We start from the raw sequence: 72089 nt of genomic DNA, 5'->3' as shown, positions 1-72089 counted from the left end.
GACAGCAGAGCGCAGCGTGTCCACTTTGCTCATCCGCTTGCCCGCCCCGCACTGGGGCACGTGCCGCCGCAGGTTGCTGAAGCCCAGGTTGACCAGCTTCACCCGGTTCCGCTCCCGCTCATTGCGCCGCGAGTTTGTGCCCGCTGCCTCGGCGGGTCCCTGGCGCTGCCCCCGCCGGCCATGGGTGCCGGCTCTCCCCTTCACCCCGCCCGGGGTCGCTCGCGGATGCTCCATGTGGGGCCCCCCGTCCCCGCAGGCCGCCTCTTCCCCAGCCGCCGACACTACCACCTCAGCCGGTGAGAGGCTGCCTCCTCACCGACCGTCCTCACCGCGCAGGCAGCTCCCTGCCGAGCGCTTCCTGGATTGAGCTGTTGACTGATTCCACACCCGCCTTGAGGCCAGTCAGGACCTGCCCGGCCCATTCAGCTCTCCTCCTTCTCTTGCTCTTTCCCCGAAGCCCGACAAGCACAGGTCGATTAATCAGCAACACTTCTCCCTGCAGGTACAGCCCTTCTGTTAACCCTCACCCTGCCGCCCCTCCCTGCCTTGCTGCCGACTGCGCTGCTCCCTCTGGGTGTGCCAGTCGTGAACGCAAACGCGCATTGCACTGTGTGTTTCGGTGCAGCCGTGATAAAGTGCAACCGACCCTAAATCTCATGAGCAGCTGCAGAAGAACAAAAGGGTCAGTTCAGTCCCCACTCTGCACACAAGTGATATCAGGAATGGTCATATGTAGAGGCAACTCTCAGTCTGGCCTCTACCCTTTGACCTGTTTGGCATGGGTGACCCCTACCAAGGGCCAAAGCACAAAGCCCTGACTCCAGCCAACATTCAGCTCAGGGTTAACAACCCTGACCGGTCAAGCAAAACTGTTACGGAAGTAGCGATGGAGGATTGGCGGTATCCCTGATTCTCCACCTGGAACTCGTGTGACTGCCCGAGCGACTGACGTGATGAAAGGAGCTCTGAACGCCGCCAGAGAGGGAGGCCCTTCTTGGTCGTCCTAAACGTTGGCGGCATAATGGTCAGCGGGTCCATGCAGGGGTTATATAACAGAGGCACAGAAGCTGTCCTAGGACGTGGTGACACGCGTAGTCAAGCTTTCGTGCTTCTACCTGGTGGGAAGGGGAGAGCGGAGGGAAGGTCCGGGCTGGAAAATGGCTGCTTTGCCTTGGTGGTGAGAAGTTCATGGAGGGGAGACTGGTTTCTGTGACGTGCTGAGCTGCGCCCGAAACTCTGCTGCTTCTTACAGTCTTGGGCAAAGCCATGGCCATGCTCTGCGATGCACCTGGAGAGACACAGGAGGTTCTGTAGGAGCTGGAGAGGGTGTTTTCTGTGGCGCGTCTATAGGACTGGTGAGGTTCAAAGAGGACCTGCTATATTCCCCCAGCTTTCTGTGGAAGGGCACTGGTGTGTGGTGTGGGCGTGGAATGAGTTGCTGTGGAAGTGGACAAGAGTCAGAATCAGGTTTAATATCACTGGCGTATATTGTGAAAGTTGTAGTCTTTGTAGCAGCAGTACAATTCAATAGAAAAAACTGTGAATTGCGGTGAGTATATAGTGTATACATTACTAGTTAAATTAAATGAAAATAGAAATAAAGAAGTAGTGAGGTAGTGTTCATAGGTTCAATGTCAGAGGGGAAGAAGCTGTTCCTGAATCACTGAGTGTGTGCCTTCAGGCTTCTGTACCTCCTCCCTGATGTAGCAATGAGAAGAGGGCATGCTCTGGGTGATGGGGTTCCTGGAAGATGTTCTGGACACTATGGAGGCTATATTTTTTTATTTATTCATTTACGGGATGTGGGCATCGCCAGCTAAGCCTGCATTTATTGCCTATTTTTTTTAAGGGTCAATCACTGGGACATTCGACAATCGACACGGTTTCATGGTAATCAGATATTTTTGATATTGAATTCAAGTTCATCATCTGCCATGGTGGGATTCGAACTCATGTCCCCAGCGTATAACTGTCTCTCTTCATTACTGATCCAATGGTGATTACCATTACGCCAGATCTCCCTAGTGCCCATGACGGAGCTGGCTGACAGAGTTTACAACTCTCTACAGCCTATTTCGATCCTGTGTAGTAGCTACCGCTACCCCCCACCCCCATATCAGACGGTGATGCAGCCAGTTAGAATGTTCTCCACATGACATCTGTAGAAATTGGTGAGTGCCTTTGGTGATAGACCAAATCTCCTTAAGCTCTTAATGAAATATAGCCACTGTCAAGCAACACACATCAAAGTTGCTGGTGAACGCAGCAGGCCAGGCAGCATCTCCAGGAAGAGGTACAGTCGACGATTCAGGCCGAGACCCTTTGTCAGGACTAACTGAAGGAAGAGTTAGTAAGAGATTTGAAAGTGGGAAGGGGAGGGGGAGATCCAAAATGATAGGAGAAGACAGGAGGGGGAGGGATGGAGCCAAGAGCTGGACAGGTGATTGGCAAAGGGGATACGAGAGGATCATGGGACAGGAGGCCCAGGGAGAAAGACAGTGGGGGGGGAACCCAGAGGATGGGCAAGGGATATAGTCAGAGGGACAGAGGGAGAAAAAGGAGAGAGAGAAAAAGAATGTGTGTATAAAAATAAATAACGGATGGGGTATGAGGGGGAGGTGGGGCGTTAATGGAAGCTAGAGAAGTCGATGTTCATGCCATCAGGTTGGAGGCTACCCAGACGGAATATAAAGTGTTGTTCCTCCAACCTGAGCGTGGCTTCATCTTGACAGTAGAGGAGGCCGTGGATAGACATATCAGAATGGGAATGGGATGTGGAATTAAAATGTGTGGCCACTGGGAGATCCTGCTTTCTCTGGCGGACAGAGCGTCTGTCACTGTCATGTCTTCTTTGTAGCTGCGTCAATAGGTTAGATCCTCAGAGATATTGAGACCCAGGGACATGAAATTGCTCACTCTCTCCACTTCTGATCCCTCTATGAGGACGGGTGTGTTTTCCCTTCTCTGACCCTCTCCGAAGTCCACAATCGGTTCTTCGGTCTCACTGACGCTGAGTGCCAGGTTGTTGCGCAACACCACCCAACCAGCTGATCTGTCTCGCTCCTGTACGCCCTCTCAACACTGTCTGAAATTCTGCCAACAATAGTTGTGTCATCGGCAAATTTATAGACGTCACTTGGGCTGCGCCTAGCCGCACAGTCACGGTTCAATTGTAACAAGTGAAAATCAAAGAAATGACAGATGCTGGCAACCTGTTTCTCTGTCCACAGATGCTGGATGGCCTGCTGAATGCTTCTCCTTTCATTTTAGTTGAGCATCAAAGCGGAATTATTTTTATTTATTTTATTTATTTAAAGATACAGTGCAAAATAGATCCTTCCCATCCAACGAGCTGCACCACTCAGCTACCCACTTAGCCTGATTACAGGGTATATTATCACTGATGTATGTCGAGAAATTTGTTGTATGTGGCAGCAGTACAGTGGAAGACGTAAAGAAAGTGACTATAAAGAAAGAAAATAAACAAATTGTTCCAAAAAAGGGGTTCAGGATGAGGTTACTGCAAAAACGTTGAGTAAAATGTCTTCAGGCTCCTGTACCTTCTCCCTGATAGTAGCATTGTATGCAAACATACAAGATCCTAAGGGCGTACAACAGCGTAGATGTCAAGATGTTTCCACAAGTGGGAGAGACTTGTAATTATAAGATTAAGAGGTAGTAATGTAAACTAAGAGGTATGGGAGCTTCTTCTTGCAAAGAATGAGGAATCTCTGGAATTCTTTATCTCAGGGCGGGATGGAGCACGACCTTGGCCACCAACCCAACTTTAGGTAACTCACTCCTCCTCTGTCCCTTTTCTCCCTCCCCCTGATCTACTCCGGTCCTCTTACGCTCCCCACCCAACCACCACCACCCTGTTTCTTTCCCCTCCTCCACTTACCACTTGCCCGTCACCCACAAACTCCTCCCACTGGGTCGCCTCCAGCTACTCTTCGCAACTGCCCAATATCCCTCTAAACCGCGAAGAGCAATGTCACTGAGCAAAGAGCGCATGGAGCATTTCCTTTAAAACCTTTCTAGCCATCTAAAGGAAAATGGAGGACTACGTAGGAAAAAAGAGTCAGATTGATCTTGAGTTGGCACAACATCGTGGTTTTATGTCAAAGTAAATTTATTATCAAAGTTCATATTACTTACTTACCTCCTGATAACCCGCTGGCATTCTGGGCAGCAATGTAGGTCCTCCATCTCTGTCTGTATAGGAAGGATTCTTCGTTGTTGTTTCTGTAACAGTTTTGTTTGATCACTCGGGGTTGTCAGCCCTGAGATGAACCCCCGAACCTGGAGGACTGGTAGACCACTCTTAGTCTGGCCTCTACCCTTTGACCTGTTTGCTATGGGTGACCCTACCAAGAGCCAAAGCACAAAGCCCTGACTCCAGCCAGCATAGCGCTCCGGGTCATTGAAGCAGGCAAGCCTCCAAACCCTACGACGAGTTTGTGGTCCACTTGGAGGAAAGTACCTATCTGTCACCAGATACTACCTTGAGACGCATTTCCTTGCAGGCATTTACAAGAAAATAAAGGAATACAACAGAATTCATGAAAAACTGTACATAAACAAAGACTGACAAACAACCAGTGTGCAAAAGAAGATAAATAGTGCAAATAATTAAAAATAAACAATATTGAGAACATGAGTTGTAGAGTCCTTGAAAGTGGGTCTATAGGCTGTGGAATCAGTCCAGCGTTGTGGTGAGTGAAGTTATTGACTTCCGGTTCAGGAGCCTGATGGCTGAGGGGTAACATCTGCTCCTGAACCTCCTGCCCCCAGAGCGGCTACGTACCTGTCTAAATGTCTCTGAAAAACTGTAATTGTACCCACCCCTACAGCCTCCTCGGCAGCTCATTCTATACACCCACCGTCCTCTGTGTGAAAAAGTTGCCACTAAGGACCCTTTAAAGCTCTCCCCTCTCACCTTAAACTTGACTGAGATTTTCGAGGAGGTGACTAAGGTGATGACTGAAAGAAAAGGTGAGGACATTGAGGAACTGTGCAGTTTAATAATGCGTTTGACAAGGTCCTTTGTGGTAGACTCACCCAGAAGATTAAGATGTTTGGGGTCCACAGTGACTTGGCTGAATGGATTCAAAATCCAACCTCCTTTATTTGGTTCCTTGCTCCACTTTCCTTCCCTAACGGTTTCCATCACCAACGGCTCATTGTTGGCTTCACCTACCACCTCCCGGCCTCTGTCACCAGTCTCACTCTCCCCTTATCCTTTTGTCCATCACCCTTCTTCAACCAGAACCACACAACGGGAGTGATTAGTGTAACGCTTTAACAACACCAGCAACCCGGGTTCAATTCTGCCGCTGTCTGTAAGAAGTCTGAATGTTCTCCCCTTGACTGTGTCCTTTGGATCCCCCCCCCCACATTCCAAAGACGTACGGGTTAGGAGGTTAATTGGTTGCATGGGTGTAATTGGACGCCACCAGCTCATTGAGCTGGAAGGACCTGTTACCGTGCTGTATCTCTAAACAGGTAAATCGCTTGCCATCTCTGAATCCACCCCTTCCCTCTACTTCCCTACTTCTTTCTACTGGCTGACTCCCCTCTAACTTTAGGTCTAGTAGACGAAGAGTCCCAAAATATCACACTGGACAAGTTTTTTCCAAAGTGTTGCTTTCTCAGAATTTTTTTTGTTTATGATAGACGGCTTGAAAATGAACACAAATATAATTCCAGACAACTTGTATCATGAGGGAATTTGGAGAAACAAGAAATTAACTTTTATTGAATATAATTAACTTTTATTGAATATAATGTGTTAAATTGCATAACGGTGCTGACGCTTTGCAAAAGTTCAACTAAGCTAAAAACGTTTGGTTGATGATTTTCATTTGTACTCAGTGTCTGAGGCTTCTCGTCTAAGTGGCCAACAATAATTAGCCAGCATTGATGGAATCTGGTTGCCCTGACACCGTTTCTCCATGACCGCAATGTCCCGGTGAAACCTTTCACCACGCTCGGCACTGACAGCACCAAGATTTGCAGGGAAGAAGTCTAAATGCGAATGCAGAAAATGAATCTTTAGTGACATGTTGCACTTCATGGCTTTGTTTACTTGAAGCACGTTGTCGTAGCTGCACGCAGTTTGGTGCTCTGTAGTTGCCAAGAAAATTTTCAGCAACATCCTTGATTGCCCTTGTACAATTTTCTTTGGTCCCACTAGAAGTTCTTCGAATTACCTGTCATTTATGACCTGTTTGATTTGTGAACCAACAAAAATGCCTTCCTTGACCTTGGCCCCAGTTACTCTGACTTCAAGTTATGAATTGAGATAAATATAAAAGATTTTTAAAACTGGTGCATGATAGGGAAATTTCATGATGAGTTTCATGATCGGCAGCCCAAAATCCATAACGTACACGCGAAAGTATTCGGGAGGCTACATCTTTGTTGTCCAGTGACACTTGTCCATTTCCCTGGCGCGCTGGGTTCCTGCAGTAGCTTGGCTGTCACCCTGCACACTCATCCTGGTCAAGGCTGGGGCTCCCTGCTCAGACACAAGGACTGAGGCATGGTGACACCTGGTGGTCGGCAGAGGGAGTGCGGCAGCATTGCAGCAAGCCGAACCTTTGCAATCATACATCAAAGATTCAAAGGTTTTAAGTAAATTTATTATCAAAGTAAATATATATCACCATATACTTTCCCGAGATTCATTTTCTTGCAGGCATTCACAGTAGAACAAAGAAATGCAACAGAATGAATGAAAAACTACACAAAGACTGACAAGCAACACACATAAAAGTTGCTGGTGAACGCAGCAGGCCAGGCAGCATCTGTAGGAAGAGGTACAGTCGACGTTTCAGGCCGAGACCCTTCGTCAGGACTAACTGAAGGAAGAGTGAGTAAGGGATTTGAAAGTTGGAGGGGGAGGGGGATATCCAAAATGATAGGAGAAGACAGGAGGGGGAGGGATGGAGCCAAGAGCTGGACAGGTGATTGGCAAAAGGGATACGAGAGGATCATGGGACAGGAGGTCTGGGAAGAAAGACAAGGGGGGGGGACCCAGAGGATGGGCAAGGGGTATATTCAGAGGGACAGAGGGAGAAAAAGGAGAGTGAGAGAAAGAATGTGTGCATAAAAATAAGTAACAGATGGGGTACGAGGGGGAGGTGGGGCCTTAGCGGAAGTTAGAGAAGTCAATGTTTATGCCATCAGGTTGGAGGCTACCCAGATGGAATATAAGGTGTTGTTCCTCCAACCTGAGTGTGGCTTCATCTTTACAGTAGAGGAGGCCGTGGATAGACATGTCAGAATGGGAATGGGATGTGGAATTAAAATGTGTGGCCACTGGGAGATCCTGCTTTCTCTGGCGGACAGAGCGTAGATGTTCAGCAAAGCGGTCTCCCAGTCTGCGTCGGGTCTGGCCAATATATAAAAGGCCACATCGGGAGCACCGGACGCAGTATATCACCCCAGCCGACTCACAGGTGAAGTGTTGCCTCACCTGGAAGGACTGTTTGGGACCCTGAATGGTGGTAAGGGAGGAAGCGTAAGGGCATGTGTAGCACTTGTTCCGCTTACATGTAATAAGTACTTATCCGTGTAAGCGGAACAAGTGCTACACGTGCCCTTTTTTTATGCACACATTCTTTCTCTCACTCTCCTTTTTCTCCCTCTGTCCCTCTGAATATACCTCTTGCTCATCCTCTGGGTACCCCCCCACCTTGTCTTTCTTCCCGGACCTCCTGTCCCATGATCCTCTCGTATCCCTTTTGCCTATCACCTGTCCAGCTCTTGGCTCCATCCCTCCCCCTCCTGTCTTCTCCTATCATTTTGGATCTCCCCCTCCCCTTCCAACTTTCAAATCCCTTACTCACCCTTCCTTCAGTTAGTCCTGACGAAGGGTCTCGGCCTGAAACGTCGACTGCAGCTCTTCCTAGAGATGCTGCCTGGCCTGCTGCGTTCACCAGCAACTTTTATGTGTGTTGCTTGAATTTCCAGCATCTGCAGAATTCCTGTTGTTTGCGTTTTTAAACAAAGACTGACAAGCTGCCAATGTGCAATGGGTGGGCTTGTTATCATGTTGAATCTCTAACAAAAAGAAAGACCACCCTCTGTATGAAAATCTGCCTCTCAGGTTAAGTCATAGAGTTATAGAGCAAGGACACAGGCCCTTCAGCCCAACTTGTCCCTGCTGACCAAGATTTCTGTCCAAGCTAGTACAGTATTTGGCGCACACCCTTCTAAACCATTTCAGAATTGGAATCAGGTTTATTATCACTGGCATGTGATGTGAAATTTGTTAACTTAGCAGCAGTAGTTCAATGTAATACATAATCTAGAACAGAAAAAAAATTTAATAATAAATAAAATAATAATAATAAATAAATGAGTAAATCAATTGCATATATTGAATAGAATAAAAACATGCAAAAACAGAAATACTGTATATTTAAAAAAAAGTAAGGTAGTGTCCAAAGATTCAATGTCCATTTAGGAATCGGGTGGCAGAGGGGAAGAAACTGTTCTTGAATCACTGAGTGTGTGCCTTTAGGCTTCTGTACCTCCTACCTGATGGTAACAGTGAGAAAAGGGCATGCCCTGAGTGTTGGGGCTCCTTAATAATGGACGTTGCCTTTCTGAGACACCACTCCTTGAAGATGTCCTGGGTACTTTGTAGGCTAGTGCCCAAGATGGAGCTGACCAGATTTACAACCTTCTGCGGCTTCTTTCGGTCCTGTGCAGTAAGCCCTCCATACCAGACAGTGATGCAGCCTGTCAGAATGCTCTCCACAGTACAACTATAGAAGTTTTTGAGTGTATTTGTTGACATGCCAAATCTCCTCAAACTCATAATAAAGTATAGCCGCTGTCTTGTCTTCTTTATAACTACATCAATATGTTGGGACCAGGTTAGATCCTCAGAGATCCTGACACCCACAAACTTGAAGCTGCTCACTCTCTCCACTTCTGATCCCTCTATGAGGATTGGTATGTGCTCCTTTGTCCCCTTCCTGAAGTCCACAATCAGCTCTTTCATCTTACTGACATTGTGCCAGGTTGTTGCTGTGGCACCACTCCACTAGTTGGCATATCTCACTCCTGTATGCCCTCTCCTCACCACCTGAGATTCTACCAACAATGGTTGTACCATCAGCAAATTTATAGATGGTACTTCAGCTGTGCCTAGCCACGCAGTCATGTGTATACAGAGAGTAGAGCAGTGGGCTAAGCACACACCCCTGGGGTGCGCCTGTGTTGATCGTCAACGAGGAGGATATGTTATCACCAATCCACACAGATTTATGTATCTGTTTAAATGTTTTTTTAAAAACATCCCGGTTGTACTTACCTCTGCAGTTTGCTCTGGCAGGTCGTTCCAGAGGGGTTAGCAATGTAGGTCCCCTACAGACAGAAACAGGTGAATTGATTATGGGGAGCAAGGACATGGCAGACCAATTGAATAATTACTTTGGTTCTGTCTTCACTAAGGAGGACATAAATAATCTTCCAGAAATAGTAGGGGACAGAGGGTCCAGTGAGATGGAGGAACTGAGCGAAATACATGTTAGTAGGGAAGTGGTGTTGGGTAAATTGAAGGGATTAAAGGCAGATAAATCCCCAGGGCCAGATGGTCTGCATCCCAGAGTGCTTAAGGAAGTAGCCCAAGAAATAGTGGATGCATTAGTGATAATTTTTCAAAACTCGTTAGATTCTGGACTAGTTCCTGAGGATTGGAGGGTGGCTAATGTAACCCCACTTTTTAAAAAAGGAGGGAGAGAGAAACTGGGGAATTATAGACCGGTTAGCCTAATGTCGGTGGTGGGGAAACTGCTGGAGTCAGTTATCAAAGATGTGATAACAGCACATTTGGAAAGCAGTGAAATCATCGGACAAAGTCAGCATGGATTTGTGAAAGGAAAATCATGTCTGACGAATCTCATAGAATTTTTTGAGGATGTAACTAATAGAGTGGATAGGGGAGAACCAGTGGATGTGGTATATTTGGATTTTCAAAAGGCTTTTGACAAGGTCCCACACAGGAGGTTAGTGTGCAAACTTAAAGCACACGGTATTGGGGGTAAGGTATTGATGTGGATAGAGAATTGGTTAGCAGACAGGAAGCAAAGAGTGGGAATAAACGGGACCTTTTCAGAATGGCAGGCAGTGACTAGTGGGGTACCGCAAGGATCAGTGCTGGGACCCCAGTTGTTTACAATATATATTAATGACTTGGATGAGGGAATTAAATGCAGCATCTCCAAGTTTGCGGATGACACGAAGCTGGGCGGCAGTGTTAGCTGTGAGGAGGATGCTAAGAGGATGCAGGGTGACTTGGATAGGTTGGGTGAGTGGGCAAATTCATGGCAGATGCAATTTAATGTGGATAAATGTGAAGTTATCCACTTTGGTGGCAAAAATAGGAAAACAGATTATTATCTGAATGGTGGCCGATTAGGAAAAGGGGAGGTGCAACAAGACCTGGGTGTCATTATACACCAGTCATTGAAAGTGGGCATGCAGGTACAGCAGGCGGTGAAAAAGGCGAATAGTATGCTGGCATTTATAGCGAGAGGATTCGAGTACAGGAGCAGGGAGGTACTACTGCAGTTGTACAAGCCCTTGGTGAGACCACACCTGGAGTATTGTGTGCAGTTTTGGTCCCCTAATCTGAGGAAAGACATCCTTGCCATAGAGGGAGTACAAAGAAGGTTCACCAGATTGATTCCTGGGATGGCAGGACTTTCATATGAAGAAAGACTGGATGAACTGGGCTTGTGCTCATTGGAATTTAGAAGATTGAGGGGGGATCTGATTGAAACGTATAAAATCCTAAAGGGATTGGACAGGCTAGATGCAGGAAGATTGTTCCCGATGTTGGGGAAGTCCAGAACGAGGGGTCATAGTTTGAGGATAAAGGGGAAGCCTTTTAGGACCGAGATTAGGAAAAACTTCTTCACACAGAGAGTGGTGAATCTGTGGAATTCTCTGCTGCAGGAAACAGTTGAGGCTAGTTCATTGGCTATATTTAAGAGGGAGTTAGATATGGCCCTTGTGGCTACGGGGGTCAGGGGGTATGGAGGGAAGGCTGGGGCGGGGTTTTGAGTTGGATGATCAGCCATGATCATAATAAATGGCGGTGCAGGCTCGAAGGGCCGAATGGCCTACTCCTGCACCTATTTTCTATGTTTCTATGTTTCTATAACACTATTGCAGTGTCTTCTTGGAAGTAGGTACAGGGGTAAGTTTTTTACGCAGAGCGTGGTGAGTGCATGGAATGGGCTGCTGGCAACAGTGGTGGAGGTGGATACAATAGGGTCTTTTAAGAGACTCCTGGACAGGTACATGGAGCTCAGAAAAATAGAGGGCTATGGATAACCCGAGGTAATTTCTAAGGTAAGGACATGTTCGGCACAGCTTGTATGTGCTGTAGGTTTTCTATGTTTTTGTGTGTCAGCTGACCCAGGTTCAGTGAGGAGCTCCCACCACTGTCAGTAAGGAGTTTGTACGTCCTCCCTGTGACTGCCTGGGTTTCCTCCGGGTGCTCCGGTTTCCTCCCACATTCCAAAGACATACCGGTTAGTAGGTTAATTGGTCAATTGGTATAATTGGACAACGTGGAATCATTGGTCTGGAAGGGCCTGTTACCACATCTATCCATGACCCTCTGCGTGAAAAAGTTGCCCTTCAGATCCAGTTTTAAATCCTTCCCATCTCACCTTCTTTACGTAAGGGTCTTTGCCCCACTGACCACCCCCCCCCCGTTGCCTAGGGTGAATAGCCGTCAACCCCACCAACAGTGCAATTGCTTTGGTGCGGATAAGGTGTGAGTCGCCCAATGATCAGCCAAGACACAAATATGAAACAATATACAAAGTGCGAGTAAAGAATTATACTTTATAGCAAATTTTTGGTGATGGGTTAGTAGCAACAACTACAAGATAAGGTGAGTCGCCCAATGATCAGCCAAGACACAAATATGAAACAATATACAAAGTGCGAGTAAAGAATTATACTTTATAGCAAATTTTTGGTGATGGGTTAGTAGCAACAACTACAAGAAAAGGCGCCACATAAGTAACTTATCAAACGTGTGCATATAATATTTTAATACATTGGAGCTCACACCTCCGATTCCATCCACAATGTCCTTCCAAGACTCTGGCCACCCTCCGAACCCCCGAGGTCCGGTATCTGCCGCCCAGGAACTCCGTCCGTCCTCTCCGCCCGCCTCCCGAAAAAGCCCGCGCTCCTTAACTCAGCACACATATACAAGATAACAGAACATTAGCTAACAAATAAATACAATTTCCATTATCTTCCTCTATAACCCAAACATTGCTGTTACAGAGAACCCCTTGCTCAGCAGTTAATAGTACGAGAAGCCATTTTAATATAACACCTCAGAGAAGCCATTTTGGTAATAAGCAATCAACAGTTAACAGTCCATCTAGTATACTGAGAGCCCTACATTTATGTCCTACATGTTTCACAACCACCAGCTGTGCTGTGGGATCTACGGGGCCCCGCAGGCGGGTGGCACAGCACGTTTGGCAATTGCGCTCGTGAATATTCATGTTCCAGCTAATTACTGTCTTATTCTGGCGGTATTTAATCCCTCCTTTTCGTTTTAGTCTTGTCAACACTTGACCAAAAGCACAGCAACATTTACGGTCCCTGCTTATCCTTGTCCTTGCCCAAGGAAAGAGGACTGTGGTTTTGATTGATGCTGGAAAGGAGTGGTATTTCTTCAGTATTCAGATATTGCATTCAGCTGCAGTTTTGGGTTTAACTTACAGTTTGAGAGGTTTAGTTAATGGCCCTGTTGTTAGTTGCTGCCTGTTAAGCAGCTGGCGTTTAGGGCAGTAACGGGCCTGTTGGCCTAGTGTTTATTGTTTTCCTTTCCCTTTAAGTTTTGCAACAGTTCTCATTAAGGTCAGTGAACAGTCAACCTGCTTCAGTGCCCCCCCCCCCCTCTCTCTCTACTCTTGGGCCATGTCCAAATGCTCTGACAACATAGTTGGGAATTCACCCTTCTATATTGCTGCCAGCTGTCAATAATGCCGTCAAAATCTGATGTATGAATGATTGTCTTTGATAGCTAGCACCGTCCATGCAGGGAGAGATTCAGGGAAGCAGGATCTTCAGCCCATCTACTCTGTGCTGACCCTAAATCACCCACTTTATTCTCCCCGCGCTCTCGTCAATTCGCCCCTGGGTTCTGCCACTCACCCACTGACTCAGAGGGTCTGCTTCCCTGCTGAGTAATTCTTTCATCTGTTCCCTTATAGTTAGTTCCCAGTCACTGGAAGATGGGTTCACATCTGTTCCCTGCCATGGTCTGGGTCAGTCCTAGTGAAATCATCCTGTCTAAGGGTGAATATAGAAGGTAGTAAGCTTGCAGATGATACCAAGATTGGTGGAATTGTGGATGGTGTAGAAGGCTGGCAAAGAATACATAACAATTTAGATCAGTTGCCGATATGGGCAGAGAAATGGCAGATGCAGTTTAACCCAGTATTGTGTCTTGGTAGGGCAATTGCAAAGAGACAGTACAATGTTAATGACAAGAGTGTTGCTGAGCAGAGAGATCTTGGGTTCCAAGTTCATAGCTCCTACAAAGTGGCTACACAGGTCGATAGGGTGGTTAAGATCCCTTATGGGATGCTTGCTTCATTAGTCACAACATTGAGCTCAGCATCAGTGGCTCCACAGTGGAGAGAGTGGAAAACATCAAGTTCCTTGGGGTGCAGATCTCGGACAATCTCACCTGGTCCAGGAACACCACTGGGATTGTGAAATGGGCCCAGCAGAGATTGCACTTTCTGAGGAAGCTTAAACAAGCATCACTCCCCACTAACATCTTAACTACATTCTACAGAGGCGTGGTTGAGAGTGTGCTGACCTTTTGCATCACAACCTGGTACTCCAGCTGCAGTGCTGTCGACAAAAAAGCCTTGCAGAGGGTGGTTAGGGGAGCAGAGAAGGTTATTGGGGTCTCCCTACCTTCTGTCCAAGACCTCTTTCAGAGTTGATGCCTCCAGAAAACACGATACATCATTAAAGACCCGTCACACCCTCTCCATGAACTGTTTGTTCTTCTGCCATCAGGCAAACGTTACAGGAGCATCAAAACTAAAACCACAAGGCTACTGAACAGCTTCCTCCCACAGGCAGTCAGACTGCTAAATAGCTGCTCCACCTGACTCTGCTTTGGACACTTTTAACTAGCACTGGACACTTATAACTTGATTTTAACTGACATGTGGCTGTTGTGTTTTACTATTTATTGTTATGTTTATTATTTAGTGTTGTGTTTGTTATGTTATGATTGCACTACTCCTGGGAAACGCTGTCTCATTCTGCCCTGCAGAGCTGATGTATGGTTAGAATGACAATAAAGTTTTTTTGAATCTTGAATCTTGAAAAAAAAAGTCAAGAGGTTATGTTGCAACTCTATAGAACTCTAGTCAGGCCCCATCTGGAGTACTGCATCCAGTTCTGGTTGCCCCACTGTAGGAAGGGTGTTGAGGCTTTGGGGAGGGTACGGAAGAGGTTTACCAGGGTGCTGCCTGGGTTAGAGGGTATTTACTATCGTGAGAGGCTGGACAAACTTGGGCTGTTTTCTCTGGAGCATCGGAGGCTGAGGGGAGATCTGATAGAGGTTTATACGATTATAAGAGGCAAAGTTAGAGTAGACAGACTATCTGTTTCCCAGGGTAGAATTGTAATACCAGAGGGTAGGTTCAAGGGGGATGTGAGGGGTTAGTTTTTCACTCAGAGTGCTGGATGCCCAGAATGTACTGCCTGGTCTGGTGGTAGAGGCAAATACGTTAGAGGTTTGTAAGAGGTGTTTAGATAGGCACATGGATGTGAGGAGGATGGAGGGACATGGACATTGTGTAGGAAGGAGGGATTCGTTTTTGGGTTCTTTTTGATTTAGCAAGTTTGGTACAACATTGAGGGCCGAAGGGCCTGTTTCTGTGCTGTACTCCTCTATGTTCTTTGCTCTGTGTTCTATTTTCTATGTCTCGTGCTGGAATGAGGTAAATCCAAGTGTGAATAAATTCTCTACCCGGAGAGGGGTGGGAATGTGGGGCCTCCTCCCACAGGAGAAGGAAAGGGGACTGCGGGAACAAGGTGGGAAGTGGCTCACGGGCAGCAGATATCCTGGAACAGATGGGCTGAATGGCTTGTTGTTGGGGGGGTCATCCAAATTAGATCATGTGCCAGTTGCCAGCAGTGACGTCTGATCACACCCAGCTTCCCCTCCTCTGTGTGAATGCACACGCGTGCCATCTGCATGTGTACATACTAGATTAGATTAGATTATGAGGACACGTCTTCTTTTATTGTCATTTAGTAATGCATGCATTAAGAAATGATACATTTTTCCTCCCGTGTGATATCACAAAAACACAGGACAGATCAAGACTGAAAAGCTAACAAAACCATATAATTGTAACATATAGTTACAACAGTGCAACAATACCATAACTTGATGAAGAACAGGCCATGGCACAGTAAATAGTTCAAAGTCTCTCGAATGTCCCACATCTCACGCAGACGGGAGAAGGAAGAAAAATTCTCCCTGCCATTCCCGACCACAGTCCGACTCTGAGCTGTCCGAAAACTTCGAGCCTCCGATCAGCCCTCCGACACCGAGTACCGAGTACCATCTCTATCCGAACGATTTGACCTCAGCCTCATTCGCCAGCAGCAGGCAAAGCCGAGGATTTTGGGGCCTTCCCTCCGGAAGATTCTCGATTGCCCAGTAACAGCGGCAGTGAACCGGCGTTTCAGAAATTTCTCTTTCACGTCTGTCTCTATCAAATCAGAATTGTTCACGGCCCCTATTTAACAGAGACGATATCATTTTCACCAGAAAGCTGTGCGCGCGCATCGTGTCGCCATCTTCTCCTCCCTCCTTTTACAGTGTGTATATACATGTAATACCCACATATTCAGACACATACATACGTGTGCCTGCACACACACACACACACACACACACACACATAAATACACACGCTTTTGCACACACATATATTAATATGTGTACCTTACACGTATGTATTAACAGGCATATAGATTCACAAGCCACACACATGCTATACATAGACTGAAACACATATGTACACACACATAAACACACATACACATAAGATACATAATATATTGTATATATGAACACGGGGGCTCAGAATGTAAGAGCAGCAAAGTTGTACTCACTCACCGACTGCCCATTGCCGTCGCTGGTATTTAGGACAGCAGTGAAGGTCCTTGATCTCTGTCTGTCCTTGACCACCTTATGGTCATGGTCTTGGCGGTGGTCAGGGCTTCCTTCATCGTGTCAGTAGCTTCCTCACGGTTTTCACTCCTGTCAGTCATGCAAGTCCCGGGTGGAGACTCAGGAAAACCGTCACACTCAGATGTAGAAGGATTCTTCATTGCTGTTTCCGTAACAGTTTTGTTTTGCCCATCAGGGTTGTTAGCCCTGAGCTAAGCCCCCGAACCTGGTGGACTGGTGGGCCACTCTTAGTCTATCCTCTACCCTTTGACTTGTTTGCTATGGGTGACCCTTCCAAGAGCCAAAGCATGATGTCCTGACTCCAGCCAACATAGCTCTCCAGGTCACTGAGGCATGCAAGCCTCCCATCCATGACAAAGTGGTGGTCCTCCTGGAAGAGTGAAGTTGTGGGACATCTTTATTAACCCCTAGTTAGACTGCAGATGGAGCACTGGGGTCCAGTTGTAGCCATGCTGTAGGACAGACCCAATATGCAGTGCAGATGAGGCAGAGAAGGTTCACTATCACGGTGGACTGTTTGAGTTACAGGGTGAGACTGGAGAAACGGACTTCATTTTTCCCGGCAGTGGTAGACCCGAGGGTACGGCTGCGTGTACGCTGTCCCAAGGCTGGCCATGGAAGGAGGTGGAGGCTGGACATGGGGCTAGCAGCCACCTCCAGTGTGACAGAAACACCAAAGCAAGGTCCAAAGACCTCATCCTTGGGAGAGGAAGGAGAAGGCGGCTTACACCTGGGATAACGTGAACGACTGGCCCAGGAGAGAGGACTCTGGTGAGCTGCTGTTGGTGGCCTTTGTCCCAGCAGGGGTGAGCGGCCTAGGTATAAATAGGGTAGATTGTAGGAAACTTTAAGAGGTAAAACATGAGAACGTACCTGAGGAAGATTCTTTTCACCGGGAAGTGACTGAGAGTACATTTGAACTGTTCTTGTACCTCTCCCTCCCCCCAAAAAAACTTCTTAATCTGGCTTCTTCCCCCTTTCCTTTCTAATCCTGATGAAGGGCCTCGGCCTGAAATGTCGACTGTTTGTCCACCTCCATAGATGCTGGCTGACCCCTTGCGTTCCTCCAGCACTTTGAGTGTGTTGCTCTGGATTTCCAGAGTCTTCAAAAACTCTTGTGTTCAAGGTATGATAGGGTATCACTCTGATAAGCTGGGAGCAAAGGCACAAAAATGCGCGTATATTTGCAAAAAGGCAAATGCATATGCATGAACCACCGATATACATATACACACTCACACACACACACACACACACACACACACACACACACACACACACACACACTAGAACAAAGTCCTCTAGTTAAGCTTTGATAACCCTGGCTGCAGTCACCAGCCGGGTCACTCTGGGCTGGCTGCTGTAGGAATTTTCCCTGGCTCGTGCCTGCTCCGGGATCCTGCTCGGTAATGGGAAGGTGCTATGCACTCAGCTCCGCAGGGGACTGCCAGGACTCTCCCTTCACACGGATGAACCCTTTCCAGGTAATATTAGAGCATTCCACGTAATCTATCTGCACCACGCCGTCAATGCAGTGATTTCTACGTCTTTCAACCTTTACAACAAAAATACTCCCACAGCTTTCCTGAATCTGAATCACGTTTGATTTCACTGATGTATGTTGTGAGATTTGTGATTTTGCAGCAGCAGTACAGTGCACTCGTAAAGGAATGCTACAAATTACAGTAATATATGTATATTTAAATTGAATTAAATTAAATTAGTGGTTAAAAAAAGAGAGGGTTGGTGGTTTCATGGGCTGATTCATTGCCTGTTCAGGAATCGGATGGCAGAGGGGAAGACGCTGTTCCTGAATCGTTGAGTGTGTGCCTTCAGGCTCCTGTACCTCCTCCCTGATGGTAGTGGAGAGAAGAGGGCACGTCCTGGGTGATGGGGGTCCGTACCGATGGCTGCCGCCTTCATCATGCATTGCCCTTCGAAGACGTCCTCGATGTGGGGGAGGCTTGTGCCCATGACAGGGCCGGCTGAGTTTTATCCCAAGTGCACCGCAAAGCTTATCAGATCTTATAGCACAAAGGAGGCAATCTGGCCCACCCTGTCCACTCTGGCTCACTGAGGGTTCTGTACGATTAATCCCACTCCTCCGAGCCTTCCTCAACTCCCTGCAAACTGCAAGCAATTTGTCCTTTTAAACAATCCTTTCATATCTGCTTCCACTGCCACTACAGGTACAACAATATCATGTCAATACCTAGCTCCCTCTCTTCCTCTCTCTCTCTCTATGTGGCTTCTTGTCAACAGCAAACAAATTGCAAGGTTTGTGCACGGAAAGACCTTGGCCTCGGCCCGAAACATCAGCTATTAATTCCCATCCATAAGTGCTGCCGGACTTGCCAAGCCCCTCCCAGCACGTTTTAAATTTTATTTAGAAATACAGTGTGCCAACAGGCTAACAAACCCCTGGCACCCAAGTACACCCACGTGACTGATTAACTAATTAGAAACATACATAGAAAATAGGTGCAGGAGTAGGCCATTCGGCCCTTCGATCCTGCACCGCCATTTATTATGATCATGGCTGATCATCCAACTCAGAACCCCGCCCCAGCCTTCCCCCCATACCCCCTGATCCCCGTAGCCACAAGGGCCATATCTAACTCCCTCTTAAATATAGCCAATGAACTGGCCTCAACTGTTTCCTGTGGCAGAGAATTCCACAGATTCACCACTCTCTGTGTGAAGAAGTTTTTCCTCATCTCGGTCCTAAAAGGCTTCCCCTTTATCCTCAAACTGTGACCCCTCGTTCTGGACTTCCCCAACATCAGGAACAATCTTCCTGCATCTAGCCTGTCCAATCCCTTTAGGATCTTATACGTTTCAATCAGATCCCCCCTCAATCTTCTAAATTCCAACGAGTACAGGCCCAGTTCATCCAGTCTTTCTTCATATGAAAGTCCTGCCATCCCAGGAATGTTTTAAAAATACTGTTACTGTACCCACCTCTACAGCTTCCCCTGGCCGCTCATTCTACACACCCACCACTTTCTGTGTGAAAAAGTTGCCCCCTGTAAATCTTTCCCCTCTCACCTTAAACTTGACCGAGTTTTTTGAGGAGGTGACGATGGTGATGACTGAAAGAAAGGGTGGGGATGTTGAGGAACTGTGCATCTTAATAAGGTGTTTGACACGGTCCCTTGTGGTGGACTCACCCAGAAGATTAAGACACTTGGACTGTGGGAGGAAACCAGATCACCCTGAGGAAACCTACACCACACAGTAAGAATGTACTAAATCCTAACCGATGGCGATGGAAATTGAATCTGGGTCGCTGGCACTGTAGAGAGTTACACTATCCGCTACCGACGTCTGGTTTCACTTGAGGAAGGGTGATAGGCAAATGGAGGATGGGAGAACGGGAATCGCAATAGAGGCTGGAAGGGTAGTAGCCGAAGGCAACAAAGGGCTGCTGGCGAAGTTAGCGCGATTGCTTCACTGCATCGGTGATCACCGATCGGGCTCCGATTCCCGCCGCTGTCTGTAAGGACTTTGTACGTTCTCCCCGTGACTGCGTAGATTTGCTCTGGGTGCTCCGGTTTCCTCCCACACTCTGAAGACGTACGGTTTAGGGTTAGTGAGTCGTGGGCATGCTATGTGGGCACCGGAAGCATTAGTGACACTTGCGGGCGGTCCCACAGCACATCCTCAGACTGCGTTGGTCATTGAAACATAAACGACGCATTTCCCTGCATGTTTCAATGCACAGAGGGCAAAGAAAGTTAATCTTTCAGGATTTGTAATTTCCTGGGATAGCTTGGAAGTTCGGTATATTTTGGCATTGGATACTTTGGACTGGGACATTTGGGAGTTTGGTATTTTGAAGTTTATGTTACTTTTGCATTGGACATTTTGGGCTGAGACATTTGGGAGTTGGGTATTTTGAGGTTCATAGTAATTTTGCATTGGATATTTTGGGCTGAGGTGTTTGGGAGTTGGGTATTTTGAGGTTTATAGTATTTTTGTGTTGGATATTTTGCATTGGGTAGCTTCTTTCTTTCAGCCTTGATTTCGGGTTGAGGCTGATGAGATTGAAGGACACTGAGAAATGACCTGTTGAATTGTCTGATCACGATAACCCTTCGACACTGCTGTTTCTCACCTTTCCAGTATAAGAATCTTGACGTTCAGGTGAAACGGAAGAAAAGCATTGGGCAAATAAAAAGGTGGAAATTGGAAATTGAAACAGACAAAATGTCCTTAAATTCCCACAAATGCACTCAGAGACTACTTTATTTTCTATCTCTTGTACCTAGTAAGGTGGCCTCTGAGTGTATGTTTGCTGTCTTCTGCTGCTGTAACCCATCCACCTCACAATTCGAAATTTTGTGCATTCAGAGTTGCTCTTCTGCACACCACTGTTGTAACATGTGGTTATTTGAGTTACTGTTGCCTTCCTGTCAGCTTGTACCAGTCTGGCCATTCTCCTCTGACCTCTCTCATTAACCCCATAGAATCTGCTGCTCACTGGATGTTTTTGGTTTTTTGCACCATTCTTTGTAAACTCTAGAGACTGTTGTGCATGAAAATCTCAAAAAATCAGCAGTTTCAGAGATAGTCAAACCACCCCATCTGGCACCAACAATCATCCCATGGTCAAAGTCACTTAAATCATATTTCTTCCCCATTTTGATATCTGGTCTGAACAACAATTAAATCTCTTGACCATGTCTGCATGCTTTTATGCATTGTGTTGCTGCCACATGGTTGGCTGATTTGCATCAGCGAGCAAATACAGGTGTACCTAATAAATTGGCCTCTGAGTGTATATCTCAACGTATACGACAGGCAATTAATTTCTCTGATGTGTGGTCATGGCTGTAAAATAGGTGTCTCCTGCACATTCCATGGTGAGGCCAGTGTGGCACCAGGGGCCTGATTGGCAGGAGTTGCCTGACGGGACAAGCGAGTGGGTAGTTTGGGAGCTGGTGCATCCTGTCAGGCCTGCACAAGCAGCCTCCTCCCAGTCTCCACCCAGCTAACAGGAGACATCGCCACTCGTTTCCAACTCACCACCTGCAGCCTATTTAAACCCAGCTCTCATCCACAGTCCCTCATTCACTCATCAAACCAACCAGCCTCAACCCGAGGCTCTTGGCCTTCAGTTACCTTGTTGCCTGTTGTGTTTAGTATCTGTTCTCTCCTGTTTTGCGTTGCCTCATGGCTCATTATTTAATGGTCCATTCTCCAAGTTATCGCTCATCGCTGAATTGTCTCCATTGCTCTGCTTCTGGGCCAAGTCTCCTCCACACTTCCTGACCCATCCCTTCCACAGCTCATTCTGGGATTTCGTGTGTTTCCAATGTACAGTCTCAGGACCACCCCAAATGCTCTTTACCACTTTCCTAATAAACATCCCAGTCCCCAACTTTTAACCATCCCAGTGTGCGCTGGCAATATCGGAGCCTATCGGAGGAAAGACAGACTCTGGTGTAGAGACGGTGATGAGAGTTTATTCATAAGAATTCCAACAGAACATCGGTTGCTCAGCTGAGCGACACTGTGAGACGTAACATTCTCAAAACTAGGACCCTGCAATTAGTGCTAATCAGGCGTCCACTTAACCAATACAAGAAAAACAGAATCCCTGAGTCTATCAAAATAAACTTAACAAGTTTAAACGGAAGGGACCAGGAGACCACATTACAAATAGCGAGTTGCTCAAGAAAAACACAAGGAACTCTAAATGATTAATGACTCTCGTTATACAACAATTAACCAATTCTGGTGCTCTGAAAACCGGAGCTCAGTGCTCTCCAGTGCCCCACACAGGCCTGAAGAACTCATTACAATAGCTTTCCCTGTTGTTGACCAATCTGACTGGAGGCCTTGGTAGAACCATAAAGAGGGCCTTTTTTGCTTGGTTGTCGGTGACTAGTGGTCGGTATGAGGACGGATTCTTTCCACTTTATATGTCAATAATTAGGCTGGTGGAATCGATGGCTCTGTGGCCAGGTTTGTGGGCAATGCAAAGGTAGGTGGAGGGACAGGTAGTGTTGTGAAAGCAGGGAGTTTGCAGAAGGACTTGGGCAGTTTAGGAGAACGGGCAAAGAAGAGGCCAATAGAATACAGTATTGGGAAGTGTGTGGTCATGCTCTTTGGTGGAAGGAATAAAGGCGTGGACTATTTGCTAAATGGACCAAATTCAGAAAGGCAGGATCAGAATTAGGTTTGTAATATCACTGGCACATGTCGTGAAATTTGTTGTTTTACAGCAGCAATACAATGCAATGTATAATAGAAAAACTGCAAAAACTACAAATTACAATAAGATATATAAATAAGAAATGCAAAAAGAGCAAAAAGTTGTAAGATAGTTTTCATGCATTTATAGTCTGTTCAGAAATCAAATGGCAGAGGGGAAGAAGCTGTTCCTGAATCGTTGCGTGTGTGTCTTCAGGCTCCGGTACCTCCTCCCTGACGGTAGCAATGAGAAGAGGGCACGTCCTGGGTGGTGGGGGTCCTTCATGATGGATGCTTCCCATTTGAGGCATCGCTGTTTGAAGATGTCCTCGATGCTGGGGAGGCTATTCCCCTTGACAGAGCTGGTGACTGAGTTTACAATATTCTGCAGCTTCTTCCGACCCTGTGCAGCGGCCTCTCCATACCATTCTTGGTTTGTTGTGGGAATAAATACGGAACAGTATTTAGCAAGTAACCCCACCCCCTCCATCACCCCTTCCGCCCTTCACCCTGCATATTGACTTTGTGGAGCCCTTTACACCATGCTGAGGGAGAAAGAGGCTTCATTTAATACCTCACCTGAATGATCAGAGAGAAAATGAGAGAGAAGGGAGAGATACAGAGAGAGAGAGAGAGAGAGAGAGAGAGAGAGAGAGAGAGAGAGAAACAGAGAGAGACAGCGTAACAGAAAGTGAGACAGACACAGAAAGAGCAGGAGAAAGAGACAGAGAGAGAGATAAAGAGCAAGACAGAGAGAGAGAGAAGGGGGAGAAAGCTGGAGAATGGGCCATGGTTGAGTGGGCCGAATAGCATTATTCTGTTCCTATGTCTTATGGGGCATGGGATTTTTGGTGGTGGAACAAGCATAGGGGACAGTATTAGGGTTTTAAAGGGATTGGAGTTTTTAGAATTAGGTTTGAGATATAGTTGTTGGTACAAAGATGTTGGGAAAGGTGCTGTTTAAAAGCCAAAGCAATGGAAGATCAAAAAGAATAGGGATTGGTGGGCTGGTAAACCAAGAAAACCATGTTCAGCTGGAGTGGTCGGAGGTAATTCTCCAATTTCCGTCCCTAGGCACCCGGTTCCATGAAGCCATTGTGCGTCTTGTTGGTCCTCACTGCGTGCTTGAGGGTTTCGAGCTCCCGGACAGCGGAGACCCTGTGTGGGGGAGACCTGGTGGACACTCTGCAGTTCATCTGTGCGGACAGAGGCTTTTACTTTGGTGAGAACCCTTCCCCTCCCTCCCTTTGTTTTTAACTATCCCAAGTTCTTTGAATTACCAATCATTGATGACCTGTTCAATTTGTGGAGCAACAAAAAATGCCTTCCTTAATCTTGGCATCGGTTATTCTGACTTGATTTATGAATTGAAATAACAAATGTAGGCAATTTCAAAACCAAGCCTTGTGATAGGGAAATTTCATGGTGATTTTCATGATCAGCAGCCCAAAATCAATAAGATACACACATAAGTAACCAGGAAGCAAAATCCTTATCATCCAGTGTTAATGAAGAGTGTACCACTCTGGTGGGGACGGGGGTGGGGGGAGTCACATGAGTTCCTATTGGTTTTATGGAACTCAATGGGACGCTCCCTAACGGATTGATTATGGAAGGAAGAATGAAAGGCATTTCATGGTTTATTCTGGTCATTTTTTTTTACTTTGCATAATGTTTATTTTGATAAATAAAAGGATCCAAAATACTAGGAGAAACATTCTTCTTTGTCCTCTTAGCTTCACACCGTTTCTCTGCAAGTCAAAACATTTCTCTTCCCTAAACACAAGAGGTTCTGCAGGTGCTGGAAATCCAGAGCAACACACTAACAAAATGCTGGAGGAACTCAACAGGCCAGGCAGCTTCTGTGGAGAGGGGAAAAAGAGTTGATGTTTCAGGTCGTGATCCTTTTTCAGGATTGGAAAGGAAAACACCGGAATAAAAAGGTGGGAGAAGGGGAAGGAGGTTAGTTGTAAGGTGATAGGTGATTTGTGGCTGTGCTAACGGGTCAGGATGAGTACATGGTTGAAGATTCAGGGGGCAGCAGAGATCATAGAGGGGCAGGGTCTCACTGAACTTCCGTCAAGGAGAAGATTTAAACTTCTCCAGGGTAGGCATCCCTCGAACAGACTTTGCAGTGGAGCAGCAAATCATAGGCACAAGAGATTCTGCAGACGCTGGAAATCCAAAGCAACACACACAAAATGCTGGAGGAACTCAGCAGGCCAGAAGCATCCATGGAGAGGAATAAGGAATCAATATTTTGGGCTGAGACCCTTTATCAGGACTGGAATAGAAGCCAGAATAAGAAGGTGAGGGGTACAACATGGATAGGTGAAGCCAGTGAGAGGGGAGATGGGTGGGGGAAGGGAAGATGAAGTAAGAAGCTGGGAGGTGATAGGTGGAAAAGGAAAAGGGCTGAAGAAGAAGGAACCTGATAGGAGAGGAGAGCGGACCACCGGGGAATGGGAAGGAGAAGGGGCACCAGGAGGAGGTGATGGGCAGATGAGGAGAAGAGGCCAGAGTGGGGAATGGAGAAGGAGAGGAAAAGGAGGGGTTAAAATTGGAGAAATTGATGTATTGGAGGCTATCCAGACAGAATATGAGGTGTTGCTCCTCCAGCCAGAGGGTGGCCTCATTGAGGCAGTAGAGGAAGCGATGGATCCGTGTGTTGGAATGGGAATGGGGAATGAATTAAAATGATTGGCCACCAGGAAATCTTTGCAGATAGAGCAAAGATGTTCAACACAAAATAATCTGCAGATGCTGTTGTCAAAGGAACACTCACTATGCGCTGGAGGAACTCAGCAGGTCAGCCAGCATCAGTTGAAAAGATTAGTCGACGTTTCCGGCCGAAACCCTTCGTCAGGACTGAAGGAAGAACTTTGGGGAGGGTTTGAAGAATGCTGGTAGTTGGAAAAAAACAGTAATTTGAAAGACAAAGGGGTGGGGGAGGGGAAGCAGGGAGGTGATTGGCAGGAGAACAATAGTAGAAGGAGGCGGAACTATGAGGGAGGTGATGTGAAATAGGGATAGAGGAAGGGAGGGGGAGGGAATTACCGGAAGTTGGAGAATTCTATGTTCATAGATTTTCAACCCTGGAAGTTCATCAACCTGAAATGGAAGCTGGCTATCTCTCACAGCAGATGCTGCCCGGCCTGCTGAGTGTTCTCTGTTTTTATTTTGGATTTCCAGCATGTGCAGTATTTTGCTTTATATTTTATCTTGCTCTGCACTTTTGCATGCCATCATTATATCGGCTTGCAGAGAAGAACGTTCATGTACGGCCCATTTCTGGGACATCCTGATCCCTCATTCAAATAATGACTGAGTGTATGGCATGTTCCTGGTCTTCTGCCTCTGTAGTCCACATTGTTCTGATGTATTGTGTATTCAGAAATGCTCTTCTGCACCCCACTGTTGTAACACACAGTTACTTGAGTTACTGTCGCCTTCCTGTCAGCTTAAACTAGTCTGGCCTTTCTCCTCGGACCTCTCCCATTAAAACAAGGTGTTTTCGCCCACAGACCGGCCCCTCGCTGGATTTTTTTTTGTTTTTCACACCATTCTCTGTAATCTCTAGAGACTGTTGTGTGTGAAAATCCCAGGAGATCAGCAGTTTCTGAGATGCTCAAACCACCCCATCTGGCGCCAACAATCATTCCGTGGTCAAAGTCACTTAGATCACATTTCGTCCTCATTTTGATGTTGGTTTGAACAACTGAACCTCTTGACCATGTCTGCATGCTTTTATGCACTGAGTTGCTGCCACATGATTGACAGATTAGACAATTGCATTAATGGGCAGGTGCACAGGTGGGAGTCCTGACTGGGTGTTTTTAACCTGGTGTCAATCCAAGAGGGCTTTGTGTACGTTTTACCATGTAGGGTACCATGAGGTTGTCATAGTGATGTAGTGATTAGCACAACACTATTACAGCTTGGGCCATTGGAGTTTGGAGTTCAATTCCAGCATCCTCTGGAGGAAAGTTCGTGCATTCTTCCCGTGTACATTGGGTTTCCTCTGGTTTCCAAAGATGTACCGGTTAATTGGTCATTGTAAATTGTCCCATGATTAGGCTAGGGTTAAATAGGTGGGTTGTTGAGTGGCACTCTAAGGGCCTGTTTCGTGCCGGATCTCTAAATTAAAAAAGAATAAGAGGACTGAAGTTCAAGGCCAGAGTCAGAAGTTTTAAAGGAGATTTGTGGGGTAAGTTTTTTTTATAACAGAGAGGGTTGTTAATATTTGAAAATCACTTCCAGAGGATGAAGTGGAATTATCTACAATCACAATGTTTAAGAGGTATTTAGATAGACATTTGAAAAGGAATTACATAGGAAGATAAATATACCCCATGACTTGATCTCCACAGAAAGCTGTGGAGACCCGAGTCATTGGATAAGTTGAAAGTGGAGGTTGATAGGTTCTTGATTAGTAAGGGCTTCAAAGCTTATGGGGAGAAGGTAGGAGAATGGGGTTGAGGGGGAAAATGAATCAGCCATGATGGAACGATGGGGCAGACGAAGTGGTCTGACTCCTGCTCCTATGTCTTATAGCCCTTATATGGAGCTAAGGAGAGCAATTGGAATTGTGCTGATGGCCAAAAAAGGTCAGCCTGGGCCTGGGGACCATTTCTGTGCCTATGGCTCTAGTCTCCTTCCAGCTGACCAATTTGCTGACCAATCTCTAACCTTGGCCACGTCTTTAGTACTCACGGAGAATGACGTCTCGTAGCATCCTGCGGCCCGCGGACTAAAGCCCCTGTTCTGTCGTATCTTACAAGATCTCACAAAGCAGCAGTATGTTAACGATCGGATCAATTGATAAATATTGAGCTGGGTCTCTGGGGAGAGCTCCCTTTCTTTGGGTCATATTTACATTTGTTAGGTGATATTTACACACGGTGTGGCAGGGGGTGGGAGTGCTGACTGGGTGTATTTAACCTGATGTCAGTTCAAGAGGGCATGTTTGCCTGGCTTTGCTCATGGCCAACAGGTCCTGAAGCTTCATGGAAAGCTAGACAATAGATTAATTAAAGTATTCGCAATGTTTTGAGACAACCTCCATTCAGTATTTCATCTGCTCTCTGTCTGATTGCCAGCAGCAAGTATGACATATCAGGGAAAATTTTGGTGGCCCTCTATCTTTTAAAAACTAATTTCTCTAAATTGCCCAACACACAGAAAATACCAGTGGAACGCGACCACTTTCAGATTCAGATTCGGCCGATGTTTCACGCTTATAGTGAAAGTCAGGCAGCATCAATGGATGGGAATAAACAGTCGATGCTTTGGCCAAGACTCTTCATCGGGACCGGAGAAAAAAGAGGGCAGAAACCAGAGTAACAAGGCTGGGGGGAGAGAGGACAGAGTACTAGCTGGTAGGTGATAGGTGAGACCAGGTGAGGGGGAAGATACCCTTTCCTTTCCAGACCTGGTGAAGGGTCTCAGGCCGAAACATCGATTGCTTATCTCCCTCCACAGATACTCCCTGTCCTGCTGAGTCCTCAGAATCAGAATCAGAATCAGGTTTATTATCATCGGCATGTGACGTGAAATTTGTTAACTTAGCAGCAGCAGTTCAATGCAATACCTAATCTAGCAGAGAGAGAGAGAGAGAGAGAGAAAATAATAATAAATAAAATAAAACATAATAAATAAACAAGTAAATCAATTGTGTATATTGAATTGATTATTAAAAATGTGCAAAGAGAGACATGCTGTATATTAAAGTAAGTGAGGTAGTGTCCAAAGCTTCAAAGTCCATTTAGGAATCGTTTGTCAGAAGGGAAGAAGCTGTTCCTGAATCGCTGAGTGTGCGTCTTCAGGCTGCACTGCCTGAGTCAGTGGTGGAGGCAGATACACTAGTGGAGTTTAAGAGACTACTAGACAGGTATATGGAGGAATTTAAAGAGGGGGGCTTATATGGGAGGCAGGGTTTGAGAGTCGGCACAACATTGTGGGCCGAAGGGCCTGTACTGTGCTGTACTATTCTATGTTTCTATCTATGTTTCTGTACCTCCTACCTGATGGTAACAGTGAGAAGAGGGCATGCCCTGGGTGCTGGCGGTCTTCAATAATGGACGCTGCCTTTCTGAGACACCGCTTCCTGAAGATGTCCTGGTACTTTGTAGGCTAGTGCCCAAGATGGAGCTGACTAGATTTACAACCTTCTGCAGCTTCTTTCAGTCCTGTGCAGTAGCCCCTCCATACCAGACGGTGATACAGCCTGTCAGAATGCTCTCCGCGTACAGCTATAGAAGTATTTGAGCGTATTTGTTGAAATGCCAAATTGCTCCTAATAAAGTGTGGTTGAGATTATTCGGGCAGTGGGCGAGCCAGCCCTCTTGTTTTTTTTGATCTTGTCATTTGAGATTCAGTGTCACGCAACCCTACCACTTTGATCTGGCCCACGCCTTCACTAACCATGTCCAACACTTGCCTTTATTAGATCTTGCCCCTCCTTCCACAAGTTATCGGGATTGTGGGGGTGTGGCCAGGGTTAATCGTGGTGTGCCTAGGGTTAGTGGGGGTATGTGCCCATTTGGACTTTAGGGTTAGGTTTGAGGGTAGGAATGGTGGGTTTATCTCTAGGGCCTGGAGAGGTAAAGTTGTGGCGTTTTGTGTGGTGAGGTTTGAGGTGCTATGGCAGATAGGGCAGTGTAGTGGAGCCAGTTTAATCTGGCCCATACATTTCGTGTGTGTTGCTTAAGATTTCCAGCATCTGCAGGATCTCTTGTGATTATAAATCGCCCTCCCACTCCCATCGCCATTACACTTTATTCTGCATTGTTTTTGTTTTACCTTGTTCTACCTCAATGCACTGTGTAATGATCTGATCTGTTTGAACAGTATGGTCCTGCTGAAGGGTCTCAGCCTGAAACATTAACTGTTTATTCCTTTTCATAAATGCTGCCTTTCCTGTCGAGTTTTATTTTTAATTTTATTTAGAGAATTGGCCCTTCTGGCAAATAAGCCACGGCTCCCAGCAGCCCACCGATTTAACTCTAGCCCCATCACAGGACAGTTTACAGTGACCAGTTAACCTGCCAACTGTTACGTCTTTGGACTGGAATGAACAAGAGTTTGATGTTTCCTATGGTGGGGGAATCTAAGACCAGAGGACACAGACTCAGAATAGAGAGACGTCTATTACAACAGAGATGAGGGGGAATTTCTTTAGCCAGAGGGTGGTGAATCTGTGGAATTCTTTGCCTCAGGCAACTGTGTGGCCAAGTCTTTATGGATATTTAAAGCAGAGGTTGATAGATTATTGATTGGTCAGGGCATGAGGGATACTGGGAGAAGGCAGGAGACTGGGGTTGAGGGGGTAAATGGATCAGCCATGATGAAATGATGGAGAAGACTTGATGGGCCAAATGGCCTAATTCTTCTCCTATATCTTTTGGCCTTATGATCTTATAGTCCCCCAGAAGAAACCTACATGGTCGTGAGGAGAACATACAAACTTCTTACCGATGGTGCTGGAATTGAACTCCAAGCTCTGGCGATCCGGCTGTGATAGCATCGCACTACCATTCCTCCAGCATTTCGTGTGCTTAGCAAGACAAACTTTTCACTCTTCCTTGATGCAAGGCTGAGCATCCGAGTTGCAAGAAAAAATTGGATAGCTTAGGACTTTATCCCCTGGAGTGTAGAAGATTGAGGAGAGATCGGGTAAATACAGGCAGGCTTTTTCCATGAGGTTGAGTGGGACGACAACCAGAGGTCATGGGTTAAGGGTGAAAGGTGAAAAGTTTAAGGGGAACCTGAGGGAAAACTAGTACTTTTCTATGACTCTGTGACTCTACGTGTGAAAATAATAAATGATGTGATATTTACTCGGCTCTGCACAGAACTGAGGCTGAGGCTGCGGCCTACACCGGCTGCTCCGGGTTTGTGTCTGTGGGCTCACTTTCATTCTGAATGCTATTTGCTTGCTTTTATTGTTTGAATGATTTGGGTGTTTGATGGTATATTTTTTTATGGGTTCTATGTTTTGTGACTGCCTGTAAGGAGACAAATTTCAAGGTTGTATTATATATAAGACCATAAGACATAGGAGCAGAAATAGGCCATTCAGCCCATCGAGGCATCTCCACCGTTCCATCATGGCTGATCCCGGATACCACTCAATTCCTTACCCCTTCTCGCCATACCCCGACCGATCAGGAAACGATTAACTTCCACCTTAAATGGCCTCCACCGCAGTCTGGGGCAGAGCATTCCACAGATTCACTACTCTCTGGCTAAAAAAATCCTCCTTATCTCTGTTCTAAAGGGTTGTCCCACCATAGGAAACATCCTCTCCACATCCACCTTTCAACATTCGGTAGGTTTCAGTGAGATTCTCCCACCCGCATTCTTCTAAATTCCAGTGAGTAAAGGCTGCCAAAAGCTCCTCATATGTTAACCCCTTCATTCCCAGATTCATCCTCATGAACCTCCTCTGGTTTCTCCCTAATAACAACACATCCTTTCTGAGATATGGGGCCCAAAACTGTTGACAATACTACAAATGTGGTCTGACTAATGTCTTATAAAGGCTCAGCGTTATCTTCGCTTTTATATTCTATTCCCCTTGAAATAAATGTCAACACTGCATTTGCCTTCTTTACCACAGACTCAACCTGTAAATTAACCTTCTGGGAATCCTGCACAAAAACCCTTAAATCCCTCTACACCTCTAATGTTTGAACCTTCTCCCCATTTAGATAATAGTCTGCACTATCATTCCTTTTACCAAAATGCATTACCATACATTTCCCAATACTGTATTCTATCTGCCATTTTTTTGCCCATTCCTCATTCTTCCTGCTGCAATTACATTGCTTCCTCAGCACTACCTAGCCCTCTACCTATCTTCGTATCATCTGCAAACTTTGCCACAAAGCCATCAATTCCATATCTAAATCATTGACAAACAATGTGAAAAGTAGCAGTCCCAGTACCTACCCCTGAGTCACTGGCCGCCAACCAGAAAAACCCTTTTATTCCCACTCGCTGGCTCCTGCCTGTCAACCATTCTGCTCTCCATGCCAGTATCTTTCCTGTAACGTCATAGGATTTTATCTTGTTAAGCCGCCCCATGTGTGGCACCTTATCAAATGCCTTCTGAAAATCCAAGTAAATGACTTCCACTGCCTCTCCTTTGTCCACCCTGCTTGTTACTAACTCTAAGAGATTTGTCAGGAAAGATTTCCCTTTACAGAAACCATGCTAACTTTGACTTATTTTATCATTAGTCCCCAAGTACCTCGAAACCCCATCCTTAATAATAGACTCCACTTTCCCAACCAATGAGTTTAGACTAATTAGCCTATAATTTCCTTTCTTTTGCTTTTCTCCCTTCTTAAAAAGTATACCTTGAACTTTGAACCTAAGATATCGGAACAGAATCAGGCCATTCATCCCATCCGATCATGCCTGATTCATTATCTCTCTAGGCTGTGTGGAGAGGGGGAACCGGCTACATGGGCAACAACTTGCTCTCCATATCGTACTGCCCTGGTTTGTGTGTCATGTATCGTACTGCCCTGGTTTGCGTACTGGTTTGTGTATCATGTAGACAGCTGAGACGCAACAACCATGGTCAATCCCGATCGAAGGAGGGTCTGAACAGCCACACCTTAAAATCTCTCTCCCTTTAAAAAAAGCTAAATCATTTATCCTGACTCAATGTCATCATGTATTTCTCACAACACACACAGAAAATGCTGGTGAACGCAGCAGGCCTTCTATAGGAAGATGCTGTCTGGCCTGCTGCATTCACCAGCATTTTTTGTGTGTGTTGCTTGAATTTCCAGAATCTGCAAATTTCCTCGTGTTTATGTATTTCTCACGATCAATCACTGGCAATTTAATTTTTTTTAATCCAAATTTCCACATCTCATCCACACGAGGCACACACTCAACGATTCAGGAACAGCTCCTTCCCCTCTGCCATTTGATTTCTGAATGGGCATTGAACCCATGCACACTACCTCACTACTTTCTTATTTCTATTTTTGCACTAATTTAACTATGTTATATATATAATACTTACTGTAATTCACAGTTTTTTCAATTATGATGTATTGTACTGCTGCTGGAAAGGCAACAATTTCACAATATATACCGGTGATATTAAACCTGATTCTGATTCTGACTCTAAATAATTCTGAATTCTGATATCAATAATCCAGCCTTTTGAGCCAAGTTGGAAAATAAACACATTTTTGAATCTTGAACTACTGAGTATACAAAGACTTCTGTAACAATGAAGCAAAGGGATACTGTGTACAATGCTAGGTGTGGGGGAAGAGCGGGTGTGGGATAATAATAGACTTTCAAAGAGCTAGTACAGGAATGATGAGCTGAATGGCCTCACATTCTGTTGTATTCTAAGATTCCGGAAATGAAAAAAAATTCTCCTTCAGCCTATTTGTTCATATTGATTAAATAGAGCACGTTACAGGCTCTAGGTCTGTGCTGGATTAGGATACAAGCAGAGTAAAGCTGCCACTACACTTACACGCTGAACACTCCTAGGACAGGGCTGGTCTTAGATACAGAGTGAAGCTTATAAACACAAGAGATTCTGCAGATGCTAGAAATCCAGAGCAACACACACACACAAAATGCTGGAAGAATTCAATAGGTCAGGCATCATCTGTGGAAGGGAATACCCCCTCCATAGATGCAGCACGATCTGCTCAGTTTCTCCAGCATTCTGGGTCTGTGGCTCCATATAACCATATAACAATTACAGCACGGAAACAGGCCATCTCAGCCCATCTAGTCCGTGCCGAACTCTTACTCTCACCTAGTCCCACCCACCTGCACTCAGCCCATAACCCTCCATTCCTTTCCTGTCCATATATCTATTCAATTTAACTTTAAATGACAACATCGAACCTGCCTCAACCACTTCTGCTGGAAGCTCGTTCCACTCAACTACCACTCTCTGAGTAAAGAAGTTCCCCCTTATGTTACCTCTGAACTTTTGTCCTTTAACTCTCAACTCATGTCCTCTTGTTTGAATCTCCCCCACTCTCAATGGAAAAAGCCTATCCACGTCAACCCTATCTATCCCCCTCATAATTTTAAATACCTCTATCAAGTCCCCCCTCAACCTTCTACGCTCCAAAGAATAAAGACCCAACTTGTTCAACCTTTCTCTGTAACTTAGGAGATGAAACCCAGGTAACATTCTAGTAAATCTTCTCTGTACTCTCTCAATTTTGTTGACATTTTTCCTATAATTCAGTGACCAGACCTGTACACAATACTCCAAATTTGGCTTTACCAATGCCTTGTACAATTTTAACATTACATCCCAACTCCTATACTCAATGCTCTGATTAATAAAGGCCAGTGTACCAAAAGCTTTCTTCATCACCCTATCCACATGAGATTCCACCTTCAGGGAACTATGCACCATTATTCCTAGATCCCTTTGTTCTACTGCATTCTTCAATGCCCTACCATTTACCATGTATGTCCTATTTTGCTTAGTCCTACCAAAATGTAGTACCTCACATTTATCAGCATTAAACTCCATCTGCCATCTTTCAGCCCACTCTTCTAACTGGCCTAAATCACTCTGCAAGCTTTGAAAACCTACCTCATCATCCACAGCTCCACCTATCTTAGTATCATCTGCATATTTACTAATCCAATTTACCATCCCATCCCTCTACACTGTTCCATTGAATGAAGAGCCTGAATGGATCAGTAGATATGCAGATAATACCGAGGTTAGGGGCGAGGAAGACTATCATGGCTTGCAGCAGGATCTGGACCTATTGGATAATTGGCAGATGAAATTTAATGCCGACAGACGCAAGGTCTTGCACTTTGGTGGGACCAACCAGGGTAAGTGTTATACAGTGAGCTGTGGGGCACTGAGAAGTGCGGTAGATCAAAGGGAACTGGGAATACAGGTTTATAATTCATTGAAAGTGGTGTCACAGGTAGATAGGGCCATTGAGAAAGCTTTTGGCATGTTGGCCTTCATAAATCAATATATCGAGTACAGGAGATGGGATATTATGTTGAAGTTGTATGAGACATCGGTGAGGCCAAGTCTGGAGTACTGTGTGTGTTTTTGGTCACCTACCTACAGGAAAGATGTAAATAAGGTTGAAAGAGTTCAGAGAAAATCTACAAGGATGTTGATGCATCTGTATGACCTGGGTTACATGGAAAGATTGAATAGGTTAGGAATTTATTCCTTGGGATGTAGAGATTGAGAGATTTGATAGAGGTATACAAAATTATGAGGGGCATAGATAGGGTAAATGCAAGCAGGCTTTTTCCACTGAGGTTGGGTAGGACGACAATGAGAGGTCATGGGTTAAGAGTGAAAGGTGAAAGTTTTAAGCGGAAACTTCTTCGCTCAGAGGGTCATGAGCTGCCAGCGCAGGTGGTGCAGGCGAACTCTATTTCAATGTTTAAGAGAAGTTTGGATAGGTACATGGGTGGCAGAGGTATGGAGGGCCATGGTCCCAGTGCAGGTCAATGGAAGTAGGCAGTTTAAATGGTTTGGCATTGACTACATGGGCCAAAGGGCCTGATTCTGTGCTGTACTTTTCTATGACTCTATACCTTAGAGAACAGGGACATTGTTAGATACAGAGCTAGGCGGTAGGGATTATATTTATTATTATCACTGATATACCGGTATGCCATGAAATTTGTTGTTTTGCTGCATCAGTACAGTGCAATACTAGAATATACTGTAAGTGATCGGGCACATACTCGAGGCAGGGAGGCTGCGCATCCTGCCACATACTTCTCTGCTGCTTAACGCCTCCAATTTCCTGGTTGCCAGTCAGCAAGACGGGCCGCCGGAGCCGACAGAACCGAGGCATTGTGGAGGAGTGCTGCTTCCGTAGCTGTGACCTCCTGATCCTGGAGACCTACTGCGCCACCCCGCAAGATGGCGCCCACACCCCGCCACCCACAGCACCGCACCGCCCACTGCTGCACCGGGTAAGGCTCGTGTCGTCCCCTCCTCCCGCGTCGGTGGAGAAGTCTCCTTCCTCGTTGGCGCTGAACGATAACTCTGACGTAGGACGGGTGAGATCACCTCTGCTTCATCCGCTAAGAGTTGGGTTTCCCTAGTGGCCAATCATCCTAATTCCTACCCGCATTCCTGTTCTGACATGTCGATCCACGGCCTCCTCTTGTGCCACCATGGGGCCACCCTCAGGGTCGAGGAGTGACACCTTATGCTCCATCTGGGTACCCTCCAACATGATGGCATAAATATTGACTTCTCCTTCCGGTGAACAAATCTCCCCCCCTCCCCACTCGGACCTTTCATTTCCACTGTCCTGCCAATTACTTTCTGCTGGATTCCCTCTTCCTTCCCTTACTCCCACGGTCCACTCTCCTCTCCTCTCAGACTCTTTCTTCTCCGGCCCTTGACCTTTCCTTCCCACCTTGCTTCACCTATTGCCTTCCAGCTAGTCTCCTTCCCCTCCCCCCACCTTTATATTCTGGCATCTTCCCTCTTACTTCTCAGTCCTGAAGAAGGTCTCGGCCCGAGACGTCGACTGTTTACTCTTTTCTATAGACGCTGCCTGACCTGCTGAGTTCCTCCAGCATTTTGTGCGTGTTGCTTTGCATTTCCAGCATCTGCAGACTTTCTTGTGTGTATGATATTTACTGCCCATAACTAACCACACTTGAGAAGCCAATGGCAAACAACTTTTCCACACATAATTAGGTCTGGTGTATAAAACCATAAGACACAGGAGCAGAATTAGGCCATTCGGCCCATCGAGTCTGTTCCGCCATTCCATCATGGCTGATTTATTATCCCTCTCAACCCCATCTCCTGCCTCCTCCCCGTAACCTCGGACACCCTTACTAATCAAGATCCCATTAACCTCTGCTTTAAATATACTCAATGACTTGGTCTCCACAGCCATCTGTGGCAATCAATTCCACAGATTCACCACCCTTTGGCTAAACAAAATTCCTACTAATCAACACGCACAAAATGCTGGAGGAACTCAGCAGCCAGGCAGCACCTATGGAAAAGAGTCTTGCGAGACCATGGATCTGCGCCTGGAAAGTCTTCACTCTCCAGGGTGCAGGCCTGGGCAAGGTTGTATGGAAGACCAGCAGTTGCCCATGCTGCAAGTCTCCCCTCTCCACGACACCGATGTTGTCCAAGGGAAGGGCATTAGGACCCATACAGCTTGGCACCAGTGTCGTCGCAGAGCAATGTGTGATTAAGTGCCTTGCTCAAGGACACAACACGTTCCCTCGGCTGGGGCTCGAACTCACGAACTTCAGGTTGCTAGTCCAATGCCTTAACCACTTGGCCACGTGCCCACGCTAAGAATAAACAGTCAACATTTTGGGCCGAGACCCTTCATCAGGACTGGAAAGGAGGAGCAGAAGTCAGAGTACACTCGATGGGCCAAATGGCCTAATTGTGGTCCTATGTATTATGGGTGGCGGGGTGGAGAAACGTCTCTACCAAAGGAGGTGTAAGGTGCTCCTTCCCCCCGCTAGCCTGTAGGTCACCCTGGGGCAGGGTGTAGCACCTGCTTTGCCATGTCCTCCCGATCAGGGTCATGTGAAGCCAGAGGGAGCAAGTGGTGGATGGTCGCATGAGCAGATGGTGCAGGTCACAAGTCCTGGTTATGCGACCCACTGACACCAGGCAGACAGTCTTTGAAAGGTATTGATAATGGCTGGGGTCACCCGTCTAGTAAAGACACTGCCCAGAAGAAGGCAATGGCAAACCACTTCGGTAGAAAAATTTGCCAAGAACAATCATAATCATGGGAAGACCAACATTATATGACACGGCACTTAATGAACTAACATATATCTTCTATACATAGAGTGATTGTATGTAAACACTAGGCTGTACATAAGGTGAGTTTGTGGGTGGAGGTGTTGATCAACCTTACTGTTTTTGAGTCTGGTGGTCCTGGTCTGGTGTTTATGCCACACATCCCAAAGTTTGAGTGTCTGAAGGGTAAACTCAATGCCCAGCCTCCAGAATTAACAGTGCGTCCGTTCTGTTTCTCCCCTCGTCAAACAGATCATGGGGAAGCGGTCTCTCGACGTTGAACGGGAGGATTCGCCGGGTCTCGGAAGACAGCCCGAGAACCGCTGGAGCCACACCAGTCTCGTCTCCGGAGCCAAGCACAACGTCCGCGGTGGCCAGAGAGGGGAGAAGGCGCGGCCGTCCCAGTCCTCGCCCCAGCGCTGGATGCGGTCAGGCAGGGCGCTGCACCCTTTGCGCAGCGACCTGCTCTCCCCCCTCCGACAGACTAAGCCATTCTGACCTGGACAGTGGGGGTTGGAGCAGATGGAGGCTACCTTTGAGGAGGACTCTGCAGTGTGGCCAGTCCGCAAAGCTGTTCGCCCCGACAGAGTCAATGTGAGGGACAGTTGGAAACATCGAATTCTCAGGGGACATCTGTGGAGAACCCCTCCCTCTGCTCCACAAAGAAACCTTTTGAGTTCCCGGCGTTCAAGGAGTTGGCTGTTTTAACTGATGGTGTTGGGTGGAGGGGGTGACTGAAGGCCCCTCTGCCTTCTGTCCTCGCCTTCATTTGGTCTGACTGCTTGGGAGGCATTGATATACGCAGGAATTGTGAGCAGGTCGGGTGATGTACGCAGGAATTGTGAGCAGGTCGGGTGATGTACGCAGGAATTGTGAGCAGGTCAGGTGGGGCTGGGCAGAAGCAGACATGAAATCCTAAACCCCTCCTTCCTGTGACCAATCACACATCGGTTCATTGTTTATTTATTTATTGAGATTTATTGAGATGTGGAACAGGCCCAGCAACCCCCCCCGCCCCCCGATTTAACCCCAGCCTAATCACAGGACGATCCACAGTGACCAAATCACCTACTAGCCAGTACGTCTTTAGACTGTGGGAGGAAACCAGGGTGCTCGGGGAAAACCCACGCACTCCACGGGGAGGGCGTATGGACTCCTTACAGATGATATCGCAATTGAACTGAGCTGTAATAGTGCCGCGCTACCACGGCACCCTTCTGGCGGCACGGTCTCACCCGTGCGCCCCAGCCTCGCCCGTGTCCTCTGGTCCCAGCCCCGGCAAACCCGACCCTCTCACTCGCACGTGTGTGCAATACGAGACCAGCCTACAAGCCTAGCAGATCCTAGACTCGTTCCCTCCAAATGAACAGTAGATCCTGAAGTTCAAGGGCGTGTGCCTGGCTGTTGGTCGCATTTCTGTAACCAACCTATGGAGGGCACATTTCCAGTGTAGCTTCTGTTTTTATAAAATGGGGAAGATGATCTTAACCTGAGATTTTTCTTAAGCATTTCTGCTCACCTCTCCCGAGGCAAAACCGCCACCAAGTTTAGATGCACAGTCACCAACCTGACATATATAGCACATCTTGTGTATCGCAGACTTATTTATAACATTACTTCAAAGTTCAAAGTAGATTTATTATCAAAGTACAATATACGTCACCATATACAACCATGAGATTCATTTTCTTGCGGGCATACCCAGTATATCCAATAACCATGATAGAATCAATGAAAAATGCAGCCAATAGGGGAATCAACTAAAAAATAACAAACTGTGCAAATGCAAAAATATTAGTAGTAATAATAATAGCAATAAATAATAAATATCAAGATATGAGATGAAGAGTCCTTGAAAGTGAGCCCATAGGTTGTGGGAACAGTTCAGTGATGGGATGAGTGAAGTTATCCCCTCTGGTTTGAGAGCCTGGTGGTTGAGGTTTCTGAACCTGATGGTACTTATAGATAATATACTGTATCTTGTGTATAATGTATTATTTATGACATGTGTATAATATGCCTTCTGCACCATGTCTTGTATACAATATGCTCTCTGTATATAAAACTCTCTGCACGTAACAGATTCTGTGTATAATGTGCCCAGTAAGCGATACTGTGTACAGTACAAACGTCTCAAAGAACACACCTGCCAAATATACAGTATATTGCATTTAATATACAATCAGTGGCCACGTTATTCGGCACCTCCAGTACCTAATAAAGTGGCCACTGAGTGTATGTTTGTGGTCTTCCGCTTCTGTAGCCCATCTGCTTCAAGGTTTGATGTGCTGTGCATTCAGAGATGCTCTTTTGCACACCACTGTTGTAACTCGTGTTTATCTGAGTTACTGTCGCCTTCCTGTCGGCTTGAACCAGTCTGGTCATTCTCCTCTGACCTCTCTCACTAACAACGTTCTTTTGCCCACAGAACTGCCCGTCACTGGATGTTTTTTGTCTCTCACACCATTCTCTGTAAACTTTATGTGTAAAAATCTCAGATCAGCAGTTTCTGATACTCAAACCACCCCATCTGGCACCAACAATTATTCCACGGTCAAGGTCACTTAGCTCACATTTGTTCCCCATTCTGAAGTTTGGTCTGAACAACAACTGAGCCTCTTGACCATGTCTGTATGCTTTTATACATTTTGGTCTGAAATGCACACAAGACAGGAGGGTCCTGGCGAAGGGTTTTAGTCCGAAACATCGACTGTTTATTCCCCCCCCTTAAATATCGCCTGGCTTTCTGAGTCCCTTCAGCATTTTGTGTACGTTCCTCAAGATCTTCAGCATCTGCAGAACCTTATGTGTTTATGCCTTGTATAATTGTGTATTCCTCTGCCAGATCCCTCTTCAACCTCCTATGCCCCAAAGAAAACAAATGCAACTTACCCAGTCTCTCCTCACAGACAAGATGCTTTGTCTCACAAGGCAACTGGTAAATCTCCCCTTCAGGGTAATTCAAAGATTCAAAATACATTTATTACCAAAGAATGTATCCAGCATACAACCCTGAGATTCGCCTTCCCGTAGACAGCCAGAAACAAAGAAAACCATGAAACCCGTTAAAAAATATCAACCCCCCACTATGCGCAAAAAACAAAACAAATCATGCAAGCAGCAGAAAGAAAGTGAATGTAAAACACAGAATTGAAAGAGTCCAGGTGTATTTAGTTCTTCTCATTTCTAGTTCAATCTCACACTGCGTCATTTGGTATCCACAGGCTGTCCTGATCAAAATCGCACAAAACAGCAACAAGAAAGAAACCAGAAGCACGTCATAACGTGAACGACAGAGTCCAATCCACAAACCGCGCCAATTAAACCTTGCCCAACCCCCGGGTCTCCGGCACCATCCTCCGATGGCATCGGGGGTGGGGGGGGGTGGGGCGGAGAGAGACTATTTGAACGTAGGGACCACCCTCCGGGAGCAGCGAGTGAGAGGGTCACACCCTCCCTATAGGGTTCACCATAGGACAATAAGATACATATGAGGCCATTTGGCCCATCAAGTCTGCTACACCATTCAATCCTGGTTGAACTTTTTCCTGTCTTCTCCCCATAACCCTTTAAACACCGTCACCCCCTTGCCAATCAAGAACCTATCAATGCCTACTTTAAATACACCCACAGCTCCCTGTGGCGACAAATTCTACACTTTCTGGCTGAGGAAATTCCTCCTCATCTCAGATCTAAAGGGACATCTCGTTATCTTAAGGCTGTGCTCTCAGATCCTAGACTTTCCTACTAATGAATTCATTCTCTCCACGTCCACTCTACGCAGTACTTTGGTGTAACAATACTCCAGCTGTGGCCCAACCAACGTTATAGCATAACCCTCTTGCTTTTATATTCTATATTCCAGCTAATGATGGCAAATATCCTCTAGCTCGTTAAATGAGAGTCAAAGAACTTGCAGTGGTGGAGAGCATAGAAACATAGAAAACCTACAGCACAATACAGGTCTTTCAGCCCACAAAGCTGTGCTGAACATCTCCTTACCTTAGAAATTACTTAGGGTTACCCATAGCTCTCTACTTTTATGAGCTCTAAGTACGTTTGTACCTGCCTTAAAAGACCCTATCATATCCGCCTCAAACACAATCGCTGGCAGCCCATTCTGCGTACTCAGCACTCTCTACGTAAAAAAAATACCCCTGACATCTCCTCTGTTCCTATGTCCAAGCACCTTAAAACTGAGCCCTCTTGTGGCAGCCATTTTAGCCCTGGGCAAAAAGCCTCAGACTATCCACACGATCAATGCCTCTCATCATCTTATACAGCTCTATCAGGTCACCTCTCATCCTCTGTCGCTCCAAGGAGAAAAGGCCGAGTTCACTCAACCTATTCTCATAAGGCACGCTCCCCAATCCAGGCAACATCCTTGTAAATCTCTTTGGAGGAACATTGAGGAGCCAGAGCTACAAAAGCTTCCGATTGAAGAGTTCTTGGTCACCACCCAGTGATCTGGAAGCTATGTGGACAATGAATCCAGAATTGGATGAAGTTTACTCAACGGGTGAACTTCTCAGAATTGGATACCTGGTCACAACTCATTGTCTTGACTCTTTTTTCTTGGTGAGTGCGAGTTTGTGCGTGTGCGTCTGCGTGCGTGATGATGTCTTTTTCATGGCTTTTTACAAGGCGCAGAGTGAGAGAGAGACTGTATGGCGCACCACTCCTCACACAGACATTTTTGCAGTATTTTTCCCTTTATTTTACGGGGTCGAGTTGCGATCTCGACACTCAACCCGGCACGGATGGAAAGCGCACTTGGGGGCAGACCCGACCGATTTCAAACCCGGGTACCTCCGTTCCCGGGTCCGGCGCCGATACCATTGCGCCACCAGCCGGCCCTTGTCTTGGCTCTTCTTCTGAAGAAGGAATAGATTGGCTGGTTGAGTGGCGTTGCAACTGCGACTTTGCACTCACTGTCAGTAAGACCAAGAAAGTGATTGTGGACTTCAGGAAATGCCAGTCAGAAGAACACACTCTGTTCCTCATCAAGGGGTCGGTGGTGGAAGGAGTGAGCAGCTTCAATCTCCTGAGCACCGACGTTTCAGAGGCTCTATCCTGGGCCTAATATTATGCAGCTATAAAGAAGGCACGACAGCAGGGTATATTTCGTTAGGAGAGTGAGGAGATTTGGTACGTCACCAAAGACTCTAGCAAATCTCCGTGGAGAACATTCTGACTGGTTGCATCACCTCACAAAGGGTAACAAACTCAGCCAACTCTATTGTGGCCACTAGCTTCCTCACCATTGAGGACATCTGCCAAAGGCGATAACTCAAGAGGGTGAAGAAGGACCCTCACCATTCAAGACATGCCCTCTTCTCATTACCACCATCAGGGAGGAGGTACAGGTGCACACTCAACATTTTAGGAACAGGTTCTTCCCCTCAACCATTAGATTTTTGAATGGTCCACGAACCCATGAACACTACCTCATTATTTAGCCCTCTTTTTGTACTACTAATTATTTAATATATTCTTTTTGTAATTTACAGGTTTTAATGTATTGCACTGCACTGCTGTCACAAAACAACCAATTTCATGACATTTGTCAGTGATAACAAACCAGATTCTGATTCTAAAGATGGTCCAGATCAAGTTCCAGTGCAGATGAACCCTGAGATCATGGCAATATTAGGCTTTAAAGGAAAAGTATCAAGACACCCTCTCTCATCAAAACAACTTTAATAGCACATTAGTCAACCCAAAACACTTCACAAAACCATGTAAAGGACGAGGTTTTACAAAAAGCTTTAAAGGAAGGGAGATATATAGAGGTACTCAGAGATTTCAAAGTTCAAAGTAAATTTATTATCAAAGTACATATATGTCACCATATACAACCCCGAGATTCATTTTCTTGTGGGCATACTTAACACATCCAGAATAGAATAGTAACTATAATGGAGCCTATGAAATGCCACACCAACTTGGGTGTGCAGAAGACACCAAACAGCTCAAATACAAAATAATAAATAAACAAACAAATAAATAACTATTTAATTGTGAGCTAAAATATCAAGGAGATTAGGAGGAGATGATGGTAGGGAGTGAGAAAATAGGAGGATTCAATTGTGATCAGAAAGTTAAACTCAGGGCATTGGGAGTAATGTAGGTCAGGTAGAGTGGGTGATTCATTGTAAATATTTTGATATTTAGGAAGGGTAAGACGAGGGAACACACACCAGTCTTCATAGCAGGAGAAGTGGAGAGAGTGAGCAATTTCAAGTTCCTGGGTGTCAATATCTCTGAGGACCTAATCTGGTCCCAGCATAACGATGCATCTACAAAGAAGACACGACAGTGGATTTAGCTCATTAAGGGTTTGAGGAGATTTGGTCTGTCACCAAAGATACTCGCAAATTTCTACAGATGTACCGTGGAGAACATTCTAACTGTCTGCATCACCGTCTGGTATGGGGGAGGCGTGTGGCATCAAGGAGGAGCTACAGGAGCCTGAAGTCACACACTCAACAATTCAGGAACAGCTTCTTCCCCTCTGCCATCTGATTCCTGAGGGGATATTGAACCCATGAACACTACCTCACTACTTTTTTATTTTTATTTTTCAAGATTCAAAGATTCAAAGTGCATCTATTATCAAACAATGTATAAATTATACAACCTTGAGATTTGTTTGCTTACAGGCAGCCACAGAGCAAGAATTTCAGTGAACTCAATTATAAAAAAGAGGGACCATAACAATTGCGCAGAGAAAGTGGAAACACACACACACACACACATCACGCAAACAATAGAAGCAAAAAATAGTTTGCTCTACTTGTTTAATTTGACTATTTAATATATATATACTGACTGTAATTCACAGATTTTTCTATTATTATGTATTGCATTGTACTACTGCTGCAAAGACAACAATTTCACAACACTTAAGCCTGATTCTGATATTAATATAGCGACTACCAAATGTCCTCTTGACGGCATTTCCCCGTTTTAATTTTCTAATTGCATCGTTGCCAGGGTAGGTTGTTTAAACTCTTGACTTGTTTTCATTTCTTTTTCTCTCTATGGCATACGTTCAATTGGCTTCCTGTGGAATGAACCAGTTCACTTGGAAGCAGGAGCCATAAAAACATAGGCATCCTTGTCCAAGGACGCAGCAGTAACTGGCTCCGGGAATACGCTTTAATTTATGGGACCAGCATGTTAATTTAGAACTCTTATTGGAAGAGTTAGTACAAATTAGAGTCAGAGAATTATACAGCCCAGAAACAGACCCTTTAGCCCGACCCATCCATGCCAATCAAGATGCTATCCTCTACTAATTCAATTGGACCACGTTGGCCCATATTCCTAAAGCTTTCCTATCCATGTACCTGTCCAACTGTTACTTAAATATTGATTTGTACCTCCTTCACCTCAATCGTCGAGTATATTTAAAGCAGAGCTTGATGGGTATTGCCCGGAAGAAGATGGCGCCAGTGAACAATGATCCAAAGGCAACGTTTCTCAAGTTGGGTCACGAAGCAATTCCTTTCACTTCTCCTGCATCTCTTTATTTCAGATATGGTTCTGCTACTGTTAGAGCTTGTTATCTACATTCTGACGGTGTGGTTTTGGACCGATCGGGCGATCTGCACTTTGGTGTCTCTGAGAGTGTTCCACAAGGCTGCGAGCAAAGCAGCGGCGGCCAGGAAGCTTAGAGATGTGGCATGAGCCCATGATCGACTCGGTCTCTCGCTGAATAAAGTGCTGAGGAAGATTGAAATCATCGAGGCGAATGCGGAAGACGAGCGAGTGTTCAGCGCCACCTACCAGCCTCTCGCTCCCTGCTACTGGAGAAGGCGCCTGCGTGTGGCGCCCTCTCACTGTCTCTTGCTCGCTACTCCCGAGGGAAGCCCTTTGCATTCGGGTGATCCCTGTCTCTCTCCTTTGTTACGTAACCGGTAACAATGAATATCAATTGAGACAGGTTATATAAAAACAACCAAACATTTATTAAACATGGATAAACAATAAAAAAAGACAAACAAAAACCTTAACCGGAAGTTAACCACTATGCAGCCATTCAACAAATCACCACTCGGCACTGGTTCTTAAAGCGTTAAATGCAAAAACAGTTCTTAAAGAGGTAAAGTCAGATACAGTTCTTAAAATGGTAAATTCGAAAGTCCAGCAGATTTATACGTTCAATTTGGAGAGACTCCTCTGGAGAAGGATTTCTTCATATACGCGACTTTCCTGTTGGTTCTGTCCAAAGGATTCACGATGCAGGAAATAAACAGTTTAAAACAACTGACCTTAAATTCTAGAGAGCATCTTGCATGAACTCTTTGCTCTATTGGCAAGAGTTATCTTGATGCAGGTCACTACTCCTTCAACAAAGACTCAGTAAGGTCGATCCTTTGTTAAACTGCCGAATGATACCGACTCCTCTCGATCCTTCGGGTCCTGTACTTCGACAAAGTCTTCACTCTCCCGTACTACTGCTAGAATAAAGAACATCAACACATCTAGCAAAAATTTCCAGTCCAACACTATTGTACCTTGCAACAGAATGTAACACTCCGTTTTAAAAATGAAACTGCGTCATAAAAACAAATACGCAACAGAAACTGAGACACATCAACGTTCTACCTGGAAAACTAAAAACTAAAAACTAACGTCGTCATCTGGGGTCTTCCCTTATATACCCGTGGTGAACATGTCATCACGTGACCTCACATCAGCGGGAAAATTACATCAGGTGACCGCCAAAAGACCATTACATCATTCTCACACAAAAAAATCACAGATCTCCTTGAGGTATGTAACACCCTTGATGCCATCAGCGGACGGTGCTGTAAGAAGGCTTAATGAACACAATTGTAGATTTGGACTCTAATTCAGTTTTTATGGAGTGCTCTAGTTCTAGTTCTAGTTCTGGCCACTTTTTTTGTTACTACGTTTGGGTGATTTTTAAATCAAGATGGCCTGTAGATACTGAAATATGCCCTCTGCGTTTTCAATTGTTTTTTGTTGCCGTTTGCATGAATGTTTTTGGGCGTGTGGGGGAAGAAGGGGTTTGAAGTTTGATGTTTCTTCTTTGTTTTGTGGCTGTCTGTTGGGAAGACCAATCTCGGAGATACTTTGATAAGAGGTGTACTTTGAACTTTGTACTTAGTTAGAAAGTGCATCAAAGGTTATTGGGAGAAGGCAGGAGAGTGGGGTTGAGGGGGAAAGTGTATCAGCCATGATCGATTGGCACAGCAGACCAATTCTCATTGAGGCACGCAAGCCTCCAAACCCAGCAACAAGGTTGTGATCTTCTTGGAGGGCCAGAAGAGGTGGTTGACCATGACACAGAGAAGCAGAATTGGTCGGCGACATCAGCGAGGAACCAGGTCATCCTACGGGCTGCATGGCAAAGGTCCAAGTCGTCCAGGCCGAACCTGGAGGTATCGAAACGCCAAGCCACGCGGCGAGTCTGAGAACAAGAACAAGAACTCACCGCTGGTGGAGAAATGCAGTTAGAGCCACCGTCATTTGAAGATGTCTTTGATGTTGGGTATGGTTGTACCCATGATGGAGCTGAATGTGCCTACAGTACTTTGCAGTCTCTTGCAATCCTGCACATTGGAACCTGCACACCTGCCTTACAAAGTTCTATAGAAATTTGAAAGAGTCTTTGGTAACATTACAAATCTGAAAGCCTGGCGAAGTAGAGCTGCTGGTATGCCTTCTTTGTGATTGCTTTAGTGTTTTGGGGCCAGGACATTAGAGATTAATTTTCAATGCCAGTAGACTCCATGGCTGCGAGCACAGAGGGAAACACTGTCTTTATTTTTCTTTATTGGCCCTTCAGGACCGGGATATTGCAAACAAGACCAACTTTCATTGCACATCCTTAATCGAACTTGAGAGGGCAGTAGTGAGCAACCAGTACCCCTACAGAACTGTCCGGAGAGAAGAAAGATAAGAGGTAACTTGACAGGGAGATATAAGATTATTAGAGGAGAGGACAGAGTGGACAGCAAGGGTGACAATAGCCAATACCAGAGGACATGTTTTTAAGGTAAGTGGAGGAATACTCAGGGGGAGATTTTGAGGTAGGTTTTTGTACACAGAGGTTGGCAAGAATCTGGAACCCACTACCAGGGGTCGGTGGTAGAAACTGGTACGTTAGGGACAGTTTGCTGGCTCTCAGGATAGCAGCAGGCACCTCAAACATTCGACCTCGCAGGACGTTATCCCTTAAACAATCAACCAGAGGGTGGTGAATCTATGGAATTTCTGGCCACCCGTGGTTGTGGAGACCAAGTCATTGGGTATATTTAAAGTGCAGGCTGAAGGGTTCTTGATTAAGAGGGGTGTCAAGGGGAGAAGGGAAGAGAATGGGATTGGGAGGGGTTATAAATCGGCCGGGATTGAATGGTTGAGCAGACTCAAGTGGCCTAATTCTGTTCCCAGGTTTTATGACTTTATGGTCTTATCAGTGCAGGGGGTGGAATGTGTTTCAGATAGAATATGTGGCACAGCTCTTTTCCTTGGCTGCTCCAACTTTGCCTTCAAAGCCTGTGACTTCAACCACCAGGAAGGTTAAGGACATGTGTACGACTTAAGTGATCTTGTCCAATGTGCACTAGTCTGACCCTGGAAATACATCGGCATTCCTTCATGTTGCCAAAGTTATTTTGTTTCAATATGAAAATGAATGTTATTCATAATAAAAAAAATATTTACAAGAATAAACTGTGCAATGCTGTTTCATTCTTACATTGATGGACAATGCCCTACGTACTGTTCTGTTATGTTGCAGAAGTTCTGTTCTAGTTGAGAGAGATAATAACAATGGACAACAAGGATTTTACTTCCTGAATACTCTTGTGTGTATCTTATGGATTTTGGGCTGCTGATCCTGAAAATCACCATGACATGTCCCAATCATGCACCATTTTTTTGAAATCACCTATATTTGTTATTTCAATTCATAATTCAAGTCAGAATACCTGATGCCTAGGTTAAGGAAGGCACTTTTGTTGGTCCACAAATCAATCAGGTCATCAATGACAGGGAAGTTGAAGAACTTCTAGTGGACTGGAGAAAATCACATGGAAGGCATTCAAGGATGTTGAAAATTTTCTTGGCCACTACAGAGCATCAAACTACATGCAGCTGGTTGACAACATGCTTCAAGCACACAAAACTACAAAGTGCAACATGTCACTAAAGATTCTGCATTCCCACTTAGACCTCTTCCCTGCAAATCTTGTCACTGTCAGTGCCGAGCATGGTGAAAGGTTTTACCGGGACATTGCGGTCATGGAGAAACGGTATCAGGGCAACTGGAATCCATCAATGCTGGCTAATTATTGTTGGACACTTAAGCAAGAAGCCTCAGACACTGAGTTCAAATGAAAATCATCAACAAAACATTTTTAGCTTACTTGAACTATTGCAAAGCGTCAGCACCGTTATGCAATTAAATGCATTATATTCAATAAAAGTTAATTTCTTGTTTCTCCAAATTTCTACATGGTACAAGTAGTCTGAAATGATATTTGTGTTCAGCTTCAAGTGGTCTATCATGAACAAAAACAAGTTTTAAAGAAGCAACACTTCCGAAAAAATTTGTTGTCCAGAGCATTTAACATTTAATCATCGCTGAAGCGAATGATCAGTTTGTTGTCATTTGTGGACAATAAACATGCAAAAGACAACAAATGGTGCAAATACTAAAAAAGAAAAAAAAACAAACAAAATAATAAATAATAATTAACAAATAATTAATAAGAATCCATAAATATCGAGATCATGTGATGAACCGTCCCTGAAAGTGAGTCCATAGGTTGTGGGAACAGTTCAGTGTTGGGTTGAGTGAAGTTATCCTCTCTGGTTCAAGAGTCTGATGGTTGAGGGGTGATGACTGCTCCTGAACCTGGTGGTGTGGGTCCTGAAGCTCCTGTGCCTCCTTCCTGATGGCAACAGCGAGAAGAGAGCATGGCCTGGATGGTGGGGGTCTTTGATGATGGATGCTGCTTTCCTGTGACAGCACTCAAAGGTGGGGAGAGCTTTACTGCTGATGGACTGGGCCATATCCACTGCTCTTTTGCAGGTTTTTTCATACAAGGGCTTTGGTGTTTCCATACCAGGCCGTGATGTGACCCGTCAATGTACTCTCCACACACATCAATAGAAGTTGGTCAAAATTTTAGATGACATGCTGAATTTTCACAAGCTTCTTAGAAAGCAGAGGTGCTGCCGTGCTTTCTTTGCAATGATTCTTACTTGCTGGACCCAGGACAGATCTTCTGAAATGATGGCACTGGGGTATTTACCATTGCAGACCCACCCAACCTTGGATTCCCTGAAGAGGACTGGCTCATGGACCTCTGGTTTTCTCCCCCTGTAGTCAATTATAAGGTCTTTGGTCTTACTGACATTGAGTGAGAGGTCGTTGTTGTGGCACCATTCCGCCAGATTTTCAATCTCCCTCCTGCATGTTGATTCATCACCAGCTTTGATTCGGCCCACGACGGTGATGTCTTCAGTAAATTTAAGTGTGGCATTGGAGCTGTGCTTGGCCTCTCAGCCTTAAGTATAAACCGAGCAGAGCAGGGGGCTAAACACACAGCCTTGTGGTCCTCCCGGGCTGATGGAGATTGTGGAGGAGATGTTGCTGCCAATCCGAACAGACAATCAGAAGAAGAACTATATTTTTATCGACTTTATTTAGGATCAAGGAGCAACCTTATTCACTATATACATCTACATGTATTAGGAAATCCCCGTGCAATGCACACAAAATGGTGGAAGAACTCAGCAGGCCAGGCAGCATCTATGGAAAAGAGTAAACAGTCGACGTTTCAGGCCGAGACCCTTCCTCAGGACTGGAAAGGAAAGGAAGAGGTCAGAGTGAGAAGGTGGGGGGAGGGGAGGAAGAAGTACGAGGTGGTAGGTGACAGGTGAAACTGAAAGAGGGGGGAGAGGTGAAGTAAAGAACTGGGAAGTTGATTGGTAAAAGAGATAAAGGGCTGGAGGAGGGGAATCTGATCTTCTTTGGCTGTCTATCAATTTTCAACGTTGACTGAAGCCTGGGCAAGGTTGTATGGAAGACCGGCAGTTGCCCATGCTGCAAGTCTCCCCTCTCCACGCCACTGATGTTGTCCAAGGGAAGGGCATTAGGACCCACACAGCTTGGCACCAGTGTCGTCGCAGAGCAATGTGTGGTTAAGTGTCTTGCTCAAAGACACAACACATTGCCTCAGGGGAATCTGATGGGAGGGGGTAGAAGACCATGGAAGAAAGGGAAGGGGGAGGAGACCCAAGAGGGGATATTGGGCAGGTAAGGAGATAAGCTGAGAGGGGAAAACGGGAATGGCGAAGGAGAGGAGGTGAGCAATTATCAGAAGTCTGAGGAATCGATGTTCGTGCCACCAGGTTGGAGGCTACCCAGACAGAATATGAGATGTTGCTCCTCCAACCTGAGTGTGGCCTCATCCTGGCAGTACAGGAGGCCGTGGACTGCCATGTCGGAATGGGAATGGGAATGGGAATGGGAAGTGGAATTGAAATGGACGGTCGCTGGTAGATCCCTCTTTTTGTGGTAGATGGAGTGAAGGTGCTTGGCAAAGCGGTCTCCCAATCTATGTCGGCTGTCACCGGTATACAGGAGGCCACACCGGGAGCACCAGGCACCCCAGCAGACTCACAGGTGAAGTGTCGGCTCACCTCGAATGACGGTTTTGGGAGGGGTGCTGAATGGTAGTGAGGGAGGAGGTGTAGGGGCAGGCGTGGCACTTGTTCCACTTGCAAACGAGGAGGGAGATCAGTGGGGAGGGATGAGTGTGTTGCTTTGGGTTTCCAGCATCGGCCTGAAACGCTGACTATTTACTTTTTTCCATAGATGCTGCCTGACCTGCTGAGTTCCTCCTGCAATGCGTTTGTGTGTGTGTGTGTGTGTGTGTGTGTGTGTGTGTGCGCGCGCGCGCGCGCGGAGGCCTTTGAATTTCCAGCGTCTGCAGAATCTCTCGTGTTAGGAAATTCCTGTCTTGTGTTCACACACCAATCAACAGAGAAACAAAAATGTTCAACAATTATATACAGAATAAAGAACTTCATAAAAAATAAAGTTGGAAGTACAGATGTAGAATAAAATGAGCATGAATACAGAAAAACCAGCATGTATTCACAGTGTAAACTGTGTTATAAAGAGTAGTATAAAGATTTCCCTCGCGGGAAATACTTTCCCAGGTTGTCTGCATCTATCTTTTGGACAACATCGGGAGGAGTGGAAATGCAATCAAATAAACACTGAAGGAACAAACTCCATCTTTTGGTTTATTTTAGATAAAAATAACACAACAAACAATTTGGAAATCATTATCCTCGTACTTACAGCAATAACTCTGGCGTATATCTTTCAAGGTCCTTCCCCAGATTCAGAAGGTCCCGCCAAGGTCTCAGCGAGCCTAAACCTCACCTCTTCCAGCATCAGCTCCCCGTGGTGCTTGGCCAACCTTCTCAGTAGCTTAGCGGCTAGCGTGACACTGTTACGAACAAGAGAAAATCTGCAGCTGCTGGAAACCCAAGCAACACACACACAAAGTGCTGGAGGAACTCAGCAGGTCGGGCAGCGTCTATGGAAAAGAGTAAACAGTCGACGTTTTGGGCAGAGACCCTTCATCGGGACTGCTGAGTTCCTCCAGGATTTTGGGCGTGTTGCGACACTATTACAGCTCAGAGCGTTACGGAGTTATAAGTTCAATTCCAGCGTCCTCTGTAGAGAGTTTGCACGTTCTCCCCGTTAACCACGTGTTTCCCCCAGACACTCTGGTTTTCTTACACATTCCAAAGACATACCAGCTGGTAGGTTAACTGGTCATCGTAAATTGTTCTGCGATTAGGTTGGGGTGAAAAAAATAAGTGAGTCCCCTACCTACAGGAAAAATGTAAATAAAGTTGAAAGAATACAGAGAAAATTTACAGGGATGTTGCCAGGTCTGGAGGACCTGAGTTATAAGGAAAGGCAGATGAGATACAATGTTGAGAAATGTACGGTTGTACATTCTGGAAGAAGAAATAATCGGGCAGACTATTATTTAGATGGGGAGAAAATTCAAAAATCAGAAGTGCAAAGGGACTTGGGGGTCCTTGTGCAGGATACCCTAAAGGTTAACCACCAAGTTGGATCGGCGGTAAGGAAAGCGAATGCTATGTTGGCATTCATTTCAAGAGGAATAGTGTATAAGAGTAAGGAGGAGTTGATGAGGCTCTATGGGGCATTAGTGAGACCTCATTTGGAATACTGTGTGCAGTTTTGGGCCCCCTATCTTAGAAGGGATGTTCTGATGTTGGAGAGAGTGCAGAGAAGATTTACGAGGATGATTCCTGGAATGCAGGGGCTAACATATGAGGAGCGTTTGTCGGCTCTTGGACTGTATTCATTACAGTATAGAAGATTGAGAGGGGATCTCATAGAAACATTTTGAATGTTGAACGGGTTGGACAGAGTAGATGTGGAAAGGCTGTTTCCCTTGGTGGGTGAGTCCAGGACAAGAGGCCACAGTCTTAGAATTAGAGGGTACCCAGTTAAAACAGAGATGAGGAGAAACTTCTTTAGCCAGAGGGTTCTAGATTTATGGAATTCGTTGCCACATGCAGCTGTGGAGGCTCGATCATTGAGGGTGTTTAAGGAGGAGATTGATAGGTATCTAATTAGTCGGGGTATCAAGGGATATGGGGAAAAAGCCGGAAATTGGAACTAGATGGGAGAACAGTTTAGCTCATGGTGGAGTGGTGGAGCAGACTTGATGGGCCGAATGGCCTACTTCTGCTCCTTTGTCTTGTGATCTTGTGAATCTGGTGAATAGGTTAGGAGTTTATTCCTTGAGACGTGGAAGATTGAGGGGAGATTTGATCAAAGTATACAAAATTATAGGGGGTACAGATAGGGTAAATGCAAGCAGGCTTTTTCCACGGGGGCTGTATTGATGGAAATAAATTGATATTTCAGGACTGGAAAGGAAGGGTGAAGATGCCAGGATAGTAAGGTGGGGGAGAGAGGAAGGAGGTCTAGCTCAAAAGTGAGAGGTGAAGCCAGGTGGGTGCGAAAGGTAAAGGGCTGGAGAGGAAGGAATCTGGTAGGAGAGGACAGTGGACTATAGGAGAAAGAGAAGGAGGAGGGAACCCAGTGAGAGGTGATAGGCAGGTGAGGAGAAGAGGTAAGAGGCCAGAGTAGGAAGACAGAAAGGGGGGAATGGGGAAAAATTACTGGAAGGAGAGATCGATGTTCATGCCATCAGGTCGGAGGCTACCCAGACAGAATATGAGGTTTTGCTCCTCCACCCTGAGGGTGGCCCCTTATGTTCTGTCTGGGTAACCTCCAACCTGATGGCACGAATATCAATTTCTCCTTCCGGTAAACAAATTTCACCCCCCCACTTTCTCTGTTCCCCACTCTGTCCTTTTACTTCTTCTCACCTGCCCATCACTTCCCCCTGGGTCCCCGCCTCCTTCCCTTTCTCCCATGGCCCACCCTCCTCTCCTATCAGATTCTTTCTTCCCCAGCCCTTGACCTTTCCCACCCACCTGGCTTCACCTGTCACCTTCCAGCCAGCCCCCTTCCCCACTCCACACCACCTTTTAGCGTCTTCCCCCTTCCTTCTCAGTCCTGATGAAGGGTCTCGGCCCAAAACATTGACTGGTTATTCAGTTCCATAGATGCTGCCTGACCTGCTGAGTTCCTCCAGCATTTTTGGTGCATTGCTCTGGATTTCCAGCATCTGCAGACTCCCTCGTGTTAGAAATTCAATTTTATCCTTTTTTAATGCGTTGAACACGTTACGATTGTCCTCACACACAACTTGTTAAGAATAGTACCGCACAAGGTGTGAGGGGTCCCACTTCGCTGTGAGGTATGGTCAAAGATCAGAGATCACAGCGTGCAATTCTGACCTGGGTTATATAATAGGCTGCAATCAATGAAGAGGTTTCTACCTGCTAAGCGTTATAAACCTGGCTGGCAGAGAGGACAACTTTTGAAGAACCATTAGCAATGTCAATGTGATGCACTCTAATTTTAGAAGTGAGTGTTCAATGTATTTAAGGGTTGCATTCGAAAGATTCAGTACCTGTGGGCTAGAGAGAATGTGTATAATGCACTAGCTGACCTCAGTGGCCACCTTATTAGGTACAGGAGTGGAACCCGGAGTGCTCTTCTGCTGCTGTAGCCCGTCCACTTCGAGGTTTGATGCGTTGTGCGTTCAGAGATACTCCTCTGCACACCACTATTGTAACGTCAGAGGCAATGCCTCCCCTCGTCACGATCGTTGCTAACCTGAATCAGGCCACACGTCCCTCGCTCGCTCTCCCAATCCCAGGGGCCGAGTCGTCGCTGTGCTCCAGCCAGTTCCAAGCACTCGTCACCCGCTGAGCGGAGGAATCCCTCAGTGTACCAGTCCTAGATGTGTGGGCACGTGGCCAAGTGGTTAAGGCATTGGACTAGCCACCTGAAGGTCGTGAGTTCGAGCCCCAGCCGAGGGAACGTGTTGTGCCCTTCAGCAAGGCACTTAACCACATATTGCTCTGCGACGACACCGGTGCCAAGCTGTATGGGTCCTAATGCCCTTCCCTTGGACAACATCGGTGTCATGGAGAGGGGAGACTTGCAGCATGGGCAACTGCCGGTCTTCCATACAACCTTGCCCAGGCCTGGAGAGTGAAGACTTTCCAGGCGCAGATCCATGGTCTCGCAAGTCTGACAGATGCCTTAATCAGTCCTAAATGGCTGACCCCGTACTCTGGGGCGATGACCTCGTGTGCCTAACTCCTCAACCAGGGGGACATCCTCTCTGCATCCAGCCTGTTGGATAAGTCATTGAGTAGTTCAGCATGCAAGCAGACCTTTCGGCCTACTCATCCACGCTGACTGATTTGTCTACCTGAGCTTGCCCGGTTTGCCTGCATTTGCCCCAGTATTCCTCTGAGCCAAAGGTTCTCAATCTTTTTCAAAGCCATGGAGCCTTAGCATTAACCGAGGGGTCTGTGGACCCCAGCTTGGGCACCCCTGCTCTCATGTGGACCCTGGCTTAGGCACCCCTGCTCTCATGTGGACCCCAGCTTGGGCACCCCTGCTCTCAGCCTTTCCTATCCACGTAACAGCCGAAATGTCTATCGGTTGTAATTATTTAATTATTTAAAGATGCAAAGTACATTTATTATCAAAGTAGAGAACAGCTAGGGTGCCTAAGACTACTTACTACAGTACTGTAGTAAGTTTATATAGTGCACTGTACTGCTGTCACAAAAAACACCTTTCATGCCATGTGTGAGTGATGATAAACCTGATTCTGATGTGGCTCTCTATTGTGGACTGAGAGTGGGAAGGGGGCAGGGAGAGGGGAATCACGGTTGGGAAAAGGGGAAGGGAGAGGGGAGGGAGCGGGAACTACCAGAGAGACATTCTGTAATGATCAATAAACCAGTTGTTTGGAATCAAATGACCTTGCCTGGTGTCTCAGGGTTGGGTGTGTCTGCACCCCCCCACCACCGCCCCTGCCCCTGGCATCCTTCTCTGCCACCTGTCCCACTCTCCACCCTCGCCATTCCCAGCACCCTTTGCTTCCGCCAGACTTACAAACTCGCAGTCCGCTCCATGTTGACAAATACAGCACTGTGCAAAGAGTCTTAGACTCCCTAGCTATAGAAATGTGCCTATGAATTTTGCACAGTTCTGTATGTGTACAGTACACAACCCTGAGATTCACCCTCCCACAGGCATCCATGAAACAAAGAAACTCCACGGAACCCTTTCAAAGAAAACATCAAACACCCAACACACCTGGAAAAGAATACTTTGCGCAACTGGCAACAAGCGACCGAATAACACACAGAGTATTAAGCATCAAACTGCGTAGTCCTCAAAACAGTCTAGGAGTGTTCAGTCTAGTCCAGTTCAGTTCAGTTTAGCACTGTATTATTTGTTGACCGCAGGCCGCAGACACATTCCGCGTCGAAACGGTCTCATCCAGTCATGCAAGAAAGAGTAACCTCCTTTTAGAATAACCTTTATTACCTCCTCTGGCAGCTGGTTCCATATACCCACCACCCTGTGTGAAAAAGTTACCCCTCAGGTCTCTCACTTGTCCTCCAGTCTTAGACTTACTTATTTACTGTCCGTCTGTCGCTGGTGCTTGGGGCAGCAATGATGGTCCGCCATCTTTGTCTGTCCTTGACCATCTCCTCCATTATGCCCCAGGTGTGGTTCAGGGTCCTCATTCCTACCTCTACGCTACGGCACCAAGTTGTCTTTGGTCTCCTGTGTTTCCTCCGTCCTTCAGGGGTCCAATGAAGTGCTGTCTTGACGATGGAGTTGGCCTCTCTTCTTATCATGTGCCCAATCCGTCTCCAACGTTTCCTCATGCTGAGTGTGGCCATGTCCTCTTGGTGACACTGAAGGAGTAGGGCGTGGTCGGGGGATCTTTCTTGGCCGGAAAATACGGAGGATCTTACCGGAGACTCGTGGTGTTGAATGAGGACAGCAGCTTGGCAAGGTCGTTCTCTGTCATGTGCCAGTATTCTGTGTTTTAGACTCCCTTTACCATAAAGGGGGGGGCGACACCTGTGGGTGTCCCCCAGCACAGGCTTAGGTTGTGTTGGTTATTAACATAAATGATGCATTTCACTGTATGTTTCCATGTACACGTGATAATTAAATTAAACTGAAAAGGGTTATCTATACCCCTCATGATTTCAGGTCACCCCTCAACCTCCTACGCTACAGGAAGAAAAGTGCCAGCCTATTTAGCTTCTCCTTACAACTCAAACCCTCCAGTCCTGGTAAAATCCTCGTCAATCTTCTCTGCACCATTTCCATCTTCATGACATCCTTCCTATAGGTGGCTGACGAGAACGGAGCAGGGTACTGCAAGTAGTGCGCACAACATTTCCGACTTCGAGAGCTTCAGTGGGACCTCTTCTCATTTTTCTAAACTCTGGAGATTATAAATCTAATCTACTCAATCTCTCCTCACTCGCCATCCCTGGAACCATTCTAGGGAAGCATCACCACATTCTCCTATGGCAGTTATGTCCTCTTCAGAGACAGATTTAATATCATTGATGTATGCCACAAAATTTGTTGGTTTGTGGCAGCAGTACAATGAAATACATAAAAATACTATAAATTACAATAAGAAATATATATAAAAATTTCAATTAAAAAAGAGAGCAAGTATAGTAAGGTAGTGTTCATGGGTTCATTGTCCATCAGAAATCTGTGGCGGAAGGGAAGAAGCTGTTCCTGAGTCTGTGTCTTCAGGCTCCCGTACCTCCTCCCTGATGGTAGCAATGAGAAGGGAGCAGGTCCTGGGTGATAGGGGTCCTTAATGATGGATGCTGCCTTTTTGAGGCATCACCTTGTGAAGATGTCCTCACTGCTGGGGAGGCTAGTGCCCATGACGGAGCCGGCTAAGTTTGCAACCCTCTGCAGCATTTTCTGACCCTATACAGAGGCCCTTCCATACCAAACAGTGACACACCCGGTTAGAATTTCTATAGACATTTGCTAGAATCTTTGCTGACACATCAAATCTCCTCAAACTCCTAATGAAACATACTCACTGTCGTGCCTTCTTCATAATTACATCAATGTGTAGGGTCCAGGATAGATCTTCAGAGATGTTGACAGCCAGGAATTGAACCTGCTCACCCTTACCTCCGCTGACCCCTCAACAGCGCGTACTCTCTTGAATTTGTATTTATTTATGTAGGAAGACCAAACTCCATACACTATGTCCCAGGTATCTCACCAAGGTCATGTGTACTTCCAGTAGGATGTCCTCAAATCTTCTATCAACGGTCAACAGGCAATTCTCTGTCCTTGCTCCAGCTGCACATTGTCTCTAATCACTTGTTCAAATTTGAAAGTTGAAAGCAAAAATTATTACCAGAGTACATCCATGTCCCCACATACAACCCTGAGACTCTTTTTCCCGCGGGCATACTGAGTAAATCTATAGAACAGTCACTGTAAACAGGATCAATGAAAGAACAAGAGTGTAGAGGACAACAGACTGTGCAAATGTAAATATAAATAAATAGCAATAAATAATGAGGGCATGAAATAAGAAGATAGGGAGTCCTTAAAGTGAGATCATTGGTTGTAGGAACATCTCAATGGAAGGGCAAGTGAGTGTAGTTACCCTCCTGATGGTTGAGGGGTAGTAATTGTTCTTGAACCTGGTGGTACGAGTCTTGGGGCTCTTGTACCTTCTACCTGATGGCAGCAGCAAGAAGAGAGCATGACCTGGGTGGTGATGATGATGGATGCTGCTTTCCTACAACAGCGTTTCACGTAGATGTGCTCAGTGGTTGGGAGTGTTTACCCATGATGGACTGGTGTACTGGACTCACAGATCACCTTGACATAAGCTTCTTTCAATCTCTTTCTCTGCCCCCTTGATCGCTACTGTTGACTTCTGCAGTTGGGTGAAATGGTTCAAGGTTCTGCTACTGGACTGGTTAGCCTAGAGTCACAGGATTAGCTAACATAGAGTTACTAGACTGGTTAATCCAGAATTACTGGACTAATGAGAAAATGACTTGAGAACCTTGTCAAAATATCAAAGTTGTATTGAAAATAAATGCATCACCAACACCAGTTTACCTGCCGTCAAGGACGTATGTATATACAGAAAGGGCCAGTAACAATATCACCCACCCTGCTCATGGAGTGTTTGTCCCACTCCCATCAGGAACTCTGCTAGGGTCTTAGCAGCCACGCCAAGACCACCAGACTCAAAAATGAGGTACTTTCCCCAAGCAGTAAGGCAGATCAACACCTCCACCCATTAAACCATCCCTCCACACCCAAACCACCACTACTTCATCATTCTGTGTCAGTCATCTTATGTACAGACACTCCTGTACCTAGTGTCTCTTTATGGATGTACATTCAGTCTATACATTCAGTCTTATAGACAGATAAATAGACACTTTATTGATCCTAAAGGAAATTACAGTGTCACAGTAGCATTACAAGTGCACAGATATACAAATATTAGAAGAGAGGGAAGATTAAAAAATGGGTACCTCAAACAGTCTAACAGGAGGGGGTCATCACTTCGTCTGTTATCGGTTGCCTAATGGCCGAGGGTAAGAATAACCTCATATAACGCTCTTTGGAGCAGCACAGTTGTCTTAGCCTATTAGTAAAAGTGCTCCTCTGTTTAGCCGAGGTGGCATGCAGAGGGTGAGAAACATTGTCCAGGATTGCCAGGATTTTCCGTAGGGTCTTTTGTTCGACCACAGTCTCCAGTGTGTCCAGTTTGACTTCTATAACAGAGCCAGTCTTTTTAATCGGTTTATTGAGCCTGTTGGCATCGCCCTTGTTGATGTCATTGCTCCAGCATACCACCGCATAGAAGACTGTACTGGCAACAACAGGCTGGTAGAATATGTGAAGGAGAGGCCTGCAGACTCCAAATGACCTCTGGTCCTATAAATATAGATATTTAATATTTATTACATTAAAAATATTGTTGGTTCTTTATCATTTGTGTTTTCTTTGTGCTACATCAGATCCGGAGTAACAATTATAACAATTATTTCATCCTCCTTCACGATTGTGCACTGGAAATGACATTAAGAAGTCCTGAATCGTGAATGACAAGCACACTACAAATGCCTGCACTATTCTGAGTTGCAATATGGCTTAGTAACGGAAGGAAATCTACTGTCCCTGCTCCAGGCTGATGTGTGACTCGACTCCACACTGGCACCATTTAACCCCTTATCTCTCCATTTAGATATGTTGAGCAGCTTGTGAAGTGAAGTCCATTTCTCCTTCTGTTAGCCCACATGAGACACCCATTGTGGTGAGAGAAATGCCCCACACAACAATCTGTATTGATATCGTATAGGGATACCTCCAAAAGGACCACAACCAAGTCAGTTTTGGCCCAAAACCTGGGACTGTTTACTCTTCTCCTAGATGCTGGCTGGCCCGCTGAGTTCCTCCAGCATTTTGTGTGTGTTGCTCGGATTTCCAGCATCTGCAGATTTTCTTTTGTTTGCGACCACAAACTTGTCGTGGGGTTTGGAGGCTTGCGTACCTCAATGACCCGGAGAGCTACGCTGGCTGGAGTCAGGGCTTTATGCTTTGGCTCTTGGTAGGGTCACCCATAGCAAACAGGTCAAAGGGTAGAGGCCAGACTAAGAGTGGTCCACCGGTCCTCCTGGTTCAGGGGTTCAGCTCGGGGATAACAGCCCTGACCAGTCAAACAAAATTGTTACGGAAACAGCAATGAAGAATCCTTCTACATTGCAATGTGACAGTATTCCTGAGTCTCCGCCTGGGACTTGCATGACTGATGGTAAACCAAGGTGGAGCTACTGACACGATGAAGGAAGCTATGAATGCTGTCAGAGATGGGGGACCTTCATTGCTGCCCAGAACACCAGCGGCGTCATGAGCAAAAGAAATATAGGTTGTAAAGCTTTTCAATTCCCACTGCTGTCTTTAAAGGGTTAGTACGTTCTGCCCGTGACCATGTGGGTCTCCTCTGGGTGCCCCGGTTTCCTCCCACATTCCGAAGAGGTACCGGTTAGGGATAGTGAGCTGTGGGCATGCTACGTTGGTGCCAGATGCAAGGAGATACAAATGACCTGTTTCACTCTATGTTTCGATGGACATGTGACATTATGCAAGACAATCCTTAACCTCTGGAATTCCCAACCTCACAAAAGTGTGGATGCTGGGCCATTATTTAAGAGGCTGACTTTTGGAGAAACAAGGGCTACAGAGGAAAGTTGAGAAAGAATGTCAGATCAGGTTGATGTTCTTGTTGCGTTTTTGCTAGTTTTTTTCGCGCAAGGAGAGGGGAATTTAGAGGCCGATTTTCTTGTTGCGTTTCAAGTGGGGGGAGGTGGGGGGTTGATAATCGTGTTGCAGTTTTTTCTGTGTGGTGGAGGGGATGGCTTTGCTGTTTCTCCCTGAACTGACTTGCATGCTTTTTTCTTTGTTTCGTGGCTATCTGGAGAAGAATAATCTCAGAGTTGTATACTGCATATAAACTTTGATAATAAATGAACCGTTGATTCTCTTTTATAGGCACAAGGGAGGATCCCATTACAACCTGCTGGGCACCGAAGGCCTCAATAGAGTGGACTAACCTTTCCCTTAGCAGGGGAACCTAGGATGCGTGGGCACAATCTCAGAATAGAGATGTCCCTCTAGAACTGAGATGAGGAGGAATTTCTTCACCCAGAGGGCGATGAATCTGTGAAATTCATTAACACAGAGGGCTGTGGGGGGTCAAGTCATTTCACATACTTAAGGCAGAAATCGATAAGCTCTAGATTGGTTAAGGGCTAAGAGGAGAAGGCAGGAGAATGGGTTGAGTCGAAAGATCTGCCATCTTTGAATGATGGAGTAACACAAATGCTGGAGGAACTCAGCAGGTCAGCCAGCATCTACGGAAGCAAATAAAGAGCCAACGTTTAGGCCCGAGACCCTTCATCAGGACTGAATGTCGGGGCAGACCCGAGGGCCAAATAGCCTAAATTTTCGGTCCTAAACATAAAGAATTTGTTAACAAGAATGAGAACTTAAAAAGGGAGACATTATTTAACCTGCAGAAGCAGGGTGTGTGTGTTGGGGGGGGGGTGAGGGGGGTTGAGTGGTTGGAACAGATTAATTATTCACTTGTATAACCTTGATCCTCTGGTACAAGTTGCCGATGGGAAATTCATGGGATACAGAGCTTTTGTTGGTTCACAAGATTTTGCCGATTTGTTGGAGTGAAGTCTCGAGCTTCGCTGATAAAGGTGTTCTCCCACCCCTACTCTGCTTCCCCTTATCTTGAAGGGTCTGATTTCTCCATGCTGAGCACACACACCGCACGTTAATGTTTAACTCGCTTCACTGTCCCGAGATAAGCTGGTAGGAGCAGTTCGTCTTGCTCTCAACGTCTGCTTATTCAGTGATTCCAATGCAACTCTTTGCAAAACCCACACAAGCATAACCACGGAAACACGTGTCCATACATGGCGGCAGCTGTGGGCTTCTCTACGTATCAGCATGCGTGTATGTATGAAGTGTGAATGAGCGCAACGCAGTGACTATGCAGACTCTGTCTGTGTGTGTGTGTGTGAGAGATTGTATGTGTCTATGCCTCTGTGTCAGTACAGATTCTGTGTGCGCTTGTGTTCGTGTGTGTGTGAGTGTGTGTCTGTGTGTGTATGTATGTGGGTGTGTGTGTGTGTCTGTGTGTGAGTGTGTGTCTGTGTGTGTATGTATGTGGGTGTGTGTGTGTGGAGATATGAGTGTAAGCATGCAATTAGTATGTGCCCATACATGTACTGCATGTTGTGGTTTCTATATGTACTTATGTTTGTTCACACATGTACAAGGGCCTTTGTGAACATGCATTTCATTGTTTATGTGGAACAGGTGGAAAGGTTTAAGTTCCTCGGGGTCAATATCACAAATGACCTGACTTGGTCCAACCAAGCAGAGTCCACTGCCAAGAAGGCCCACCAGCACCTTTACTCCCTGAGAAAACTAAAGAAATTTGGCCTGTCCCCTAAAACCCTCACTAATTTTTATAGATGCACCGTAGAAAGCATTCTTCTAGGGTGATCCCAACCTGGTATGGAAGTTGTCCTGTCCAAGACCGGAAGAAGCTGCAGAAGATCGTGAACACGGCGCAGTCCATCACACAAACCAATCTTCCGTCCGTGGACTCGCTTTACACCGCACACTGTCGGAGCAGTGCTGCCAGGATAATCAAGGACACGACCCACCCAGCCAACACACTTTTCGTCCCTCTTCCCTCCGGGAGAAGGCTTGGGAGCTTGAAGACTCGTACGGCCAGATTTGGGAACAGCTTCTTTCCAACTGTGATAAGACTGCTGAATGGATCCTGACCTGGATCTGGGCCGTACCCTCCAAATATCTGACCTGCCTCTCGGTTTTTTTTTTGCCCTACCTTACTTTCCATCTTTCTATTTTCTATTTATGATTTTTAATATTTACTAATTTTAACTATTTTTAATATTTAATATTTGTAATCCAGGGAGTGTGAAGCGCAGAATCAAATATCACTGTGATGATTGTACGTTCTAGTACCAATTGTTTGGCGACAATAAAGTATAAAGTATATTCTTATTTCTCTCCCTTTCCTTTGCCCTCACTCTCTCTCTCTACCCCTCCCTCCACATCTCAGCATCCAAGCCCCTGATAAGCGGCGCCACGATAACACAGCGGTTAGCGGGACGCTATTACAGCTTGGGGCGGAGTTCAGAGTTCAATTCCAATGTCATATGTAAGGAGTCTGTACGTTCTCCCCGTGGAATGCGTGGGTTTCCTCTGGGTGCTCCGGTTTCCTCCCACAGTCCAAAACATACCGGTTACTAGGTTCAAAGGTCAAAGTAAATTTATTATCAAAGTACATATATGTCACCATATAGAGTAAATGTAACTGTAAAGAAGCACAGCAGTACCTCTACGTCCCCAGGAGTCTATGGATATTTGGCAGGACTTCAAAAACTTCGGCAAACTTCTAAAGGCGGTGGAAAGTGTATTGACTGGCTGCATTGGAACACTAATGTCTTTGAGCGGAAAATCCTACAAAAGGTGGTGGATTCCGCCCAGTACATCACGGGTAAAGCCCTCCCAACCACTGAGCACATCTAAATGAAACACTATTGTAGAAAAGCAGCGTCCACCATCAGAGATCCCCACACCCAGGCCTTGCTCTCTTCTCACTGCTGCCATCAGGTAGAAGGTACAGGAGCCTCAGAACTCACACCACCAGGTTCAAGAACAGTTATTACCCCTCAACCATCAGGCTCTTGTGCAAAAGGGGTTAACTACACTCTCTTACCCCATCATTGAGATGTTCCCACAACCAATGATCTCACTTTAAGGACTCTTTATCTCATTATCTCATTATTTATTGCTATTTATTTATATTTGCATTTACACAGTTTGCTGTCTTTTACACTCTGGTTGATCTTTCATTGATCCTGTTACAGTTACTAGTCAGATTTGCTGAGTACGCCCACAGGAAAATGAATCTCAGTGTTGTATATGGTGATGTGTATGTACTCTGATAATAAAATTCACTTTGAACTTTTGACCATCAAGCACCCATCCTGTCTATCACTGATGATTATTTGAGTTAATCCAGTTCATAGATCTGCTCCAGGGAAGGTATTTGGTCATCCTTACCCATTCTGGACCTTGTCTAGTGGCTCACTGACATTGGTTGACCAATTGATTGCTCTCACAGATGCCCTGGAGAACCACTCAGGTCAAGGGCAACTGGGAAATGGACAGCCCTAAAATGCAGGCTCTCGCCAGCACTGACCAGCGTTCTGTGGATCCACGCTGCAGCGCTTACCCTGGCCGCGGGAACTTGCGGGTCTCCCGGGGGAAACAGGAGGTCTGTGTTGGTGGGCTGAGAACGGGAGTCAGCTTCAGGCCCAGAGGACAGAAGGTGGAGGGTCCGGTACAGCAGCAAAGACAAGCAGTAGGGACCTGCCTCTAGCGAGGTCAACCACACCCCCTCAATTCCAAATAAACTCAGACTTAACTCATTCCCATTTCACCTTGCTCTCCCACTTCCCAATTCTTGTTGGAATTACTCTGGAATTCACTGAACCCAGGATTGGAGGAATGAGTCAGAGTTATCAAACTGAAATGGCCTTTTGAGGGAGAATACTGTGCTTTCAGGAGAGAGGAGCCAGCGATTGGTCAAACGGAAACCAGTAGAGATTCAGTGGACTGAATGGCCTTTTCTCACGCCTTAACAGCTCTACCATGCTAAGAAACCTTCCTGCATTATTTCCCATGCAGAGGGCACACTACACCCTGTCCTTGAGATGGCGCGTGAGCCATGAACCTACCCAGTGGGTCAGCGACGGAGACAATCCCACTCTTGACCAGCAAGGTATCACGACACTGATGCATCTCTCAGTCTTTCTCACTGCAATCCCGCCTCAGCGTTCACCCCTCTGTCTCGCGAAGCTGAGGCCGTGAGACCGAGGCGGCCCCGGCTGCTGTGCTGTGTGACTCCGACGCCACACAGGTGACCCTCAGCCTGATTTTATTTCGCGATACAGTGTGTTGGGTGGACCCTTCTGGCCCATCGAGGCACACAGCACCCCAGCAACCCCACAAACCCGATTAACCCTAACCCTAGCCAGTTCATTGGCTATATTTAAGAGGGAGTTAGATATGGCCCTTGTGGCTATGGGGGTCAGGGGGTATGGAGGGAAGGCTGGTGCAGGGTTCTGAGTTGGATGATCAGCCATGATCATAATAAATGGCAGTGCAGGCTCGAAGGGCTGAATGGCCTACTCCTGCACCTATTTTCTATGTTTCTATGTTTCTAATCACGGGACAATTTACAATGACCAATTAGTCTGCCTTTGGAGCACCCACACAACTGCACAGAGACTCCTTACGGAGGACGCCAGGATCGAACTCTAGAACGCCCCAAGCATTGCGCCAGCCACTACACCATGTTAACTTGTGGACTGGTCCTGTCTTTATCTATAACAAGTATAACGAGTTCAAACTGATGGAACAATGGCCCTTGCTGCTAATGTGTCTCCCCACCCCACCTCCCATGGCCACTGCCCGACAGAATATCCAACATGCCCCCTCTGCTGGCATTTAGACCCAGCCAGCAGGAAGGAACGGCGAGTGAGGAGCCTGTGGGTGGTGCTCTTCCCCTGCTCCCTCTGCCCCGTCCTTGGGAAAGCTGGTGAGCTCGAGAGTGACTGTGGTTTATCGTCGAGATAGTGGACACTGCAGCCACGGTGTACTGGTGGTGGGGGGTGTTTTGGGGAGGGGCAGGAGCGGATCGATTTCCCACCTGAGCTCAGGGTGTCCAGACTGACATTGGTGTGACCGAGTCTACAGATGCAGAGGTTGGGGGTTTCATGTCTGGCTGATTCCTGCAGCTTCAGAGGACTGGGATGTCCATCGAGAGCTCGCGAAGACGCCTCATGAACTGATTCCACACCTGGAGCTAGGTTCCCAACCTTTCCTTATGCCATTAACCGAGACCCAGGTTGGGAACCCCTGAAGTCTCACTTTTAAGAACTCTACCACTCGCTTTCTCAATATTAGATTAGATTATGAGGACACGCAGTCCTCTTTTATTGTCATTTAGTAATGCATGCATTAAGAAATGATACAATGTTCCTCCAGAATGATATCACAGAAACACAAGACAAACCAAGACTAAAAAACTAACAAAAACCACATAATTATAACATATAGTTACAACAGTGCAAAGCAATACCGTAATTTGATAAAGAACAGACCATGGGCACGGTAAAAAAAAGTCTCAAAGTCTCTCGAAAATCCCATCATCTCACGCAGCATATTTATGGCTTATTTATTATTATATTTTCTTTTCTTTTTGCATTTACAGAGTTTATTGCCTTTTGCACAATGGTTGTCTGTTCTGTTGGCTGCGCTCTTTCATCGATTCTATTGTGTTTCTTGTATTTACTGTGAATGCCCGCAAGACAATGAATATCAGGGGTGTAAGTGGTGACGCATATGTACTTTGATAATATAGTTACTCTGAACTTTGTTGCTTCTTTTGTATATATTTTATATTTCGACTAGCATTACGGCTGTAGAAAGGGAGGACGCTGTAGAGGGGTTGAATACTGAATGGCTTTGGGTTTATGTCAGAAACAGGCAGGGAGCAGTCGTTCTATTGGGAGTATTCTTTCGACCTCCCCCCCCCCCCCCAGTAATGACAGGGACACTAAGGAACAGAAAGGGGCAAAAATAACAGGGTTGTTGTCATGGGGGACTTCAACTTTCCTCAGCCTGATTGGCAGTGCCTTGGTGCTAAAGGTTTAAATGGGGCGGAATTTGTTAGGTACGTCCAGAAAGTATTCCTGTCTCATACATGGACAGGCTGACTGGAGCGGAGGCCATACAGGATCTGGCACTAGTTAATGAACCAGGTCAGCTGTCAGGTCCCTCATTGGGTGAGCAGATCAGGGACCACAGCTCCCTGATCTTCATCATAGCCTTGGAGATATCATGGGGAGGTATTTAATTGGGGGATGGGGTATTGATAGTGTTATTAGGCAGGAACTGTGCGGCATAAAATGGGACGGATATACTCAGGGAAATGCACAACCATCGAGGAGAATGTTTAGCCAGCACTTGCTAGGAATTCTGGATAGGTTTGTCCCAACGAGGCAGGGAAAGGATGGTAGGGTGAAGGAGGCATGCTTGACAAGAGATGTGGAACATCTCATCAAGAGGAAGAAAGAAGCTTTCTTGGGGTTTAGGAAGCAAGGCTCAGATGGGGCTGGAGAAAGTTATAGGGTAGCCGGGAAGAGGCTGAAGAATGGACTCAGGAGATCTAGAAGGGGGCATGGAAAGGCCTGGGTGAATGGGATTAAGGGAAACCCCAAGGTGTTCTATGTGTGTGAAGAACAGGAGGATGACTGGAGTGAGGGTAGGCCGGAACAGGGAAAAGGGGGGAAACGTATATCTGGAGTCGGAGAGAGTAGGGGAAGGTCCTTAATGAACGTGTTGCTTCAGTATCCACCAGTAAGCGGGACCTTGAAGTTTGTGAGGGCCACGTAAAACAGGGCGATATGCTGGAACAAGACGTTATTAAAGAGGATGTGCTGGAACTTTCCAAATGAAAAATATTATGAACATAATGAAAAACATGAGCTTAGATAAGTCCTTGGGGCCAGATGGGATGTAACCTAGGTTACTACGGGAGGCAAGGGAAGAGATTGCAGCACCTTTGTGATGAACTCTGCATCCTCACGGGCCACAGGCCCAGTACAAGACACTTGGAGGGTGGCAAATGTTATTCCTTTGTTCAGGAAAGAGAGTAGGGATAATCCTGGGAATTATAGACCAGTGAGTCTTACTTCAGCCATAGAGCACAGAAACAGTCCCTTCGGCCCATTTAGTCCATGCTGAACTACTATTCTGCCGAGCACCATTGACTAGGACTTGGACCATAGCCCCTCATACCCTTTCCTTATGTAGTTACCCAAACTTTGAAATGTTGAAATCATGCCTACATCCACCACTTCCACTGGCAGCTTGTTCCACACTCTCAGCACCCCCAGGCTCCCCTTAAATATTTCACCTTTCACCCTTAACATATGACCTATAGTTCTAGTTTTACCCAACCTGAATGGAAGCCTTCTTGCATTTATCTTATCCATACCCCTCATAATTCTGTATACCTCAATCAAATCTCCCCTCATTCTCCTACGCTCCAAGGAATAAAGTCCTAACCTACTCAACCTTTTCCTATAGCTCAGGTCTTCAAGTCCCAGCAACAACCTTGCAAATTTTCCTCCGCGCTCTTTCAATTTTATCGATATCCTTCTTGTAGGTAGGTGACCATAACTGCACACAATACTCCAGTCTTGACCTCACCAACATCTTATACAACTTCAGCATAACATCCTAACTCCTGGCACTTAAAACTTTTGAGTTTTGAAGGCCAGTATGTCAAAAGCTTCCTTTATGACTCTATCTATCAGTGACACTACTTTCAAGGAATTATGGATCTGTAGTCCTAGATCCCTTTGTTCTACCACTCTCCTCAGTGTCCTACTGTTCACTGCGTATATCCTACCCTAGTTTTTCTACCCAAAGTGCAACACCTCACACTTGCCTGCATTAAATTCCATCTGCCAATTTTCCATTTGGTCCAGATCCTACTGCAAACTTTGAAAGTTCCTTGCTGTCCAATCTTTGTGTCATCCACAATTTGCGGATCCCAGTTCACTCTATTATCATCCAGATCATTGATACAGATGAAGAACAACAATGGACCCATAACCAACCCCTGTGGCACACCGCTAGTGACAGGACTTGGTCAGAGGATGCTGCCTCATTGCGCAGTTTGACAGCCTCTTCTCCACTGAGCAGAATATGGTGAAAAACCACTAGGTGGCAGAGTTGTCCACGAATCAGGAGGGCACGCAATTGTGGAGCAGCGCCACCAGGTGGGAGTGTTGTCCACATATGACTATTCAGCCCATTGAGTCTGCTTTGATATTCCATCATGGCTGATTTAATTTCCCCGCTCAACCCATCCTCTTTTCCGCCCTTAACATTTGAGCTTCTGATGAATCAAGATCTTACCATCCTTTGACTTAAATATACCCAATGACTTAATCTCCATAACCGCCTGTGGCAATGAATTCCACAGATACACCACCTTCTGGCTAAAGAAATTCCTCCTCATCTGTTCGAAAGGGGGAACTTCTTTACTCAGAGAGTTGTGGCTGTGTGGAAGGAGCTTCCAGTAGAAGTGGTTAAGGCAGGTTCGATGTTGTCATTTAAAGTTAAATTGGATAGATATATGGACAGGAAAGGAATAGTCATAGTCATACTTTATTGATCCCGGGGGAAATTGATTTTCGTTACAGTTGCACCATAAATAATAAATAGTAATAAAACCATAAATAATTAAATAGTAATATGTAAATTATGCCAGGGAAGAAGTCCAGGACCAGCCTATTGGCTCAGGGTGTCTGACCCTCCAAGGGAGGAGTTGTAAAGTTTGATGGCCACAGGCAGGAATAACTTCCTGTGACGCTCTGTGCTGCATCTCGGTGGAATGAGTCTCTGGCTGAATGTACTCCTGTGCCCACCCAGTACATTATGTAGTAGATGGGAGACATTGTCCAAGATGGCATGCAACTTGGACAGCATCCTCTTTTCAGACACCACAGTCAGAGAGTCCAGTTCCATACCCACAACATCACTGGCCTTACGAATGAGTTTGTTGATTCTGTTGGTGTCTGCTACCCTCAGCCTGTTGCCCCAGCATACAACAGCAAACATGATAGCACTGGCCACCACAGACTCGTAGAACATCCTCAGCATCATCTGGCAGATGTTAAAGGACCTCAGTCTCCTCAGGAAATAGAGACGGCTCTGACCCTTCTTGTAGACAGCCTCAGTGTTCTTTGACCAGTCCAGTTTATTGTCAATTCGTATTCTCAGGTATTTGTAATCCTCCACCATGTCCACACTGACCCCCTGCATGGAAAGAGGGGTCACCGGTACCTTAGCTCTCCTCAGGTCTACCACCAGCTCCTTAGTCTTTTTCACATTAAGCTGCAGATAATTCTGCTCACACCATGTGACAAAGTTTCATACCGTAGCCCTGTACTCAGCCTCATCTCCCTTGCTGATGCATCCAACTATGGCAGAGTCATCCGAAAACTTCTGAAGATGACAAGACTCTGTGCAGTAGGAATGGAGGGTTATGGGCTGAGTGCAGGTCGGTGGGACTAGGTGAGAGTAAGAGTTTGGCATGGACTAGAAGGGCCGAGATGGCCTGTTTCCGTGCTGTAATTGTTATATGGTTATATGGAGAGGGACGCCCTTCTATTCTGAAGCTGTGCCCTTTGGTCATAGACTCCTTTGCTATAGGAAACGTGCAGTGGTCCCAACACTAACCCTTGCAGAACATCACTAGTTACTAACAGCCAACAAGAAAGGACCAGTTTTATTTCCAGGTTGGTGTATCTGGTAGGGCACTGAAAATCTGGGCCAACCAACTGGGAGGAGTGTCCAAGGACATCTTTCAGAATCAGAATCAAGTTTATTATCACCGGCACATGACGTGAAATTTGTTAACTTAGCAGCAGCAGTTCAATGCAATACATAGTCTAGCAGAGAGAAAAAATAATAAATAAAATAAAAATAATAACAAACAAGTAAATCAATTGCGTATATTGAACAGATCAAAAAAACATGCAAAAACAGAAAGACTGTATATTAAAAAAGTGAGGTAGCGTCCAAAGATTCAAAGTCCATTTAGGAATCGGATGTCAGAGGGGAAGAAGCTGCTCCTGAATCGCTGAGTGTGTGCCTTTGGGCTTCTGTACCTCCTACCTGATGGTAACAGGAGAAAAGTGCATGCCCTGGGTGATGAAGGTCCTTAATAATGGACGCTGCCTTTCTGAGACACCGCTCCCTGAAGGTGTCCTGGCTAGTACCCAAGATGGAGCAGACTAGATTTACAACCTCCTGCAGCTTCTTTCGGTCCTGTGCAGTAGCCCCTCCATACCAGCCCCTTCAATCTCGCACTGCTGCAGGCATAAGTTCCCACCTGCTTCAAAAGGGCAACAATCATATCAGTGCCCAAGAAGAGCACTGATACACTGACATGGACTGTGATGAAGTCCTTTGAGAGATTGGTCGTACCTAGAATTAACTCCTGCCTAAGCAAGGAATGGGAACTGCTGCAAATTGCTGTCACACCAAGCCTACTGCAGATGTAATCTCACTGGCCTTGGGTCACCTGGACAACAGCAATACCTGTGTCAGGCTGCTGTTTATTGATCACAGCTCAGTGTTCACCACCATCATACCCTCAGTTCTAATCAACAAGCTCCAAAACCTGGGCCTCTGTACCTCCCTCTTCAACTGGATCCTTGAGTTCCTCATCGGGGCAACACAGTCAATCAACACTAGTGCACCTCAAAGATGCATGCTTAGCCCACTGCTCTACTCTCTCTACGCCCACAACTGTGTGGCGAGGCACAGCTCAAACGTCATCTCTGAATTCACCAATGACACAGTTATTGTTGGCAGAATTTCAGATGGCGACGAGAGGGCGAACAGGAGCCAGACAGATCAGCTGCTTGGGTGGTTTTGCAGCAACTCATCGTCAGTAAGACCAAGAAATTGATGATGGACTTCAGGAAGGGGAAGTTGAGGAAACGCACATCAGTCCTCATAGAAGGATCAGCAGTGGAAAGGAGGGGAGCAGTTTCAAGTTCTTGTGTGTCAATATCTCTTAAGATCTGTGTTGG

At 46.1% G+C, this 72089-nt stretch overlaps 1 protein-coding gene across 1 annotated transcript; it reads left to right on the top strand.

Annotated features, from left to right (window-relative positions):
* Positions 1–17697: 17697 nt before the first annotated feature.
* LOC140205360 (insulin-like growth factor 2) lies at positions 17698–37778 on the top strand. The gene is made up of 4 exons (XM_072272955.1): positions 17698–17772; positions 23561–23708; positions 35298–35458; positions 37533–37778. Exons 1-4 carry the CDS (start codon positions 17698–17700, stop codon positions 37776–37778), a joined length of 630 nt encoding a protein of 209 aa, XP_072129056.1.
* Positions 37779–72089: the final 34311 nt, after the last annotated feature.

The sequence above is a fragment of the Mobula birostris genome, chromosome 11 (assembly GCF_030028105.1).
Source record: "Mobula birostris isolate sMobBir1 chromosome 11, sMobBir1.hap1, whole genome shotgun sequence".
NCBI lineage: Eukaryota > Metazoa > Chordata > Chondrichthyes > Myliobatiformes > Myliobatidae > Mobula > Mobula birostris.
This window is presented reverse-complemented; position numbering and strand designations above follow the sequence as displayed.

What these genes read in the sequence shown, in the direction of transcription:
- LOC140205360 (XM_072272955.1), top strand. Translation starts at nt 17,698, where the DNA reads ATGGGAAGGTGCTATGCACTCAGCTCCGCAGGGGACTGCCAGGACTCT. An exon ending in CACGGATGAACCCTTTCCAG is followed by an intron (nt 17,773 to 23,560) that starts GTAATATTAGAG and finishes TTCCGTCCCTAG; the next exon opens with GCACCCGGTTCCATGAAGCC. An exon ending in GGACAGAGGCTTTTACTTTG is followed by an intron (nt 23,709 to 35,297) that starts GTGAGAACCCTT and finishes CCTGGTTGCCAG; the next exon opens with TCAGCAAGACGGGCCGCCGG.